General features: G+C 41.4%; 1 long non-coding RNA gene across 5 annotated transcripts; it reads left to right on the plus strand.

The window, feature by feature from the left end:
* Positions 1-31,023: 31,023 nt before the first annotated feature.
* On the plus strand, positions 31,024-49,156 carry LOC138990265 (uncharacterized). 5 transcript variants are annotated; one of them, XR_011466384.1, is made up of 4 exons: positions 31,024-31,137; positions 41,366-41,534; positions 42,305-42,504; positions 47,172-49,156. It is a non-coding gene; the product is annotated as an uncharacterized lncRNA (long non-coding RNA). The 5 variants fall into 5 exon arrangements; XR_011466385.1 differs by having other exon boundaries at positions 42,326-42,504; XR_011466383.1 differs by having other exon boundaries at positions 31,050-31,137; positions 41,473-41,534; positions 42,326-42,504.
* Positions 49,157-72,089: the final 22,933 nt, after the last annotated feature.

Consider the following 72,089-nt stretch of genomic DNA (forward strand, 5'->3'; position numbering starts at 1 on the left):
AAAGGAAGAGAGGTTGTAAAAGGAAAGAGGAAGAAATTCTTTTGCAGCTGATATTCGAGGAAGAAGAGTTGTTGTAATAAAATATAACATATGTGTAATAAACTGCTGTCTTGCCAAAGTGATCAGTTACCTAAGAGATAATTCTCTTTGAGTTTAGGTATGCAGGTTTGATGGCAGAAAGGCAAAAATGACTTTGAAAAAGGCAGGAAAGTAATTTTGAACTCTGCAATTGACATGGGATAAAGGAGAGGCAGAAATATAGAGGTTTTTCACTATATGAGTGAAAATTCTTTAAATTTACAGAAATCATGAGGCAAGCTCTAGACTCTCAAAACCATGACTTTAGGAGGGGTCTTAGAAAATAATATTTGGTTATTAGGAGCTTGAGAGGCTTTATTTCCTATCTGGGTTACATATGAAAATAAACAATGGGGCAGACTTCCCCAGTGGCCCAGTGGTGAAGAATCCACCTGCCAAAGCAGGGGACATAGGTTCCATCCCTGGTCCAAGAAGATCCTACATGCTGCGGGGCAACTAAACCCAAGTCCTGCAACTACTGACGCCGGCAATCCTTCGAGCCCATGCACTGAAACGAGAGAAGCCACTGCAATACAAAGCCTGCACACCGCAACTAGAGGGTAGCCTCCGCTCGCTGCAACTAGAGAAAGTCCAGGTGTAGCAACAAAGTCCCAGCACAGCCAAATTAAATCGTAATTAAAAAAAAAAAATTTTTAATGAAAATAAACAATGGGACATATAGGGGTCTAAATATAGAGATCAAAATTTCTGAACAGCAAGTACAGTTAATTATGGGAAACGCTCCTTGGTCTAGAAGAAAGCTCTAAAGTCATTTAGTCCTAGCCCATTCTTCTGATTGCAGCCTGAAAGAAAGTGAGAGTGAAGTCGGTCAGTCGTGTCCGACACTTTGCGACCCCATGGACTGTAGCCTATCAGGCTCCTCCATCCTGGACTGTAGCCTATCAGCCTCCTCCGTCCATGGGATTTTCCAGATAAGAGTGCTGGAGTGGATTGTCATTTCCTTCTCCAGGGGATCTTCCCGACCCAGGAATCAAACCCAGGTCTCCCGCATGGCAGGCAGACGCTTTACCATCTGAGCCACCAGGGACTACCTGGACACATTCAAACCATCACAAACAGCATTGTCACATCTTTCCTCCTGTAAGAGCCCACCCTTCTTTCTGCCTACCCTGGGAACATTTCCCAGTTTTCACAGTTCAGGGCAGTATTTACAGAATATACAGGGCAGTTATATACAGTATTTACAGAATATACAGGGCAGTTATATACAGAATATAACCCCCTAGTCCTTACAGATCTATCTACCATATAAAGCCAAGAGATCTTGTCAGATTTCATGAATTAATCCATTTCCTGAGAAATACTTTAAAAATCCAGCAATAAGATTAATAATAGAGAATGTTGTTGAAACTACAGCTAATATGTTTCCCAAAAGGAATCAGCAATTGTATCAAGACTTTCAAATACCTTTTCTCTTTACCTTAAATATTATTTCAAATTTAGGCAGGCTTCCCAGGTGGTTCAGTGGTAAAGAATCCAAAGAATCCGCCTGCCAATGCAGGAGACCCTGGAGACACAGGTTTAATTTCTGGGTTGAGAAGATCCCCTAGAGTAGGAAACAGCAATCCACTCCAGTATTCCTGCCTGGAAATCCCATGGATAGAAGGGCCTGGTGGACTATAGTCCATGGGGTCACAAAGAGTCAGACATGACTGAGCGACAGCACAGCACAGAGGGAAGAAATATTTTTTGAAAACATTCTGGCTGCAAAATAACTTGTCAGAGTTGTTTACAATTAATTGGGATAGAACCACTGTCAATTAAAATGGATTTGCCACACCTTACTCGCCCAAAACAGCTGAGAGGCTAAAGGAGAAATTCAGCATGTCATTAAAATTTAGTGACAACAAATGAGGAGACAAGGGCAGAATGGGTGACTAAAATGTATTTCAAGCAATATAATTTCATTTAGCCATCACTGTTAGTTCACTCTTTGTTCATCTTTAATTTATATTTTCCCTGGCGGGGTGACTAAAATGAAGGCAGGTTTAAATAAAGAGAGGAAATAAAGGGACTAGATAATCCATGAATTTGATAACCATCTGTTGAATAATGTAACATTTACTACAATAGAAATAGTAAATGTTTACATAAAATAGTAAATGTTTACAATAGAAATAGTAAAACCCACTTTGGGTTTTACCTCTAGGCCAAAAACCAAAACATATAACAGAAACAATGTTGTAACAAATTCACAAAAGACTTCAAAAATGGTCCATATCCAAAAAAAAAAGAAGTCTTTTTAAAAAAATGATTTTTTTTTTCATTCAGAAGCAGAGGCACCAGTGCAACAGCCAAAACGGTCCCCTTTTATTAGCCCTTAAACTTCTCTCTTTCATTCACCAAAAGATACTATAAACTTTGCTTGGATGTACAAATAGCATTCACAAAAGAATGCGTTATAATACAAATTATGGTCTATTTTCAATGAGTTGAAAAGAAACTTTTTTATTCTTACATTTTCATTACACATTACTTCTAAGTGTCATATTCTGATTAAATGCCAATATATTTTTTATGTCAGTATTTTTCTTCCTGTGAATGCAGGCCACACACTTTGGAATAAAGCTATTTATTACCTATAAAAACTTTTGCAGCAACTGTCCATGTAGATGACCTTGTTGACTTTGGTTATAATTCAGTGCATTGATAAAATCAAAACAATTTGGGAATGAGTTCAAGATGAAAATAAAAAAAAAAAACAAATAGCATATTTTTCAAATGACTCTAGACAGGTAAATGTTGATCCAATGCCACTTCTTTACCCATCTGGGTTTAGGCTGTAGTCTTTGGGCCTTGGGCCTTTTGTGGATGAATACAGTACAATATAATTCATTTAGAAAATTATCCTTAGATTAAAATAACATAATTTAATGAAAGTAAATTTACTTATGATCAGAAGTGTTTGGTCTCAGATGTCTTAAACTACTCAATTAGATTTAGTTGCTGCTATTGCTATTATCTTATTCTGAACTATATAGATTAGGTAATTAATCTATTTCCAATTGATTGTTCTCATCTCTCCTGGAAAAGCCAGGCTTGGAAGCTGGTAATTAATTCCATTTGCTTCTGCTGAACTGGTTTGTTTTTCTTTTTAGCTTCTTTTGGCCAGATTGGATTTTGGCTTTGTTTACTTCTATACTTAACTTACTTTATGATCTTTAGGTTTTCAGATATGTTAATGACTTCATGTTTTTAAAATACAGTCTAATTTGTGAGACATACTATGGAGGATCACAAAAAAGTCAAGAAGAGGAAGTTAAGTATCAAACTGCCTTTTCCACTTTATAGGAGAATGGGTTTACTTGGATGTAAATAAATGCCCCTGAAGACTGACCCACACAAAGATTAATTGCTTTGTCCAGAGGTATATCACTGTCAAGGAAAGACTCAAACTCAAGATTTTTAATCTTTCTCTGTTTCAGCAGAATATTTACAATCAATAAACATTTTCTGAACCCTAAAATACTAGACATTAGAATACATAGAAGATACATCTGTCTACAAAAAATTAATACTCAAAGAAAGATATAGAGAATTTCATTTGAGCTAACCTGAGGCTTATAATCTGGAAGTTCAGTCTCTCAGAAAGCTCTGAGGACTGTTGCAAAGAGGTAAGAGGGGAGTCCAGCGTTTTTGTGGTTCTGGCAAAGCAGGTATATGCAGTCAAGTACACAGCCTGGCAGAAGTCTACTGCCAGTCACAAGTAGCAGATATCTTAGTTTATGATTTTAGTGCTTTCCTACGGGAAGATGTCAGAATCCAGGTTCATAAAAATTTTTCTCCTGAAAATTTCTAACTCTCTGAGGGCCAGTTCTGCCAGTTTTCTCAGAGCACAAAGTGCATCATCCTGATCCTTGCCCTGAATTCCTTTCAGGGTGTATTGGAGGTCAGGGACAGCAGTGGCTGAAGACTTGATTCTTAGAGAACTGAATGATGGGCAGCATTCTTTATTTTACAATCCCTGCCCTTTCATTATTAATTTCAATGAAGGTTTGAGGGGGTATCTCATGATCAATTTGTCCCAAGGTGCTAGGAATGCACATCCCCAGATCAGGCAAGGATTTTGCTGTGGGCCACTCAATGTGCTCTTCCTGTTAACAGTAACCAAAACTCTCTGGACCGCTCATCTTACTTGCCTGCCATGGTCCAAGAAATGGTTCCCTCTCGCTGCTTTTCCTCATAGTTACAATTATTGATCTATCACACACTATCACAATCATTGATCTTACAGAATTGAATATTTGGTCAATATTTCAAATCACCTAATTATCATTCATTTTATCAGAGGTTCAGTCCCAAATCTGGTAATGCAAGAAACAATAGTCTTGTAAAATAGGCGGAATACAAGTAATCAAGCTGGTAACATTAATGGGGTCAGAAGAGGAGACACAGATGTGGAGGACAGACTTGTAGACACAGCAGGGAAAGGAGAGCATGAAGGTAATCTGAGAAAGTAGCCTTGACATATATACACTACCAGGTGTAAAATAAATAGCTAGAGGGAAGCTGCTGAATAACAGGGAGCCCAGCCTGGCACTCTGTGATGACTCTGAAGGACAGGATGGGGTGGGGGCGGGGTGGGGGGATGGTGAGAAGGAGGCTCATATATACATATATATATATATAAAATTGACACACATATATGACTGGTTCATAATGTTATATGGCTGAAATTGACACAACATTGTAAAGCAATTATCCTCCAAAAAAAAAAAAAATTAAATGTGAAAACTGAGAAAAAACAGGGTCAAAAGTAAATATCTAAGCTAAGGCAATTACTTAGGTAAATTACTTAAGGGAAATTATTGGCTTTGTATATAAAACTCACCAAAGATATGTGCATGTACTTGTGTGATGGGTCATCGTAACCCCTTGGAGGACTGAGAAAGGAATGCTATCTTCTAAAATCTAGCATCTTCTGGTGCCAGGAGAAGAAAGATGACCTTTACAGCTAAGCAGGTGTTTCTGCCACGGGGCGGTCTGGCTAACACACCAGGCAGCTGCACAGTGCACAGTAGCAGGGAGGGAGGGGGCCCAAATGGGCAGAAAAAATGTCTGTGTTTAAATTTTTTCTTGTCTTGCCTTAAAATATGAATTTTATTTCACTACGTCTCTTACCTTAAAAAGTACATCCTCAAGTTAAAGAGATAGGACATCAAGGAAAAAGGAGACGCACAGCACAAGATATAATGAAAAGGCCTAGGGTCTGTGTCAGAGGATGTCAGCACTGTCACTTCACCTCTCTACCTCTGGTTACATCTGTGAAATAAAAACATTTATATCGGCTCTGCGTCATTACATGGGTACAGTAAGGATCTTGGAAGAAAAGTTATGACCAGCCTAGATAGCATATTCAAAAGCAGACATTACTTTGCCAACAAAGGTCCGTCTAGTCAAGGCTATGGTTTTTCCTGTGGTCATGTATGGATGTGAGAGTTGGACTGTGAAGAAGGCTAAGCACCAAAGAATTGATGCTTTTGAACTGTGGTGTTGGAGAAGACTCTTGAGAGTCCCTTGGAGTGCAAGGAGATCCAACCAGTCCATTCTGAAGGAGATCAGCCCTGGGATTTCTTTGGAAGGAATGATGCTAAAGCTGAAACTCCAGTACTTTGGTCACCTCATGCGAAGAGTTGACTCACTGGAAAAGACTCTGATGCTGGGAGGGATTGGGGGCAGGAGGAGAAGGGGACGACAGAGGATGAGATGGCTGGATGGCATCACTGACTCGATGGACGTGAGTCTGAGTGAACTCCAGGAGTTGGTGATGGACAGGGAGGCCTCGCACGCTGCGATTCATGGGGTCGCAAAGAGTCGGACATGACTGAGCGACTGAACTGAACTGAGTAAGGATCAGGTCAAAAGAACATGGAATGTTCAGGCAAATCATATTGGAATTATGTAATTGAAAAACTGATAATGAAGAAACAACATTTTAATAATTATCCTATTTTAAATATGACAAATGTCAAAATCCCATATTAAACTTCTTGAGTCTACAAAAATGGGGATTTTGGAAATCATCCTAAGGATTAGATAGGAAGACCTAATTCTTGCTGCTTTTCCCTTTGTGATGTCAATGTGTCACATTTCCCAAGAAGACAGAATACTCCTTAATAGTTTTAACACCAATCTCTGAAGAAGTTCTTATGTTACTGAGGTTGTTCACACAATCTTGAAAAAGGCACCTCTTCCCCAAAATAAAACTGATCCCATCGTTAGATCCAGAAGTTGTACTTAATTAGTCTAAGGGAACTCTCATTTCCTTTGTTAGTAACTGGTTCGGTAAGAAGCTTATGACTCAGCTGAGAACAAAGAAAAGTCCCCTTGCTTAAAGAGAGCTGCTAGATGGAATAGCTTCCCTTGTTCTACTAGATTTTTTTAAGGAAACTACTAAGACCATGCTACTGTCTGTGCCTGAAGCTGACTCTTAAGAATTGCAGATCACAGGTAGAAAGAATATTAATCACTATAGCATCACAGAGCTATGGACTCAGCACCCCTTAAGTACTACCAGTGATCTTCCTGTTACATGAGAAAGTAAATTTCCTTAATAGTTAAGCTAATTTGAGTTAAATCTCTGTTACTTTTAGATGAAAGGAGTCTGGTCTAGCATATATATCACAATAACATTTATGTAGTTCTTATAACGGAGAAGGCGAAGGCACCCTACTCCAGTACTCTTGCCTGGAAAATCCCATGGACAGAGGAGTTTGGTGGGCTGCAGTCCATGGGGTCTCGAAGAGGCGGACATGACTGAGTGACTCCCCTTTCACTTTTCACTTTCATGCATTGGAGAAGGAAATGGCAACCCACTCCAGTGTTCTTGCCTGGAGAATCCCAGGGACAGGGGAGTCTGGTGGGCTGCTGTCTCTGGGGTCACACAGAGTCAGACACGACTGAAGCGACTTAGCAGCAGCAGTTCTTATAATGAACAAGACCCATAATAAATATTCCAAACATTATCTCACTTTATGGAATCATCCTCCAGACCTTCTAAATGTTGTCATTTACAGATGAGGAAACCAAGGACAAATTAAGTGACTTGTCCAAGATCCCATAGGCCAGGTTTAAACCTCAGGCAGTCTGCTTCTAGGCCCTTCCTTTTTTCACAAAGCATTCTTCTGGAGTATTTAATAATACCTGATTAAAACTATGGAAAAAGCCATTTTTCTTTTTTAAAATGCACTTGATAAACTAAACACACAATAGGTAGAATTATTACACTGTTTCCAATTTTCTATCCATTTCACAAGTATAACGAGCCAAAAGTTTGTTTAGTGACCCTATTTCTCTTAGACTGTCATGGATTTCCCCCAGAGATGAAAGAAATAATAGAATTAATTTTGTAGAGAAGCCAGTGGAATGTGTAATTTTTAATGAATATGCTGTGCATGCATGTGTTTAAGTCTCTTCAGTTGTGTCCGACTCTTTGTGACCCTGTGAACCACAGCCTACCAGGCTCCTCTGTCTGTGGGATTTCCCAGACAAGAATACTGGAGTGGGTTGCCATGCCCTCCTCCAGGGGATCTTCCTGACCCAGGGATTGAACCCATGTCTCTTATGTTTCCTGCAATGGCAGGTGGGTTCTTTACTACTAGCACCACCTGGGAAGCCTGATAAGCTGTAGTTAATATTAATTCACAATTTTCAAATGGAAGTACTAAATACTGCTATAATAGCACAGAACATCTGGACCCCCCAACCAGAAAGCAGGGGTCTTATACCTATTTTGTTGTAAAGAACATAGAAACAGTCAAACAGTGTGTGATTGTTTTCCTCTTAAACAGACTGCTGATCCAACTCAACCAGGTTTATGATTAAACCTGGTTTGATGATTTGGTTTTGCTCAGAACCAGATTCCCTAGGTTGGAATGGGAACTGTAGAGTTGTGAATACTCAGAGTCAAGTGTATACCTGATGATGAACCACGGGGAAAAATGAGGCTCAAAAGTCCAAGAGACAGAAGGCTAGCGCCAAAGCCAAGAGGAAAAGAGCAATCAGCACAAGGGACAAAAAGCCCTTGATCTTGAAGTCAGAATTCTAGCAGACCAGAGCCAGTCCAACAGGACATGAGTTTTCAGAAGAACCGTCTCCACTACTTCTAGGTATTCATGCTCCCTTGAAGAACTAAAGAACCTCTTGATGAAAGTGAAAGAGGAGAGTGGAAAAGTTGACTTAAAACTCAACATTCAGAAAACTAAGATCATGGCATCCAGTCCCATCACTTCATGATAAATAGATAGGGAAACAGTGGAAAAAGTGACAGACTTTATTTTTAGGGGCTCCAAAATCACTGCAGATGGTGACTGCAGCCATGAAATTAAAAGATGCTTGCTCCTTGGAAGAAAAGTTATGACCAACCTAGACAGCATATGAAAAAGCAGGGACATTACTTTGCCGACAAAGGTCCGTCTAGCCAAAGCTATGGTTTTTCCAGTAGTCATGTATGGATGTGAGAGATGGACTGTAAGGAAAGCTGAAGAATTGATGCTTTTGAACTGTGGTGTTGGAGAAGACTCTTGAGAGTACTTGGACTGCAAGGAGATCCAACAAATCAGTCCTGAATGACCATTAGAAGGACAGATGCTGAAGCTGAAACTTCAATACTTGGGCACCTGATGTGAAGAAACTGACTCATTGGAAAAGACCCTGATGCTGAGAAAGATTGAAGGCAGGAGGAGAAGGGGATGACAGAGGATGAGATGGTTGGATGGCATCACCAACTCAATGAACATGAGTTTGAGTAAACTCCGGGAGTTGGTGATGGACAGGGAGGCCTGGCATGCTGTAGTCCATGGGGTCTCAAAGAGTCAGACACAACTGAGTGACTAAACTGAACTGAACTGAAGGAGCCAGAAGGTATATGGTGACTGAGAAGATAACAATGGCTTCAAAGACTGAGTCTGGGCAGACCTCCAAGGATCTCAAAATAAAAGCCAAGATTTAAACACTTATATGTGAATGACCTTAGTGGCTCATAGCAAAATGTTTCTTGCCGTGGTGAAGATCTGAAGGCAGAATCTTCCTCTTGGTGCAGCAAATTATCTCGAGTAAGACACAGCACAAGAGGGCACAGCTGTTACGACAATTATAAAGGTCAATAATTCTCAAGTACACTTAAGGATGTTAAAGTTTTAATAATATTCAAATAGTGCAAAAGAGTAAAGACCAAATGTCCTTTACATAATCCTTCTATCAAAAGGCATCAAGATTAACTGAAATTCAAATCTGGACTGCAGGACAGCTATCTGGAAAATTATGTTGCAAAACTACAACATAGCAAAGAAGTCAATCTACAAAGAGGATATGAACTGTAGCCCACTGGACACGTGTTATGTATCACAGGCCATACCAGACCATGCACGCCAGTGACTGTCAATATTCAAACCGGACATAATTTCAGTGATAAATATTAAATATTTACAGCTGGTTCACCACTGGATCAGTGGGTTCATCCACCTCTCTGGAGTACACACAAAAATAAATGAATAGATTTGGGCTTCCACCAGCAGGAAAGGTTTTCCTGAAAATTGGAAATCAATAATACCACTACGGTTACATCAGTAGGTTAAGCGATTAATGGAGGCTGCTGTCATTTTTTTTTAACTACTATAATAACAAGAAAGACAAGGTAAAGAAAAAATAAGACTTTTTTTAAATGTTTGTTTTATGTACTTTAAATTTATAAAATGAATTCTTACAGAAGTCTGAGGCTATATGGACTTTTTCAAGGAACATATTATCGCAAACTAATGATGTCTCCTAATACTAAATCCTGGTGAAGGCAATGGCACCCCACTCCAGTACTCTTGCCTGGAAAATCCCATGGATGGAGGAGCCTGGTAGGCTGCAGTCCATGGGGTTGCTAAGAGTCAGACACTACTGAGCAACTTCACTTTCACTTTTCACTTTCATGCACTGGAGAAGGAAATGGCAACCCACTCCAGTGTTCTTGCCTGGAGAATCCCAGGGACAGGGGAGCCTGGTGGGCTGCCCTCTATGGGGTTGCACAGAGTCGGACACAACTGAAGCGACTTAGCAGCAACAGCAGCAATACTAAATCCAGTTCCTGTCAATCTGTCCTTAAAAATATTTTAGGTTCAGATTTTCAGTTCCTGTCTATGCTAAGAAAAAGCACAATGACTAAACTTCTTAAGGAAGAATGGAAGATGGAGCTGCAATAAACAGTGTCATAGAAACATGTTAAAGAAAGAAAAATATGTATGTTTTTCTTTTAATCTATATTGTATTCTATTAACTCTCATACCATATAACATCTGCTGAAACAAAAAGCTCCCAAGTCGTGACTTAATCATGGAAAATTCTGGTGTTAGTGTTGTCTCTCTGAAATGATGACATTGGGCTCTGAAATATGAAAATGAAAGTGTTAGTCGCTCAGCCATGTCCAGCTCTTTGCAACCCCATAGAATGTAGCCTACCAGGTTTCTCTGTCCATGGGATTTTCCAGGCAGGAGTACTGGAGTAGATTGCTGTTCCCTTCTGCAGGGGATCTTCCAGACCCAGAGATCGAACCCAGGTCTACTGAATTGCAGGCAGATTCTTTACCATCTGAGCTACCATGGCTACTGATATTGGGCTCAAAGAGTAAATAACTAGTCTTGGAAACTTATTTAAGGGAATGGTTTATACTAAGATTGTGACTAAAATACTAAGTTGGTGCCTTTATCCATCTCTTCAGTAGCCTAAATGAGGTCTTTCGGTAGTGTGACAATAACACCATTGTGAAGTGGCTATGAAAAAACCCAGTCTAAGGCATGACATAGAATCTTCAGACACACCAGAGGATTCATCCCTGAATAGCTTATTCCTATTAACCTGAATCAAAGAGTTGGCCCCAGTTAATTCAAAGGAGGTCCAGAAAAGCATCTACTTCTACTTCATTGACTATGCTAAAGCCTTTGACTATGTGGATCACAACAAATTGTGGTAAATTCCTAAAGAGATGGGAATACTAGACCACCTGACCTGCCTCCTGAGAAATATGTGTGCGGGACAAGAAACAATAGTTAGAACTGGACATGAAACAATAGACTGGTTCCAAATAGGGAAAGGAGTACGTTAAGGCTGTAAATTGTCACTCGGCTTATTTAATTTATATGCAGAGTACATCATGTGAAATGCTGGGCTAGATCAGAAGCTGGAATCAAGATTTCTGGGAGAAATAGCAACAACCTCAGATACGCAGATGAGACCACTCTAAAGGCAGAAAGTGAAGAGGAACGAAAGGGCTTTTGGATGAGGCTAAAAGAGGAGAATGAAAAAGCTGGCTTAAAACTCAACATTCAAAAAACTAAGGTCATGGCATCTGGTCCCATCACTTCATAGCAAATAGATGGGGGCAAATTGGAAAAAGTAACAGAACTTATTTTCTTGGATTCCAAAGTCACTGTGGACAGTGACTGTGGCTACAAAATTAAAAGACACTTGCTCCTTGAAAGAAAAGCTATGACAAGCCTAGACAGCATATTAAAAAGCAGAGACACCACTCTGTCAACAAAGATCTGTCTGGTCAAAGCCATGGTTTTTCCAGTAGGCATGTACGGATGTGAGAGTTGGACCATAAAGAAGGTTCAAATTCTGGTGCTGGAGGAGACTCTTAAGAGTTCCTTGGACAGCAAGGAGATCAAACCAGTCAACCCTAAAGGAAATCAACCCTGAATGTCTGGAAGGACTAATACTGATGCTGAAGCTCCAGTACTTTGGCCACCTGATGCGAAAAGCTGACTCATTTGAAAAAGGCCTGCTGCTGGGCAAGACTAGTGGCAGGAGAAGAGAGTGATGGAGGATGAAATGGTTGGATGGTATCACCAACTCAATGGACATGAGTTTGAGCAAACTCCAGGAGACAGTGAAGGACAGAGAAGCCTGGAGTGCTGCAGTTCATGTCAGACATGACTGAGTGAATGAACAATAACAACAATAACTCAAAGGATGAGACAGCAGTGATAAAGGATATTAATGGGGCACATCGATGGAACCAGAAAATATGTCTCTTCTTTGAGAACTGGCACTAATTAAAAGAATATAAGTTACACTTTATTTCTAGCCATAAGCGCTACAACATAGAAAACCATTTCAGGAACCTAAAAATACATTGTTTCTTCCATTGCTATTTTGAAAAATTGTCTTTCCTTATATGATAATATTCAGGAAGATTCAGAATATTTGAAACGAACAGAGACTTGTTAGCTTTTGTCTGTGCCATAAATCTGTTCTTTATTATGTTACATATTCTTTCTCTGTATTTCCTCATGTGCAATATAAAAGAGATTCTGAAAAGTTAGATTATTTTTCTACGGAGTCTATGTTTTTATGAAAATTCCAAAGCTAGAAAACATTGCTTACAAAATAATATGCAAGCAGACATGTCAATAGTAAGAGCTAGCTCAAAATGCCCCTGTCAGAGATCACTCAAGTTGTAAATAGATTACTCTGGCTTGGTTTTCTTTTCATTTCTTTGTTCTTCTAATCTATACAGATTCCGGAAACTCCCTGGAGGAAACGGCCCAGTCAGTGTGTATTTCCTGCAGCTTCTGTATCAAGCCGTACTAAAAAAGCAGATGTCAATAATGCCACCTCTTATTAAAGTGATAATCTCATTCAATAAGCATTCAGCATTTGTTTACTGAGCCCCTACTATAAGCTACTACTTCTAAGTTAGATGATGAACAGATAAGACAGTAATCCGGCAGCAAACCATCCAATGCCAGTGTTTTTGTCCAATTAAACATGGTTCAAATGTGAAAAGAAAGTTAAAGTGTTAGTCGTTCAGTCATATAACTGCAACTCCATGGACTGTAGCCCGCCAGGCTCCTTTGTACTTGGAATTCTCCAGGAAAGAATACTGGAGTGGGTTGCCATTCCCTTCTCCAGGTCATCTCCCTGACCCAGAGATCGAACCCAGGTCTCCTCCATTGCAGGCAGATCTTTTTTTCATCTGAGCCATCAGGAAAGCCCCTCCAAATGTGAAAACATGCATGTAAAATTTAAAGAATATTTCAGCTCTCAAAACTCCTCTTGGTGCAAGCATTGCACATTTTAGTGAGATTTGAGATGCCAGAGGACACGTTCAACTAAAAGATTTTCATTCAAGTGTTTTCTAAGAATCAGAAACCTGTTAAATGTGGCCTCATGTTCTAGGTCCTGTGATGAGTGAGCAACAACCCAGGGGTAGGAGTACTGAAAAAGCTGGGTCATTCTGCATAACAGAGGGCAAAGGAGTTTGAAGACCTCTGGGGAAATTTACAAGAAGGAAGAGGACACAGAGAAGCAGAGGCAAGAGTGAAGAAACAGCAGCAGAATCTTGGTAGGGGCGAGGCCAAGAAAGAAGTCCAGTTAATGTAAGTTATCTAGTACGATTTTTTTTTCACCCTAGTCATTAAGTTTCTTGGTGTGTTTGATAATCTTGATACAACTTCCTGGTCAACTCAAACTTCAATCTTGATTATTTTCTGATTGAATTGACTAATTATTCAATGTCATGCTGCTATGCTCTCATGCCATTTCAACAATCAGTTCAGTTCAGTCGCTCAGTTGTGTCCGACTCTTCGCAACCCCATGGACTGCAGCACACCAGGCTTCCCTGTCTATCACCAACTCCTGGAGTTGCTCAAACACATGTCCATCAAGTCGGTGATGCCATAATTTAGTGCATAGTATGATTAAATTAAAATTGGGGCTATGAATATGATGACATATCATGCCTGTGATTGTTATCTTACAAGGCAAAAGAGATTTTGCATATAGTTAATTAAGGCTGTTAGTTCTTGGTAAGGTGCTTATTTCCATGCATATATTAGAATGATATTGAACTGTTTCTAGTAGGTAACTGTGTGAACCATTTTTAACAAATAGATAACTGTATGGAATCTGATTCCTTTTTTTTTTTTTTTTTTTACTGGCAAAGCAAAAGACTTTTTGGAAAGAGGTGCCTGGGCAGAGAGCAGCAGGGTAAGGCAGGCCAGGAGAAGTACTCTGCCACGTGGCTTGCAGTCTCAGGTTTTATGGTAACAGAGTTAGTTTCTGGGTTGTCCCTGGCCATTCGTCTTGACTGACCCATACTGAGTCTCACTCAGGGTCCTTCTTAGTGGTGCATACATCTCTCAGCCAAGACAGATTCCAGCATGCTGAGTCCATTTTTGACGTTTGATGGAACCATCTCTCAAGTCCTACCATGCTCTATGTTACATAGTAAGGTTTGTATGTTACTCAATTGTGTCTGACTCTTCTCCACCCCATAGATTGTAGCCTGCCAGGCTCCTCTGTCCATGGGATTCTTCAGGCAAGAATACTGGAGTGGGTTGCCATTTCCTCCTCCAGGGAATCTTTCCAACCCAGGATGCAACCCAGGTCTCCTGCATTGCAGGCAGATTCTTTATTGTCAAAGCCACCTGGGGCTCTATGTTACATAATCTAGGACACCTATTCCTACTCAATCCTCCCACCATGTTCCTCCACTCCATGTCTTCAGTAAACACTATCCAAAAAATACACTAACAAAAATTCTTGATGTTTATTGGATTTCTTGACAAAGCTATTGACTGTACGGTGATCCAAACCTGGGTTGATGCAGCCTGAAACAGAATCAGGGTGTGGTTGAGGGGGGTGGCTAACATTGGGTTGGTTAGATACGTAAAACCTAAAAGCAGGGTAGACTCAGGGTTTCTAGGGCCTAAAGTGATAAAAATTGGAGGAATTATCTTTTAAGGAAAACAATTCCACAAAAATACAAAGTTGAAAACAGGGGCTAAGAAGGAGCCCAGATAAGTGAAGGGTACTGAAACTAAAGTTTCATTTGCTTCAAAGCAAATCCACCTCTGCCTATAAATCAGTGAAATCATGGGGACTTCTAAAAGAAATATAACTATTTTGCAAGACTATTCTTTACATAAGACAAGAACCTCAGAACTCTGGATAGAATGGAGAAAAGATGGGAAATGTATAAAAATAAATTTGTTTGTAATGTCAATGTTTATCATTTATCATCTAAATCATTTCCTATGTCCCTATCATTGACACATTCTTTTAGTTAAATGTATGTCAGATATAGAAGCCATCTCATTATGCTGCTATAATCAGACGGGAGCAGTTTATGTCATTACACTTAAATGCACGGTAATTCCCAGTCTCAAGGTAAGTATATATAGAATGTTGATTGCACTGCTTTCCAGTTCCTCTTATTAAGAGTTGCAGATAATCTGCATGAATTATAGAGTGCGTTATTATTATAATTATGGTGCAAAATAAATAGAAAGTAGATTGATTCATTTCTCTTTAAATTCTTCTAACAATGAGGGATGTCCATCTAAGAAAGAAGAAAGAGACATCACAGCAGTCTTTGACCACCCAGCTTTCCTAATCAATGCCTTTCCTTCAGCCCAGCGCCTTTCCTTTCAGAACGTTCAACTGAGAATCTACACATAAACATCAGAAGAACATAAAAAGCATGGCAAAGAATCAGATTTTTAATCTGAACATTGTCTTTGTACCTGCAATCGTGTTGACATCATGTTAGGTGATATGGCTTAAGGGTACGTGCTTAGTTGCTTCAGTCACATCCGACTCTTTACAACCCTATAGACTGTAGCCCACCAGGCTCCTCTGTCCATGGGATTCTTCAGGCAAGAATATTGTAGTGGATTGCCATGCCCTCCTCTAGGGGATCTTCTTGACCCAGGAATTGAACCCATATCTCCTGTGAGATCAAGATTGCCGGGAGAAATACCAATAACCTCAGATACGCAGATGACACCACCCTTATGGCAGAAAGTGAAGAGGAACTAAAAAGCTTCTTGATGAAAGTGAAAGTGGAGAGTGAAAAAGTTGGCTTAAAGCTCAACATTCAGAAAAGGAAGATCATGGCATCCAGTCCCGTCACTTCATGGGAAATAGATGGGGAAACAGTGGAAACAGTGTCAGACTTTATTTTTCTGTGCTCCAAAATCACTACAGATGGTGACTACAGCCATGAAATTAAAAGACGCTTACTCCTTGGAAGGAAAGTTATGACCAACCTAGATAGCATATTCAAAAGCAGAGACATTACTTTGCCAACAAAGGTCCATCTAGTCAAGGCTATGGTTTTTCCTGTGGTCATGTATGGATGTGAGAGTTGGACTGTGAAGAAAACTGAGAGCCAAAAAATTGATGCTTTTGAAGTGTGGTGTTGGAGAAGACTCTTGAGAGTCCCTTGGACTGCAAGGACCAACCAGTCCATTCTGAAGGAGATCAGCCCCGGGATTTCTTTGGAGGGAATGATGCTGAAGCTGAAACTCCAGTACTTTGGCCACCTCATGTGAAGAGTTGACTCATTGGAAAAGACTCTGATGCTGGGAGGGATTGGGGGCAGGAGGAAAAGGGGAGGACAGAGGATGAGATGGCTGGATGGCATCACTGACTCGATGGACGTGAGTCTGAATGAACTCTGGGAGTTGGTGATGGACAGGGAGGCCTGGCGTGCTGCGATTCATGGGATCGCAAAGAGTTGGACATGACTGAGTGACTGAACTGAACTGAGCATGCTGGGCTAGCCTCCCTTCCCACGTGTCCTGTCAACAACCTCTGCTTTCCGTTTGAAAAACCAAACCCCTTCCCATTCTTTTGGTCCCATGGACACTGGAAAAAGGGCATGTGATCCAGGCCAGACTAATTGGATTGTCTTTCCTGGGAGGCTCCATCTATCTACAACATCAGGAAAAACAGATGGAAGCCATTAGGGCTGAGTTTTTCCAAGGGCACTGTGAGATGGTCAGTGGATTCCTGACAAACCCCTGGACTTGTTCCAGCTCCTGTCCTTCCATAGGCCTGGGGATTCAACAGTTCCTTGGAATGTGTAAGAGCTCCAGAATCCTTCCTACAAAGTCCTTATATGCTTAAGTGAGAAAGAATCAGCATCAATTGCTTGCAATCTGTGTGCCCTGATGTGGGAAGTGTTAGTCACTCAACTGTGTCTGACTCTTAGCGACCCCATAGACTATAGTCCACCAGGCTCTTCTGTTCATGGAATTCTCCAGGCAATAATACTGAGTGGGTTGCCATTCTTCTCCAGGGCATCTTCTAAACCCAGGGATCAAACCTGGGTCTCTGGCGTCTGATCCACCAGAGAACATGGGAAGACAGGTGCTGACCCCGCTGTGGAAGGTAAGTTAGCATTAAATTAACAGGGCTTCACTATCTGAGTTCCCAGTTATGCTCAATTCTCCCTTTTATCTTGGATCTACTTTTGAGAGAAATCTAAAAGCAGACTTAAAAATTCTCTTCCTTTCCCCCCTCAAAAAATTTTTCATGAAAAGTTTAAAAATATTTAGTTCCTTTCATACTTCATCAAAGCTGCCATACTGTGTCTAAAAATACATGCAAAATGCAATATGAGAATAATAGTGTCTTATATGGAAATCCCCAAAAGAAAATTTTTTTTTCAAATGCTTATAAAAGCCAGATGAATTTTGGAGTTAAAAAAAAAATTGTCTCTTGTGGTTTGAGACCTTACTGAGATTTTTTTTTTTTTAAACCCTCTTTAAGATCTAATTTGCAAGTTTGTAGTCACTCCTAGGGGACTTTTAGTTTTAGAATAATTTCAAAAATGATTAGCTAATTTTTTAATTATTTAAAATACTTATGGCAGGTTTATACTTGTATGTATGTTTGTATAACATGAAAGAAATTACTTTTGACAAATTGAAATTAGAAAGCCAGTTACCTCTAATAGCAGCTTAATTGCTTTATCTATTTCAACAACAAAAATAAGCTGATACAGAGAATTTTCCAAGCACAGCATTTTCCTAATGATTTCACTACCAGCCTAGTGAATCATACGCCTCACAAATATAGACAAAGAGAGTGAGCCCTCAGTGGAATTACTCAGGAGAGATCCCCCCTTACCTCTCTTTCTGTATCAGATCATGCTGGAGATAGGCCTTTCCTCTCCCCAGATTAAGACAGGACTTAAATTCAACAACTGCCTAGCTATCTGCTCTAAATTCTTCAGTTTCTGTTTTTCAGAGTTGAGCCAAATGCATTTCTAGCCTTGTGTATGAAAATGTTTTTAAAACAACAAAGGAAATCTATGTCCAATGTAGTATTAAATATTCATAAATTGCTATTAATTACAAAATAACCTTTGACTTTTTCTGCCTGTACTTCTGAATCACTTAAATTAGGACACACTTTCTCTAGAAGCAATGCATCTGATCTTTCAGAGACTAATTACTAACCATAGTTCAAGTCAGGGTAAGAGAATGGAAAGCTAGGGTTTCAGCACCACCTATAAACACCTAGATAACATTTGCTGATACTGAGATTATGGAGATAGTGTGTGCTATAATGTCAAAGAGCAAAGAAACTGATAAAAGTCTTGGTGACACCCATATTTTGGGTCTTCTTTAGAAATCAAAATTGAAGTAGAATATTACTTGTTTTGTTTTGTTTTTTTCTTTTTAATAGCAATGTGAGTTACAGGGTAGGGAGTTGTTCAGTCACTAAGTTGTGTTCTACTCTTTGCGACCCCATGGACTGCAGCACACCAGGCTTCCCTGTCCCTCATCATCTCCTGGAGTTCACCCCAGTTCATTTCCATTGAGTCAGTGATGCCATCCAGCCATCTCATTCTCTGCCACCCCTTCTCCTCCTGCCTTCAATCTTTCTCAGCATCAGGGTCTTTTCCAATGAGTCAGTTTCTTCACATCCGATGGCCAAAGTATTGAAGTTCCAGCTTTAGCATCAGTCCTTCCAATGAGCATTCAGGATTGATTTCCCTTAGGATTGACTGGTTTGATCTCCTTGCCATTCAAGGGACTCTCAAGAGTCTTCTCCAACACCACAGTTTAAAAGCATCAGTTCTTCGGCGTTCAGCCTTCTTTATGGTCCAACTCTCACATTCATACATGACTACTGGAAAAACCACAGCTTTGACTATACAGACCTTTGTCCGCAGAGTGATGTCTTTGATTTTTAATACACTAAGTTTGTCATAGTCTTCTTTTCAAGAAGGAAGTAGGAATAGGGAGATAGCTTTAGAAAACATGGTTTTTGTTGCTCACATAACAGAGACGGTACACGTGGCCATGTTTCCACATGTCCCAGCTCTGAGAAAGAATCTCAAGTTGTTTCTCTTTGGTCACACCAACTAAAGGCAGGAGGGTTTTCCTGTCCCATGTCCCATATCCCCGTTTGTCAAGCACCTAAATTTCTGGTTTTGGATGTATTCTTTAGATGGGATTGGGAGTGACATTAGAACCACTAAGTTTTCTGGGTCACTACGAGGGGGAGATCCATTCTGAGGGTTTCAGATGGAGCTGAACAGGCATCAGTTTTTCCCATCACATCAGCTCTCAGCAAATACTCACTAGATAGATATACAGTTGCTGTAGCTCCTCTGCATCAGGTGTGATGCGGGCCACATGAACGGGAATGCACGGGTGCTGATGCACTGCCATGCCCTCAATAGCGTGCATGTGGCCGGAGCTGGCAGTCTCAAGGCTCCTCTGCTCTTTGTTGTGGGGTCCTTCCAAATCTTTCCCTTTCATCACATGGCCCATGCATGACATGTCACAGTCACACATAATCCTTCTCACATGTCACAGTCCATGCATAATCCTCTTGCACCACCACTGACCACACTACTCCCATCTCCTGAGGGCTCTGCATCCATTTCCTTCCCTCGCAATTGTGTACATGTGTGTCATCTTGCTTCATTTATCTCCTTGGCTAGCTTGACTAGCTTTGCATTCCTAGAAGTGACATTTGCTGGCATCTGAGTGTACTGCACACAACCTGCTCTTCCCAGAAAGCGGGATAAAGTTAACAACTGGAATCTGTTTCTTCAGAACAAGAGGCTACCCAACATGTTTATTGGATGCAAATCTATTGAAGTGCTCACATCTTTCTACTGGAGAATAACCATTTGTTTCTCTAGAGACTCTCCTTTCTTCCAACATCACTGACCACACCCACCCCACCACACCCAGATTGCCCAACCTCAGACACAGGTATGGCTTCCCTTGAGAGCAGACAGGCTTCAGGTAGTACTTGCTCAAGGAGAGTGAGCAGCTGCTTTTGTTTAAAGGCAGAGAAAAGTATTGGGGGGAAACACCAACACAGTCTCCTGCCATTCGTTTCTCCTCCCCAAAGTCATTGAGTCTCTGAGGTGTGGTCACCTACTCTGTGTAGATTTTATCTTCACTTTCTGGATCCTTTCTCATGCTCCCTCCCACTCCCTCCCTCGGGTTTCCCGAGTCTGCTTTAGTATCCCAATTCCTAGCTTGAAAATTTCTTCCTTTCCTGATAATGGGGTAAGTTCTCTTCTTTCAAATATGTCCCAGGCCTCCATACTTTTCATCTAAGATTGGACAGCATTTTCTCTTCAGGAAGAAGAGAAAACTACTCTTCAGTAGTTTCAGCTCCTGTATGTCTGTAATTGAGGTCTTTTCATGTCCATTCTTTACTGTGATACACTTTCAGTCATGGGCTTATGAAAGTTTCTGTTCCAAAATCAGAGGGGACTTCAGAAAACATATTTCTTTGCTGCACACCATTTTTCCCATTGGCTCACAACTCTGATTTCAAGCTGACTTGTTCCAATGCTCATCTAAGATTATGTTATTTGTTTGTGGAGCAGAAGTGCCTTATACAAGAGTTCTTCATCATTCCAGACAAGTGTCCATGTACAAGGGATATGAATTTCAACAATCACCGAAGGCGATTTGTATAGTGATAGACTTTTCCTTATACTGTCATAACTAAACACATCTCATACACTCCTTCTTTTTCCTGCTGAAACTAAAAACATAATTATTTCAAGTATGGATATAAAGAATGGTAAAAGAGTCAAGTGGGAGGGGACATGGGCAAACATTTCCATGACTGATTCATGTTGATGTTTGGTAGAAACCAATGCAATGCTCAAAAGCAATTATCCTCCAATTAAAAATGAATAAATTTTAAAAAGAAAATGTTACATCTAAGTTGTGGCTGAAGCTCCACAATAATGGATGCCAGTCATTCCCACACTTGATTTCCTACAGTGGAGGTAGTTAAAACAAAAATAAAAACAAAAACGGTTACACAATCATTGGCCCCTAACCCACCAGTGAGTGTAAAGGGAGGAGTGTGGAATCTTTCTTGTGACCTCTAACCAAATAAGAAAAGATTCAAAGGGACCAGTTCACAAAGTTTCCCAGGCACAGATGGAATGAGAAAAGTTCAAATAAATTGTGTTCTTCTCTCACAATTAGGGTAGGCCCCATAGGTTATCCAGGTGGTGCTAGTGGTAAAGAACCCACCTGCCAATGCAGGAGACGTAAGAGATGTAGGTTCAATCCCTGGGTCAGGAAGACCCCCTGGAGGAGGGCATGGCCACCCACTTCAATATTCTTGCCTGGAGAATCCCTGTGGACAGAGGAGCTTGGCAGGCTACAGTCCCTAGGGTTACATAGAGTTGGACATGACTGAAGTGACTTAGCACTCATGCACCATAGGTTATCTGCTGCTGCTGCTGCTAAGTCACTTCAGTCGTGTCCGACTCTGTGCGACCCCGGGGACTGCAGCCTACCAGGCTCCTCCATCCATGGGATTTTCCAGGCAAGAGTACTGGAGTGGGGTGCCACTGCCTTCTCCGATAGGTTATCTAACTTTCCTCAAAAAATATCCTCCAGTTATGTCAGTACTGCCTAAAACAGACTTGTCTTAGTAATTGAGGTGTGTTTTATCTAATAACCAAAAACTTAATCTTCATTCAGAGTTAAAACTTCTACCTTCCATAGCTCTAACCCAGGATAGGTGGGAAACCAGTAGTGGAAAAGGAAAGGTAGATTCTTCCTTCTTTATTCCATCAGCATCTCCAGAAACCTGTCCTACTTAATGGCCACAGTTTCTGATCCCTCAGGGCTTAGAGCATGGAAAGGAAGAAAAGACAAGGAAAGAAAAAATTTTGCCCAGTTGGCACCAATCTGAAATTTGTTTCCACAGAGATTGGCTGGTGTTTAAAATGGATTCTTTCTCTCATGGGTGTCTCTTCATAGATTCTTGGGCAGGATGCACTAGGCCAGTCCCAGGTCTGTTTGCTGTCAGATTCATTCTTATCCCGCCTGTCCTGTATTTCAGCAAGCTGGTTTCTTTGGGTTTGGCCAATTAGGGCACTAAATGGGGACCAGAAAGGGGCTGGAGGGAGAAGCCAGGATAATTCTCCTCATGTCACTTGACCTCCAATGTCCTCTTCAGAAATAAATGGCTGTGCTTCCTCAGAGAGTCCATCCTAGCAAAGAGCCCCACTCTGATTCCACCTTCTTTCTGCTGGTCCCAGCCCATGGACTGCAATAGCACCATTCCTAACTGTTCTCCACCCTAAGGATGTAGTGGTTTCCTGCTCTTTCCAATTTCTGGCTCACCTCTCCAGCCCCTGTCTGGTTCTCAGCTCCTCTGTCACCTGCATAGACAACTCCCCACATTAAGTTTCATTCACTGGAAATACAAGAAGGTATTTTTTATCTGTTTTCCTAGTTAGACCCTGATGATGCTCTTCAACACACACACACACAAACACACACACACACACACTGTCTCCCCCAGTACTGGGACCTCATCTTCAATTCCCAGACATGGACATGTACTCTGGGTAGGCACTTGCAGTTCCTGCCTCCTTCTGATCCTTGAAGATACTTTAGTATCTTTCAGTTGAGACCTCCTTGCCCTCCTTTCCTTTCTTTCCTTGGCCAATGGCCATCTTTGATGGGATTTAAGACAGACCAAGCAAATCTGATTTTTAAGAAAACAAACTGTAGGAACTGTCAGAGAAAGCCCAATTACTTCCTGTTTTAGCCTGGGTTCCCCTAAAAGCAGACTCTGAGACACAGGTGACTGTATAAGCAATTAATATGGGAATATGATCTCAAGGAACAGAGTAAGGGATGAGGGAATGAAACACAGATGCTCTATTAGTTTTCTGTTACTGCTGTGTCTTAAAACAATGAAATTTATTATCTCACAGTCCTGAAGTCAGATGTCTGAAGTGGGTCTTACAGGCTAAAAGCAAGGTGCTGACAGTGCTGGTTTATTTTGGAGCTTCTGAAAGCAGAATCCATTCCCTTGGGTTTTTTATTTTGTTTTATTTTTTTCAGATTCTACTTAGATGCTGCCAGTATTCCTTAGCTCCACAACCCCTTTTCCACAAAACTCCAGCCTCTTGTATCCATCATCATACCTTCTATTATCTCTAATTCTACTGCCTCCTTCTTTTTTATTTTTTATTTTTACTTTTGGCTGCACCATGCAGCATGCAGGATCTTAGCTCCCCGACCAGAGACTGAATCCATGCCCCTGCAGTGGAAGCACACTTAACACTGGACCACCAGGGAAGTCCCCTACTGCCTCCTTCTTACAAAGTCTCTTTTGATTACATTTGGTCCCTCCAGATAACTCGAGATAACCTACTCACCTCAAAATCCTCAATGCATTCATATCTGAAAATTCCCTTACGCCATAAGATAACATATTTACAGGTTCCAGGGAAAGAACATGATTATCTTTGGGGTATCATTTTTCAACCTACCGCAGATGCACTGGCCACTCCTATGTCAATTCATTCTGGTAGAACCTTCTAAGTAGTCATGAAATCCATCTCAAGCCACCCAGCTAGGAGAAGAAAGGAAGACAAAGTTCTCTGGCAGCTGCTGCTGCTGCTGCTACTGCTGTCGCTTCAGTCGTGTCCGACTCTGTGCAACCCCATAGATGGCAGCCCACCAGGCTCTGCCCTCTCTGGGATTTTCCAGGCAAGAACACTGGAGTGGGTTGCCATTTCCTTCTCCAATGCATGAAAGTGAAAAGTGAGAGCAAAATCAGTTAGTCATGTCCGACTCTTAGCGACCCCATGGACTGCAGCTTACCAGGTTCCTCTGTCCATTGGATTTTCCAGGCAAGAGTACTGGAGTGGGGTGCCATTGCCTTCTCTGGAGGCACCCATCCCTTATTGATCAAGGTTGTGCCCTGGGTGAAAACTTCCCGATAAGTCCAGAAGCTACTGCATTAGTGTGAAGTGGGGTCCTACAATATTCACCACAGCTTCAGAAAAACCACAGCACAGGAAGCAAGAGGTTCAAGGTAAGATATAGTCAATTTTCACTTCCCAAAATAGACTGAAGCCTGAATGGCTAAAGTAAGAGGTGAAACTAAAGAATGTGAAAAGATTAATAATAGGCATCCAATTCACTTCCTTGCTCTCATCTGAAGACACTGGCAATTTTAGCCAGTTTGCTTCCCTTTCTTGGGCATCAGGCCACTCTTTCTTCCTTAGAACCCTTCTCACAAGGCTTTAGGTAAAAAGGAAGCATCCCATGGCCACATCTCGTGGGGGAGAAAAGCAGTCAAGAGTACAAACTCTTCAAAAGCCTAAAATGAAAGAATCAAAATATATCTCTAGTGACTATCACAAGGAAGTGACACAGAAAGAAACTCCCAAAGATTGCACTAAAGCACAAGAAAGGAAATCAAAGAAGTGTGGTTCCCTCTAGCTAGAGACAATTATTAGAGTTCAAACTCTTCTCAGAGAGAATCAGGGAGAGAGCATTTGTGTCCTGAACTGGCATGTTTCTAAAATACTACCAAAGTGACAGAATCAGGAGGTAAACAAGATTTACGCCTTTGGGGTCATCCGTGTTCTCAATGACAATTCCCTTTAATGAACAAACATCCAGATTTCTTGCAAACCTTAGGGCTGACTTCACTCTTCTACCATCAGAAATGGGAGGAAAGTATTGGCTTGTGTATGGAGACTGGAGGTGCAGTGAATAACAACATGGTCACACTGATAATCAAGAGTGTGAACTAAGACCATACTGTCTTGCTTATCAGATGAGCAAAGATCCGGAGGAGAAAATAAATATCGTTTTGAAGAAAGGATGAAATAATGAATATTCTAAAAATGCAAAGTATAAATTGATAGTTTTTTGAAAGGCAATCTGGCCTTATCTATCAAAATATAATGGGTGCTAGTCATGTGACTCGTAATTCTACTCCAGAAAAAATATCTAACAGAAATACATAAACAGATGAGCAAAAACGTATATTAAGGCGTGCTTATTACAACATTGTTTTGAATAGCAAATCATTTGAGAAGCTATCTTAGAAAAAAAAAGAATGAGTTAGTTCTTTATGTACTGATGTGAAGGGGTTCATAATCTATAAAGAGAAATAAGCAATTTGCAAAACACAAGGTGTTACAATCCAGTTTTATATATATATATATATATATATAAAATATTTGCACTTGTGAAAACTTAGGTAGGACTTCACTATAATGTCACATCCTTAATATGTTAAAGGACAAACACTGTTTATATTGTCCCTATCATAGCCAACATCAAGTTCACGGAAAAGAAGCCGTGAGAGCTACTTCCTGTCTTTCAGAAAAACTCTTTTGCTTCTCAGAAGAATGGTAAAATGGGTGATCAAGATGAGAATAATGAATATGAGCTCTGTGTTAATGAGAGTGCTAATATCAATAAGAAAAGAAAATCTACTCTCTTGAACAAAAACTGTATATAATCAAATGTTAGATGTGCCCAAGGGTGTTTACATTTTGTTGCTATTCTTTTCAGAGTTACTCAAATTCTTAAAGATAAAAAAAAATTTTGTTTTAAAATTCCAAACTCTACAGTTTCAACTCCTTTTTCTTTTGAAATAATTTATTAAGTGAATTTTTAAAAAGCCAGACAGACTTCCTAAAGAAGAAAATAACAGCAGAACAAGTTTATATATGTTCATAAAAATCTAAAAAGTCTGAAGACTTCAGGCTAACATGGCAGATGGAATGTGAACATAACTCCCTTGCAAAACCCACTAAAATAAGAGAAGATATCAAATCAAGATTTAAACCCACCCCTGCAGTATCAAGTTTTATATAAGTTACATCTGAGGGTGTATTTATTTTCATTTTACTTTTAGGAAGATTTATTATATCTATTCAATATTTCTTCATATTGATATGTCTTTTTATCATCAACTTTATGGCTGTGATAGTAAATAATATGTTAATTGCTTTTATATACTATTAAATAACTTAGGCACAAAAGGCATGAAAATTAATGTTGAGCATTTATGTACTTTTGAAGTTTAATAAAAATTAATAATGCATTCGGAAAGAAGATTCACAAGGACTAAGAGAACGTAAGAGATAGTAGTGAAAAAGCAGTGTTGGGACATCCCTGGTGGCCCGGGGTTAAGACTTGTGTGCTCCCAGAGCGGGGCACAGGTCAGGGAAGTAGATCCCACAGGCTGCAACTGTGAGTGCGAATGCTGCAACTAAAGATCTTACATACTGCAACTAAGACCCGGCACAGCCAAATACACACATACATTGAAATATTTTAATAAACACATTAATGAGCAGTGTCAAGACATTTTGGAAGATGGAAAAGTATTCAAGTTACCAAAAGCTGAACAAGTGCTCCCAATGAGCACTGGAAAGGGAGGAAGAAGGGAATGAAGCAAGTGACTTCATTTCACAAAAACCCAGAGACTCAGGCACTGGCAGGGGAATAGTTGTCTCAAAAGCTGGGCAGAGAACCACACACAGAAGGAGTGTCTGAAAGCCTGCTACACTCCAGGTCCCCTTCCTCATCTGTCACCTCCAGACAACAGCTGCTGATCAGAGCTCAGAAACACATGGCTGTCTTGTTTCTGCATCCACAAGATACTGAAACGCCTAGATGAGAAGCAGGGGTAAGATAGTTTCTGGAGGGAGAATGGCAGAAACTTGGGACTACCGCCTGCATCTTTGTAATCCTGGGGAAACTGCCACCATTCCAGTAGGAAGGAGGAAAAATCCAGGAAGGAGGAAAAGGCAGAGGAAAAGCTTGAGACCTTGTAAAGGAGAAAAACAAACCCTTCTCCAGGAGAATCAGAATTGAATTCCAAAACTGAGAAAGTAAAACTGTTTAATGGACATGATATGAGAGGATAGGCTGCCCCTTTGTAACTGGTTTTCCCTCAAAGCAGCACGCCACAGTTTTCAGAGCACTTTTTTTAAAATGACCATTGTCTGCCCTGGAAGAAAGGAAAAAAAAAGTTTAAGATGGCTGAAGATATCAAATTTAAATTCCAGACTTGTATCCACTAGAGTCAGCAGAAAACCCTGCCAATATAGACAGTTTATTTGGGAAATACTCAAAGCAGCAAAACTTAGAGAAAATATGCAGAGATTTCTTGTCCTTGGAATGAGACAGAAAGAAATCCAGGGACATATTGTGGTGACCCACGACTTCAATCAGCATGCACAAGCCCATGACATAGTGGTTAGGAAAGCACTCAGAACTATCCAGTGTGACAGGAGAAATATTGTTTCACATATGTGATTTCTATCCAAATCCACTCAGATCCAGAGAAGGGGATAAAGAAGTGTTCATTAACTCGGATTACAAAGGTCTAAGACCACTCCCAAGAAGGCCCACAACCTGAAAAGTTCAATGAATTTAACTCAACTTATTGGTGACAGTGAACTTTGGGTCACCATCCAGTCCCAACTGTATTAGCTATTTCTTGCTATGACACCTTTACATAAACACACCACAAATCTTAAGTGACTCACCATCTTAAACATTTATTTTGCTCACAAGTCTATGGGCCATTTGGATGACCCTTCTGCAATGGGACAGGCTCAGCTGATGATGGCTAGACTTGCTCATGGATCTGAGTCAGCTGGGGTCTGGCTGTCTATGGCTTCAGTATACAGCTAGGATATCTCCTATCCCATTCATGTAGTTCCTCTGTTCAGCAGGTTAGCCCAGCCTTGTTCTCATAAAGGAGGCTGGGGTCCAAGGGAGGGAGCAATAGCACCCGAGGCTTCTTGGGATCCAGGCTTGGAATAAGCAGATCTTGATATCGGCTGCATTTTATTGGCCAAAGCAAGTCACAACATCAGCCGGATTCAAGAATGGGGAGGTAGAGCACTTCTTTATAGGAGATGCTAAGATTTCACATTGCAAGGAGCATGGATACAGGGAGGGGTCATCAATGAAGGCCATTAGGACAGCTAATCTACCACACTAGCAACTGATGTAAGAGAATTAGTTTTGTGAGTAAATCAAAGGAACTTGGTTAAAGACAATGTGATATCCTGGCACAGCAACAACAAAATCATATTGGTGAGAAAACTACTGAAATCTGAATGAAGTCTGTATTTTAGGAAAGAGTAATATTAATCTCCTAGTTCTGAAAAATTCATCATGATTATAAGATGTCAGCAAGAGGAGAAGCCAGGCAAAGGACATATGGGAATTATACCGTCTTTGCAATTTTTCTGTAAAACTAAAATTAATTTAAAATAAGGAAGCTTGTTTGGGGGCTTCCCGGGTCTCAGCGGTAAAGAATCTGCCAACGCCTGGCAATGCAGGAGACACGAGTTTGATCCCTGAACTGGGAAGATCCCATGGGCCATGAATCTAAATTCATGCAGCACAACTATTGACCCTGTGCTTTAGAGCCTGTGCTCTGCAACATGAGAAGTCAACGCGATGAGAAGCCCACACACCGCAAGAGAGTAGTCCTCGCTTACCACAGCTAGAGAAAACTAGCCCTCGCCCCAGCCCATGGAGCAACAAAGACCCAGCACAGCCAAAAATAAATAAAGAAAATTATTAAATAATAATAAACGAAGTTCAGTTATAAAAAGGAAGGGAGGGACGTTATAAAAAGAACCTGGAACCTAAACCATGTCGGTGTGCAGCACCCTTACCTGGATGCATCTCTGAGAGTCACGGTGAATGCTCTTAACCCATATTCAGAAACCTCAGTGCTCTGGGAAAATTTGGCAGTTGGGGTAGGGGGGCAGGCAATGAAAAGCCAGAGCAGGTGGTTTGGCCAGGGCCACATCTCTGCAGACCTCCCAGGAGACAGCTACACTGAGCCTCAGGCTTCGGCAGGGGAGGTTTCAAGCTCAGTGGGGCCAGTGGTTGTGCCAGGATCCTTTCTCAGTATGATGGATGGGGTGGTGACCCCACTGGCACTGGTGGTTACAGCACACGGCACACGGCCATGGGGCTGCAGCGCTTAGAGAGTCTCTTTCCTTCCCTTTTCAAACAAATGAACTCCAGACTGTACCGTGGCCTCCTGACTTTGTGGGAGGGACAAATTGTGATCTTCTTTGCCATGCTGTAGCTCTGAGTCTAACACAGAGTCTCAGTGAGACACATAAACACACAATTACGGCACAATGGTTGTACTTGGTTGTTCAGAGCAACCCATCCATGTGGGCATTGAAATTGGGCAAGGGAGAGGCACATGAGTGGAAGACTGTGATTTCACCATTTTAAAGCAACTTCCATGAGGATAAACCCCATCTCATTATCCCAGCCTGTTCCAAGAACAGGGACCAAGAGGGAAACAGATAAATACATTGCTAAGAAACAGGAACTCTAAGTGGGCTAATCAGGCCTTCTCCATCATATTTGAGACATGGTCTCTGGGAAAAGAAGAGTCTTCTTTCTCTGGTGCTAGAAAGTGAAAGGGTCAATTGCTCAGTCATCTCTGACTGCTAGAAGCAGTTATAAAAATATACACTGAAGCTAAAGACTACCAAAGAGAAGAGCCAAGATATGGAGAGAAAAAAAAAAACTCATCGTAAGGTAGTTTAGGTCCCAGGATGCAGCCAACCCTGAGGTCAGAGACACCTCTTGGGTTTCCATACTTCTAACCATAGTCTAGTTTGAGTTGGGTTTCTCTAACTTGCACCCACAAGAATTCTGCCTAAAATAGCAATCAGTAGTGGGAAGTGGGGTGTTGAAACTGACAGGCATTACAACATGAGTCTGGTTGAAAACAAGCAGGATGCTGGGCAGTGAGAGTGGCCTTTTGTTCCTGGGAAGGTGACAGTACTGGGTAAGTGGTAACAAAGCAGCCTGGCAGATTTTTCCTATCTGTGTTCTGGGACTCAATCTAGTTCACTTACGTGTGTCTGGGGAACCAACCATGACAAAGTTAAAGTGGGTTGACTGTGTTTTAATCTTGCTTCAGTGAGGTCCTAGACGTTTCAGGCCAAGCTCACCCTCTGATAGGAGACGGGAAGGTCCACAGAGTCTCACCATTTCTTCTTCCAGCAATCTTTATGTGGACACAAGAACTTATTTTTCTATTTTGAAAGGAAATTATATGGGAAGGCAGGAAGAGCTAGAACACCGAGGAAACCAAATTTCCCCAGACCTCACCAAGTACTTCAGGCTATATGCTCCCACCTGAAATAGACTATGATGTCATCATTTTAAAGCAACTTCCGGGAGGATAAACCCCATCTCATTATCCCAGCCTATTCCAAGAACAGGGACCAAGAGGGAAACAGGTAAAGACATTGCTAAGAAATAGGAACTCCAAGTGGGCTAATCAGGAACTCTGAAAGCAGGTTGGATTCAAGGATCAGGCTGTGGTATGACTGTGTCTTAGTTGCTAGCCTATTGGATTTCCAGACATTGAATAGGCTGACCTCCCTCTGAGATTTTTTTTTTTTTTCTAATTTTATTTTATTTTTAATCTTTACATAATTGTATTAGTTTTGCCAAATATCAAAATGAATCCGCCACAGGTATACATGTGTTCCCCATCCCGAACCCTCCTCCCTCCTCCCTCCCCATACCAACCCTCTGGGCCGTCCAGTGCACCAGCCCCAAGCATCCAGCATCGTGCATCGAACCTGGACTGGCAACTCGTTTCCTACATGATATTTTACATGTTTCAGATTTTAAGGAAGTGTTATTTCCAGAGACTCAGCAAGCCCTGCAAACAGGCTTGTGATTGATTGCTCAACCCCTGAGGCTGTCCCCAGGCCCCGTCAAAACCTCTACCAGAAGTTCTCCAGCAGCTCCTCCTGAACTTTATGGGTAAGTTCAAGGCAAAGGTTCCAGGAAGTTATATTTTAGCCTGCCTCTGGCCCAAGCCCCAGTGCAGCATGATCAGTAGTGAGCCGAACACTGCATTTTCATCTCCATCTGGCTTGTGTGTCGAACACACAATTGATTCTGAATCTGGAAAGGAAGAACGGTAAGTAAGCTTCTGCCTCAAACCCCAACACCGAGGAGCTGGTACTTTATCCCATACACTTTGGGAAACAGTAGGGACTTATCACCAGTTTTAAGCAGGCTTAAGGCAGATAAAACTTGTGGTGTGTTTTGTAAAGGTAACTATGGCAGCATGGTGGATTGGCAGGAAAAGGGTAATATTGGGGAAATGAACCAAAAAAATTAGCAAGCGATAGCAATAGGAAAACTTTTAAGGGCTTGAAGAGTTACAATGAGTAGGGGAAACACTGAGGGAGGCAGGAAGATGAAAAGCTAGCTGATGCAGGAAATGCAACAGAAGGAATGCATCCCGACCAGTAAAGGGAGCACCAAGGTGAAACTCTGTGGCCTGTAAATGGATACAAGTCACTCACTTTGTTTTTGCTGGAGGGAAGGAAGAAACCGACAGCTGGAATTCTGTCTGCAACAGAAGGGAAGATTTTTAAACCCCTGTTTATTTTACACTTGAAAAGGATTCATCCTGAAAACTGCCCGGCGGTAAAGATGCTCTTAAGGGATTTTGGCAAGATGTACACAAAAGAAAGCCTCAGTTAGCTACTGAACTGTTGCCCCCTGGGACCTTCAACCATAGCAGGCACTCAGGAGTCTCCAGGTCCAAGGCACAAAGTTTGTGGTTAGATAATAAGGCTGAATGACATTCATTTTAGATCCCCTTTACCCTGGATGAGAGCATTGTGCTAAGCGATCCTCAAGGCCTCAGCAGACTATAGAAAACATGCAGACCAGAAAAAACTCACAACACACTTCCGTGATTTAGAAAGGCTCGAAGAGATGATTACTTGCCCAAGGGAGTTTAGCATCAGTCCTGTTTTGTCAACATCCCTTCTGTTAAACACTGCATTTCTCACTGCTGTGCCTTTCCTGCTTTGTCACAGCTTTATTTTAGTCCCTAAGTAATTCTACTAGGGGCACTGAATAAATACTCATCGGTCTCTGAGGCAAATGTAGATTCTGTTTGGCAGTTAGAGTTTGTTCATCTTGCAGGGTTTATGTGAGGTCTATCAAGTGGGCTGAGTGCTAGCTTAGATCCCGCCATATAGGAAGAAAATATGGCATCTATCCCCAACTACACAGAAAATTGTGGCTTTAGCTACAAAACTATTTAGCAAAAAGACACTTTGCTATTACAAATATCTGGTAACCCTTCCCTGTTTTCACTCCCATCTGTACTTCCTTCCCCTTTGATGCTTCTCCAGAATTACATTTATCACAAGAATTCAGAAACTTAGTAGGTTACACTAAAAAAGAAAAAACTTAATGGTAATCAAAACACCACTCAAACATTCTTTGGCTGGCCCCGAGGTTATTATTCAACAGCATACTGCTTCTAACTCTTCACAAAGACTAAAAACTGTTTCTCATCATCAGTAAGAAGACTTAAGTTCTTTCCCAGAAACAGCTTAAAGTTCTTCCCCAACTTGGCCAGCTGCACTTGAATTCAGGGTTTCCGCCCTAGAAAGAATGTAGTTGTGTCCAAGTGGCATGAGTCACAGAATTCTAAGCAGGGGAGTTTTTATCTCTTTAAGAGGGGCAACGGTGAGTTGTTTTTTCTGGTGAAATAATGCTTAAAGTGGACCAGGACTCAAGCCGGCCCATCTCAGCTTTTATCCATGCCTGGGAGATGTAAAAGGAAAAACTGATGAGAAAGAGAATATTTGAACTCTGGCTGTGGGCCAATCAACTTTGCAGATTTACCAAGTAATCTTAGCCAAGAGCAAAGGTTCTTGAGTGGCGGTATAGACGGTATGGCGGGCAACAGTCCATGGGGTCACAAAGAGTCGGACATGACTGTGTCTGAGTACAGCACATGGAAGATTAAGCCCCTCTGGGATGCCCATTAAGGGCTTGCTGGCTGTCGGTAGGGAGCCCTATAGTCTGCTGAGTCCTTAAGGATCACTTAGCACAGTGCTCTCATCAAGTCCTGCCACCCTATTTGCTGCTGAGAGCTCCAAAGACAGACTGCATCCCAGCTTCACCTTCTTTGGACTTTTATCTGGAGAGCTCCGTCATTGTTTCTGAGATTTGCAACAGTTCATCATGACTGGAACATCATTTACATAAAGATGAGTTTTTATTCATAGAAAGAAAAAGTTTTCGGATGGACTTATGATTATGTGACTCATGCAGGCTTTTTTTTTTTAATTGCTGAGGATGGATCCATTTAATTTTACCGAAAGTCTTCCATACAATATTTCGGATTTGAGAAAGATACAATAGATAATATCAGTTCTATTTGATAGAATCACATAACACGCATGCAGCAAACACCTACTAGAATGTGAGCTGCTCTGCTAGAAGCTTTGGGAAATAAAAAGCTGAGTAATGCATAGGCCCCACTCTCTGATAGCTCATAATCAAGAGGCAAGACAAAGCAAAGGCACATGTAACCACAATACAAAGTGGGCTGTGAAAAGCTTTTGGTTACTTTCCATAGACTAATGGAAACGCACTGAAGGACTGCATGCAGGACTGTAACTGCATTTTACAAAGATCACCTGGCCAGCAGAATGGAGAACAGATTTAAAGGGAAGAACTGAAGCAAAAAGCATTAGGAGTTATGGCAACAATTGAGGTACAATACAAAGGAGACTCAACCTAGCACATGGAATACAGAGGAAATGCATGAAAAGATTTTAAGCAGAAGAAATTAATAGGATGGAGTGGCAAAGGATCAACTGGTGAGGGATGCTGAGGGAATGTAAAAACGAACAGCTAGGCTTCTGCCTTCAGCTGCTGGGTGGAAAGCAGTGTGTGCACTGTAGGAGAACACGGCAGAGTGAGAAGGACAATCAGGCCAGGCTGAGACGAAAGAGCCAGGGGAGCCCTAGGGAACCACGCCACCCACGACAGAGTAGGTGCCTGCCGTAGCTTCACAGCAGACCCGGTCGGGAAGGCAGGCTCTGGGCCACGGATGCCAAGCACAGAGTTGGACTTTAATTCAACAAGCTGGGGAGAGGCTTGAAAGCAGGAGAAAAACAAGATTGAAGCAGTTCTCCTCTAAAACTAACCTAGTCAACAAAGAGACAAAGATTCCAAAAGGTGAAGCGGTATGAAGACACCTAGTTAGTGTCAGAGACAAATTAAAAGGCAAGTCTTTGGACTCCTGGTCCAGTCTGTGCAAAGACAAGGAACCCTGCCTGCTTCTCAGAATTCTATGTCCTCCTCTAGAATAGCATTGAAGCATGTATATTACCATATGTGAAATAGATGACCAGCCCAAGCTCAGTGCATGAAACAGGGCACTCAAAGCCAGTGCACTGGGACAACCAGAGGAATGAAATGGGGAGGGAGGTGGGAGAGGGGTTCGGGGCAGGGGGGACACATGTACACCCGTGGCTGATTCATGTCAATGTATGGTAAAAACCACCACAATATTGTAATTAGCCTCCAATTATAATTAATAAATATGTTTTTAAATATATAAGAAATACCAAGTAAGAAAAAAAAGAAGTCCTTCTCCCTTAATCTATCCCAGCCATGATATTTAGCTTGGACTAGAACATTTGGCACATTAAGAAAATGAATGGCTACTTCCACTATTTTTTGGTAACAACCAAAGAGCCCAGTCAAGTGTTCTAATAAAAAAAAAAAAGCTTAAAAATACTGGTGATTATAAATGCAGATAGTGGCAATGCTCTTTAAGACTCTTTCAAAGTCTAGTGGGAATAAAAAGGGTAGAAAGACACTTTAAAAAACACTTTAAAAATAATAAAATGGCTTCCAAACACACATTAGTATAGTTGCTGTCGTTCAACCATCAAGTTGTGTCCAGCTCTCTGCAGCCTCATAGACAGCAGCATGCCAGGCTTCCCTGTCCTTCACCATCTCCTGGAGTTTGCTCCAACTTATGTCCATTGAGTCAGGGATGCCATCCAACCCTCTCATCCTCTGCTGCCCCCTTCTCCTTTTACCTTCAATCTTTCCCAGCATCAGGGTCTTTTCCAATGAGTCAGCTCTTCACATCAAGTGGCCATAGTTCCCAATTGCAGCAAAACTGTTCGGGAAGAACAAGTTCCTATTACCCAGGAAATAAAGATTGAGGAGGAGGGCAGAATGAGAGGTGAGTGGACTGTCATTAACTTCATTTGTCTTAAATAAGCACTTTGATGAACAAAAACCATCACGAAATCTCAATACACCAACTTCTAGTCAGCAGATGTGTTTCAGGCACACGTGAGCTTGCGTGCACGCATGCACTCACAGTTCATCTAGAACTTGAGGGGAAACATTGGAAATCCAACAGCCAAGGTCAGGCTGAAGCAGTGGACATTCCAGTGGACTTCCCAGAGCTATTATTTTCATGACATAAAATGCTGTGCATTTGTTCTCCCTTTTTATTAAGGCCTTTGGGTGTATTTATTTTTTATGGTTGTTATTATTTGCCAAAGTGAATTTAAGAGAGAAATTCCATGAGAACAAAAGGATGAGTTTTTTAAACAAATACTTTGTAATATAACTTTACCTCAACAGCTCTCTTTACCATGTTTATTCATGAGCAGGCAGTGAATTTTAAATCTGCTCCTTCTGTAATCCATCTCCTGAGAAGAATGAAAGTTGAGCTTGATGAGAGAGAAGGCTCACAGGAGAAAATTTCTTACTCGGTGCTAGGCAATCATCCTAGTTGAGAACAGATTATGGGAAAGAGGAGCCATAAAAAATATCATGATCAAAGTAGCCTATGGGAAAGGAAAAAGAAAGAAGCAGAGTGATAAAAGAAAATAAAAGCAAGATGATTAGAACCCGCAAAAATTGATTCTTTTACATGTACTGATCCTTTTCTCCATTGCTTCACCTAATATTATCAGTTTCATAGTACTGTCTGGATTATATCAAAAGTGTTGGCCCACTGCAACATCAAATTTGGGAGCCATGTGGTCAATCCCATCAGCAGCAAAGCAATTAATTATATACAACTACTTCAAGGGTGGCTCAGGCAGTAGAGACTCTGCTTGCAATGCAAGAGACCTGGGTTCAATCCCTGGGTTGGGAAGATCCCCTGGAGAAGGGAATAGCAACCCACTGTAGTTTTCCTGCCTGGAGAATTTCATGGACAGAGGAGCCTGATGGGCTACAGTCCATGGGATCACAAAGAGTCAGACACAACTGAGCAACTGACGCTTTCACTTTCACACTCCCAAATAAACAAATGCTGATTCAGAGAAGGGATGTAGACAGAAGTAATGGATGACAATAGAAAGAAGTGGGGAGGAATGGGGGCAGGGGGGAAATCACTCAGAAGCACAAGATGTGATTCCTTATGAAAGAAAATGCATGTTTAAATTTTATATTTAAAAAAGAAATGAACAGTAAATCTCAAAAATGTTATTACTACATCTATTCAAAACTAAAATTAAGCAGATATGATGCACACTGAAACTAAATATTAATATATTCAAAAAAGAGAAAATGGGGAATATAAACTAAATCCACAGATGATCTCAATAATGTACTGACTCAAAAGACTGTAAATCTAGATGAACACTTAAAGGCAATTTATTCAAGAATGGAAAAAAAGAAAGTGAAAATGTCAGCCACTTCGTTGTGTCCGACTCTTTGAGATCCATGGACTGTAGCCCACCAGGCTCCTCTGTCCACGGGACTGACTCTCCAGGCAAGAATATTGGAGTGGGTAGCCATTCCCTTCTCAGGGGATCTTCCTGACTTGGGTCTCCTGCATGGCAGGCAGATTCTTTACAGTCTCAAACCTAAAGGAAAGGTTATTTATTTACATGACAGAATTATCTGAGAGCTTATGAATACCACTGATCATGTTTTATAAGTGAGACCAATGTATTTAACAGAAAAATAAAAGATTTGTGCACTTAGTGTGTCAAATGAATTGCTAAAAAAAATTTTTAAAGGACTTGGTCTAGGATCACCAAAAATATTACAAGAAATTATCTACCATAACTCCTTCTTTCTTGGTTTTTCTATAAATAGTAATTTTACATTGGAAAACTTGGGGAGTACTTACCATTGAATCATAGATCTGGAAATAATCTCAAGAAGTTGTCTAAAAACCTACATTCTTCCGGACAGTAATGATTTCAAACTAGGCTAACTTATTCCTATTTAAACTTTTCTAACAAGGCTCAGAAAAGGAGATGCTACAATCAGCCCTGAAAATGCCCATTGGTCAATTCCCAAGAACCTCAGAAGACTGTTTTTAACTCTATCATGGAACAACAAAAATAATCAAGTTTCAGAAAAGACATTTTTCCTAAATATGATTGTCTTTGGGGTAGTATGTTGCTTTCTTCTTATGACTAAAAAGTATAAACTAAATTAATTTAGTCTATTTTGCTAAAATAAAAAAAAAAATTATTTAGGTTTAGAGCCTAGGCAGTCCAAGGAAGAGCCTGGGAAAGACCCAGACAAGCAACAATCTAGCTCTAAGGAGACCCCATGTCCACGATGGGCAAACTATATGACATGACTGGCCCACTGGGTGAATCACAACAGCGTATCTATGTCTGGAAATGACAATGCAGAAGTAATCAACTTTTGCGCACTAGTTGTGGTTGGAATCTTCAGTCCTAGCCTTGGAAAAGGCCCTCCACATCCCCCCTTCCTTGTAACAAAAATGAAAAGCTAAGAGAAATTTTCCTCCCTTCTTAATCAATGTCCCTAATTTCAGCTTGGAGCCTGTACAAAAGCAAAGTGTTGGTACCTTGTGGAAGTCACAGCCTAAACAACAACAGTGCCCCTTCCTGGATCCTGCCCATCTCCTTTCACACTATGCCTCTTTTTAAAGGTCATCCACAATTAACCAGTAACTACCTTGCAACTCCTGTGCCACCTGTTGCTGAATATAGCATAAAAGCCCTTTTTCTCAGCTTGCCACCCTAGAGAAACCCACAAAAATATCTAAAAATACAGAGGAAAAGCTCCCACTTCTGCAAAACATGGGCAGTATCACAACCACAAATCACACATCCGAGAGCCAACCTGCAGGCACTGTGCAATCTGGACTGAGTCAGTTAGCTGCGTACGTGCGCAGTTTCTCAGATGTTAGGTGAGATAAAGGCATCCCCTACAGTAAGTGAAGGTCACAGCCAGTAATCTTTGAACTGAAACCATGTGTTCTTGACATGAAAACAGATGATGAGAGAGGCAGGGAATGGTCCCGGACAGTCATAGAGCAATATCACAAAACTGGAGAAAGGATAAGGAGCTCAGAGTGAAAGCATGTCACCTTACCTTTTCTATGGGATGATCCAGCCTCTTACCCAAGGGAAGTAGGCAGAAGTGAAGCAGAGTAGAGGGAGGAGAGGAAAGAGTGATGGGCAGAGAACAGTGAGCCTGTGATCCAAATGACTGCTGTTCACTATACTATTCTCTATATAGGGAAAAAACACAGGAAAATTGTGTCCCTAGGCAAAAAGGGAGTGTCAACTTTGGGAAGGGAGAAAGTCTCCAAGACAAGAAACCCTAAGGCGGTCAGCAGGTATCCATGACTTACTGCACCACTGCTACCCATTCAGTGTTACCCCCAACACCCATTCTCTACATACACACAAACACGCACATACGAACTAGGGCCAGGAGTAAGGTGAGGCAAGTAAGGAGCCCAGGGAGACCCTGAAAGTCTGTTGCTCTTGAATTTTGCACCCCAGGCACTTTGCTTGTCTCACCTTAACCCCAGTTCTGACACACAAATGCATCAGTGTGTCAGGAAACCACTGGCTCTATTCAGTTATGAGGAGTGAGTAGGGGAAAGAAAGATAATGAAGATAAGAGACAAACAGCTCTCCTTGGCCTCATAGAAAAGACAAAGTCATCATAACAGTACAAAGAAGAGCTTGTTAAATTATAGAAGAATATCATATCCAAGAAAGCAGAGCTCAGAAAATAAATGGAAGTGGAAAACAACATTTCAGTGGTAGATGCTACACAAGAAGAAATTAAGAAAATGGAATAAGAACAACTGAAAATATCCTCAGGGACATAATAAGTAGTCTTGAGAAAATTAAACAAAATGAGATAGAAAAGAGGAATAATATACTTAAAATGTCTAGAAAAAGTGATACATAGGGAAGCTAGATTTAAAAATGAACATACACATAATTGTTGTGAAGACAGAACAGAAAAATGGAATAGAAGAAAATGTACAAAGATATCCTAGAAAAATAAATAAATTTCCTTGAACTAGATCCTTCCAGGTACAAATTATTAGAGTAAAACATGCAGTTGTAAAAACATTATCAGTATGATCAATGGCAGTATACATCCTGGAAAAGTACCTGGCTGCCATTAAAAATTAACAAACATTGTTTAAATCTAGGCATAAAAAGCAAGTAACTAATCAGATAGATCCCAAATTTTTCCACAAAATTTCTCAATTTCAGATAATATTTATAGTCTTGAGAGTCAGTTTGGGTAAGAACTTGGAAACTCTATAACCCATAAGACCTGAAAGGAAAGAAAAATGAAAAACTGGGAATTCCTTGGCAGTCCAATGGTTAGGACTTGCCACATTCACTGCCTTGGGCCCAGGTTTGATGCCTGGTCAGGGAACTAAGACCCCGCAAGTTGCTCCCCCCAAAAAAATTTTAATTTAATTTAAAGATTTTTTAAATATTGAAAGGTAAGATCCAGTCAACATAAAAATGAACAAAAATAAATTACTTTGGAAAGAACAGACAGGTGGTAAACATCAAATCAGTGTGTACATCAGATCAGATCAGATCAGATCAGTCGCTCAGTCGTGTCCAACTCTTTGTGACCCCATGAATCGCAGCACGCCAGGCCTCCCTGTCCCTCACCAACTCCCGGAGTTCACTCAGACTCACGTCCATCGAGTCAGTGATGCTATCCAGCCATCTCATCCTCTGTCGTCCCCTTCTCCTCTTGCCCTCAATCCCTCCCAGCATCATAGAACTATGCATAAACGTAAATCTCAAAAATCTTGAAAATAGAAAAATTATAATATGAATAATTTTCAAAACTGGCATCCAGGTGAAAGCTGGAGGGGGGAAGTGTGCTAATTTTCTAATATTCAGAGCAATAGATACTATCCAAAATTTAATTCTGTAGTTTTTTAAAAAAAACGACTACATTCTCTGTATCCTCTTAGCAAGATACCTTGAGAACCAATTTGCCTTACAGTGAAAATTTATCTGAACTTCAGCAATACTTCATTTAATTCTGTTTCTTCTTTTTTTTGGCTAAATTATTAACAAGATAAAATTTAATGCATATCACTTTCAAGTAGCATATGGAGAATAACTCCATTTTTTATAAGTATTTATATCTCTATGTATCTATCTTTCTAATATATACAGAAAGGTGTCTGAAATAACCATAAGTTATTTCTGGTAGGTAATTGAAGATATTTATAATCATTGCAGTTTTATACTTTTCAGCATTGTGTGATATTTTATGGTGAGCAAGTATGATTTTTTTTTTAAAGATAATGTCAATATTTTTTATGTGACTTGTGGCTCTGTGGGTACAGAATCCATTGGCAATGCAGGAGACCTGGCTTCAATCCCTGGGTGGGGAAGATCCCCTGGAGGAGGTCATGACAATTCACTCCAGTATTCTTGCCTGGAGAATCCCCATGGATAGAAGAGCCTGGCAGGCTACCATCCATGGGGTTACAAAGAGTTGGACACGACTGAGCGACTAAGCACACAAAGAGAAAGAAACAGGAGGCGAGTGAGAAAAGAAGGGAGGGAGGTGTGGAAAGCAAGAAAATTTTCACCACATACACTCAAGCCAAGTGCCTTCTTTGAGGAAAACATGACTAAGCCACATTAAACAATTAGTGGGAAGAACACTTCACTTGGGATGGAGTCCAAGGCAGAACAGCAATAGTGATGGGCAGGAAGAGGGTGTAGTAACCAGAGTTCTGCTGTTACCCTCTCTCTATCAAGGAGCCCAGGATTGCTTGTCTGCTTATCTCTCTCTCCCAACAAATACAACCAATTGCACTTCTTCATTTTGCTCTGATAATAGGGGCCAATGGGAAACAATGCACCCTTGTGTTGTTCACCCCTCCCCTTGAAATATGCCCTTAGTTAGCCTGTTGCTGGGCATAATGCCTTAATATAAAGCGCAAATTCCAAAGGTGAGAAATTTGTCAAATCAGTGCTAGGTAGTGGCAGGGACTTCGTCAGGAGAATTTCAGTTGAATTAAGCTTCTCAGGCTAGCACTTATCAACTGTTTGTCTATACCATCCTACCAGAAACAAAACTCTTTAACTCACAGTGGGAATTTTTGATGGTGAGATTCTGACATGAGGACATTTGTGACTTTTCCTCCATTCGGAAATATTACTCCACACCTGAGCAGTTCAGGAGAGGATGAGTTGCAGAAATGGGATAAGCTCATGACTGGAAAGGATCCAGGATAAGGTATGTAGAGATGGAGTGAAGTATCTACTGCACACATTGTATAGTGATTTCTTTTTAAGATGGAAATTTAACATTCGTTTTGAAGGTCACTCTTGGCCTATTCAAGAGATAACTGTTTGACTCTTCATGCTTAAATGGCTTTCTACATCTCTGCCTGCGCTGGCTGTGGATCTTGGCAGGCTGGAAATTGCTCTGGGGTTGTGGGGGGGACACTCAATGACTGGGGGAGAGGAGTAGATGGATAAATACTCTGCAATAAGAGGATTCGGAGATGTGTTCCACAATCCTTCAGAAGCTCCCCAGAAACACTGAGATCCAATTCCACATAGTCCAGTTCACTCATGACCACACTTTTCACTGGTTTTCCTTCCTTCTTTGTCTCACAACCCCACCATCTCACAGTGCTTTCTGGCACCTCATGCCGAAGAAACTACTGGTGTTCAATCCCTTATCACAGGTACAGTTTTTTGGCAGAAATCATCTATGTTAATCATCTCAGGTTGCCATAACAAAATAGCATGGACTGAGTGACTTAAACAACAGATATGTATTTTCTCACAGTACTGGAAGCTAGAAGTCCAAGATCATGGTGTTGCCAAGGTTGGTTCTAGTGATGCGTCTCCTCCTGGTTTGTAGATGGCCATCTTCTTGCCATGTCCTCACATGGCCTCTCCTCTGTGTACTGGCAGAGAGAGAGAGAGATAAGGATACCAGACCTATTAGATTAATCCCTACCCTTATGATTCATTTAATCCTTATGACCTTCTCAGAGGCTCTGTCTCCAAATACAGTCATGTTGGGAGTTGAAGCTTCAACATTTGAATTGGTAGAAGGAGAAGACACAATTCAGTACATTAAGACATCCTGACATGGGACTTTCCAGGAGGGAGACATCAATTCCAAGATGCTTCCGCAGGGACTCTCCATCACAAGCGTGAGAGCTGCTTAACCTGAGTCAAGAGAAGGATGGGTAAGTTGTCCCCTTGTCCAACTATAGGCTTAACCAGGTTTCAACAGGTGTTACCATCAGAAGCTGCAGGTGAAGTTTCAGAATGGCAGGACATCATGACCTGGAGGTTTCCAGCTCTTCTTGCCATCTTAGTTGAGATGAGTAGCAACCGAGTAGTGGCAGTAGGGAGTGTAGGATGTCAATATACTCTCACAGAAGGGAGGAGCTGACAATTTCTCAAAAGAAATCTCACAGCCTTGCAAGTCAAGTTTATAGAAACCTTACACTTGACTCCAAACCCCAGATACCCAATAAATGAAAGACATAGTTTAAAAAATTACTTATGGCCCTTATATATGTTTTCCTAAGTGACAGAACCACAGTTTCCTCCTTTGCAAAACAGCAATAATAATGCTGAATTGCAGGGTTGTGATGAATAAATGAGATCGAACATGTAAGGTGTTTAGCCTAGTGTGTGGCACTCCATAAGTATGACTTCCCTTTCCCTTTCCACAAATACGAGCATCCTTCCTTCATCCCAGGAAACTGGGACATATACTGGTCTCTGGCTTCACTCCAGGACATTAGTCACACTTATTTTACTATTGTCATTAGGAGTTTTTAAAAACCACCTCTCGGTTCTTGTGTTTCCAATCAAATGATGTTAAATGAAAACAAAATCTCTTTTTCTTGGATTCCTTAAGCCTTCTGGTTTCTACCAATGTAAAATTCTGGATGCAAATCTATCTTTAACTGATTTTTTTAAAAAATCAAGCTTACTTTAAGTATGTTATCACTATGGTTTATCCACCAGGTTCCTAGATTGAAACAAGGAATATCACAAGTGCCTACTTCTAGAGCTTGGAGGTTGGCAGTAGACCAGATAATACATCTTTCAACAAAGGAGAGTTCTATTTCATAGGAAAGAAGAGATAAAGTTATTTCCATTGCTTCTTCTCTTACTTATTCAATATGCTTTGTCTCTATAAGTCAAGTTCCTTTTCAAGTTCTAGTTCTTTGATCTGTAAGCATCCAAAGAACATCTCTTTTTCTTCCTCTCCCATTTCTGTGTTTCAAATTCTCATCCTACATTGATTCCACTCCTTTCCTCTCAGTACATCTATGTATTTCTCATACCACTTCTCTCACTCTCCCAAGCTTACACTTGCCGTTTCTTTTCTTCCTATTAGCTACAACAAAACCATCACAGGAAAGGATGTCTATGATGCCTTGTGACAGAACAATGAAAGCCTCCAAGACAGTCAGGTCCTCAGACAACACACAGGTCCCAACTGATGTTCACACCATGCTCAGGGCTTACCGAAAGGGTCTATAGCTTTTAGGGGCTTCCCTGGTGGCTCAGGGGTAAAGAATCTGCCTGCAGTGAGGGAGAGATGGGTTTGATCCCTGGGTCAGAAGATCCCCTGGAGAACGAAATGGCCACACACTCCAGTATTCTTGCCTGGAGAATTCCATGGACAGAGGAGCCTGGTGGGGTCCATGGGGTCGGAAAGAGTCAGACACAGCTGAACAACTAACACGAACTAACTATAGCTTTTATAAGTGTTCTTTGACAACCTCCGCAAAGGATTCCCAGGTGGCGCTAGTGGTAAAGAACCTGCCTGCGAATGCAGGAAACATAAGAGATGTGGGTTCAATCCCTGGGTAGGGAAGATCCCGTGGAGAAAGAAATGGAAACCCACTCTGGTATTCTTGCCTGGAGAATCCTACAGAGGACCTGGTGGGCTAGTCCATAGGATCACAAAGAGTCGGACATGACTAAAGCAACTTACCATGCACAAATGCTTTGACCTTCACCTTCTCAACTTCTCTAAAGTTAACAAGAGGAAAGCTCTTGTGATCCCAGTGGAAAAACAGGGCAAGTCTGGTGTCAATAAACAAATTCCCTTATGAGTTGACCAAACCAAATATTCAGCCCCAACTTGCTGGGTGCTTCTCCCTGCTACCCGGTGTTCCAGTGCAGATTTGCAGACTTCCCTGTTGGCCACCCGGGACCTCAACCTCACAACTCACAGTACACAGGAGACAGGGGAACCCACAACAAGAAATGGGTTCACAGCCTTAAGCCATCGGAAACGCTCAGTGCAGACTACCATCAGCGATCTCAGTAACATCCTGCCTTTACGTCAACTAGCAACTTGGAACTCTCCCCATATCTCATGCACAGACCACAGACACCATCCCCCATGCTCTCACCCAGGAAAAGAACTCTGTTTGTCATTTTCCAGAAGTCTAGTTGCTCAACCTTTGCTGGACTATTTCTAGAAGGCAACAAACCCAACAAGCCTGAAGGAACAATGTGGACAGAGTTTGCTCCCTCTTTCACATCTCATTTTAATCTCTTCTTCTGCAAAATAAACAGTCCAAGGCCCTTCTCTCATTCCCTGTTTATGGATACTTCAGTCCCTTAGTTGCCCTGTTCTTATTACATTTGGGTATCAAAGCTAGTTTCACCAAGGGTGTTTACCATCATCACCAAGGGTGTTTACAATTCTAGTTAATATTATTGATAATGTTATTGACACAGTACTACAGATAATGTATTATTTATCACTTGTCTCTATAATGGGAGGCAAATGCCTGGGCCTTTAGGAGTGATTATTTACTTTCCTCATTACATACTGGAGCACATAGTAACCACCACTTAGCTGCTACTTTCTGATTTTTCTCAAATAGTTGGGGAAGGGGTTTTTAAAAAATCACATCCATTTTTCTTTCAAAATCAAAACATAGCTTCTAAAAGTCAAATTATTTCCCACGTATTTTTAAAAATTTAATATGATACCATTCCTGGAAAGAACCATCAATGAGAACTAAAGAGCAGTGAGATTTAATTCAGTGAGGACTGGAGGGAAATGCATGTTAGAATGTGTGGAAAATCTATGTGACACTGAAGAGTCGAGCTAAATATAGAAGCCAAATTTTTAAAAAATTCTGAGTTTGTGTCCATAAGCTAAAATGCTGCTAAATACGTCAATATTAAAGAAAGCAGCAAACCAAGGCCCACTGTCCTGCTTCTTATATGAAGTGGGCAAATATTAAGAAGACACTGGGAGGTCATTATACTTTAGAATCACTGCATAGCAGGCTGAGAATAGTGTAGCAGGGAGGGAGAAATGGAAGGCAAGAGGAGAAAGAAGGAAAAGAAGGATTAAATCTGTAACAGAATAAGCCAAGCCTACTTGCCTCTACAAATACCATTTCTGCCAAGAGAATAGAGGATGAGAATAGTGTTTCATCTTCAATAATCCATCTAACAACCTCTCATGTAGCTACTATAATGATTTATGCAGTAATTTGTAGAAACCATCCTTATCTGTATTATCTAACATGGATTTGAAAAAAGAACATCACGTATATACCCTGAAATAAGAAAACTTTAAGAGACAAGCACACATCCAAAGCTACTATTGAAGAGAGAGGAGTAAAAAGAAAGAATTGTTCTTTCCTGACATCAAAATGTGGCAGGTTTAAAACCAGGAGGAAGTTATCTATGGGTTTGTGCTGTTTTGTTTTTTTAGATGATAGAATCTGCTGAGAGACTTTTAGAAATGGAAAGAAAAGCTACAGCAGATGCAGCTGAGACAACATGAAGAGCTGTCTTTCCTGAATCCCAAACAGCAGCAGATAAAAAGCAGAGAGTAAACGAAAAGGTCATCTCACACTCGTGGCCTTCTGAGTTTGGGGTTTTCCTTTTTCCTTTGGCCACTACCTTGCCAGTCATTTCCATGTTGTTTTTCTTGTTTAATCAAGAAAAACAGGCAAGACAAAAGGGATTATTTTCCAGAAGCTCTGCTTGTTTAGCGTCATAGGAATTTGAGGTTGTTATCTAGTATATTTGGGATGATTCTTCAGGGGTAACAGCGAAGTCTACAGTGTTTATGAATTTATTTCCTAGTGTGATATTTCCACCACCTTTTACTCTTTCGGATGGGTTTCAACTGCATCTGTTTGCTTTTCCTGTTGCTTGTGAAAGTACACCTCGTGATCACTATCCACAGCTGCTTTGTATGAGCCTCAGAGAATTCTATGAGCAGGGAAATTTTAAAACATACAAGACCAGAGTTTTTCATAAAGTCTTATTAATCACATTTTGAAAGGGATAAACGTCTTGCCAAATTTGTCTGAATTTCTGGTCAAGTAAAAGGCAGGTCTTCAAACCATCAGACAAAATGTATTCAGTTTATATCTAGTGTGTCCAGAACTACACCCAGCTACCACATGGGATGTGGCACTTTTAAAATACAAGACATGGTCCTTGCTCTCCTACATGGTTTAAAGTTTAACTGAAACAATTTAGAGAGCAATGAAAAGGTAAAGCAGGAGGAAGAGAGGTCTCAGGAGGAACAGAAATGCCAGCAAGACCTTGAACTATTTAGGATTCGTGGAGAGGTACAGAGAGGGGACTCCAGTCCAGGAATAGCAAGATTAAAGATATACAGGAGGGTTGCTTTGAGAATTTTCAGGAACACTGAGTAAGCCTGTGAGGAAGCAAGCAGAGAAAGCCAATTAACATGTTCAAAAAGTTTCAATTATTTCATTTCAGTTATTTCCAGGAAGGGGACATTTTTATGCTCATTAGAGAATTAAATGCTTTGATTAAATGGGTTTTTATCCCCATTTAAGTTCTATTTCCTTTAATGCACCATATTTTTTTTTTTTTGTAGTAAACTAAATACAGGACCTGAAATAGTGCTTCTTCACAACCAAAGTATGACCTCTTCCCTGAAGAAACCACGTGTTAGCAGCACATGTTCCTCCTACCACCAGCCCACCCTACTGCCAGCCTGGTGATAGTTGGGGGTGGAGGGAATAACAGCATGAGTGCCTTAGGACTGGGCTTGAATTTTCTGTTTTGGGGGTTTGGTGGGACTTGTTTGTTGGTATTTATACAGTGTTATACAGATAACATTCTATTAATTACTTAAGTTCAATTCCCCTGGAAATGGAAATGATATCAGAAACCCATACCTGGAGAGAAAGAATAATTATTTTGTTTGGCTTTGGTAACATCCATGAAAGAATCTCCTTCTTTCTCAAGGCAGTATATCTCAGAGGAGGCAGCCTATGTTTCTGTGTTCAATTAATATCCAGTAGATTACTGTGAAACTCTTGGTTCTGCTGTTTAATTTTAAAATTCCCCTTCAATTTCCCTCCTTCAATTGAACTGATGTTCAGGTAAAGCTATGAAACAATCCAAAGACAAATAAAAGGAAAGACAAACAGCAGTAAGTACCATTTGGTGGTATCTTTCCCATGTCAGATCTCTGCCAAGTGCTTTACCTGCATTATCTTATTTCATCTTTCCCACCATCCTATGAGATTGGCATTATAATCCCCATTCTATGAACAGGGAAACTGACAGGGTGGGTTGTTTGCAAAAGTCCCATTCTAGTGAGTGATAGAGCTAGGATTCAAGGCCTAGCTCCAAGAGGAGCCTGGTGTGCTGCAGTCTATGGATTCATGGCCTTTACCACCATGCAAATTTTAATATGGAATGTGGAAAAAGTGAAAGGGAAGAAGGGCTACAGAAGAGAACTGAAAGATGATACTGGGTGTCAAAATGACTGATCATTCTGAAGCAAGAAGGTAATTGAGGAAGTACTAGGATTAAAAACTTTAAGACTAATGAGAGATACAGAACTGATGAGCAATACCTGGATAGTTAATGTTTAGCCTCATCTATAAACACTCTGAACTGCTAAAATGCAAATTGAAACCACAGTGAGATACCACCTCACACCTGTCAAAATGGCTATTATCAAAAATACCACAAAAAACAAGTGTTGCCAAGGATGTAGAGAAAAGGAAAGCCTGTTAGTGGGAATGTAAATTGGTACAGTTACTAAGGAAAATGGTTTCCTTAGTATGGAGTTTACTCAAAAAATTAAAAATAGAACTACCATACAACTTAGCAATTTCACTCCTGAGTATTCATCCAAAGAAAGAGAAAATAGTAACTTGAAAAGATATAAACACTCCTATGTTTATTGCAACATTATTTACAATAGCAAGACATGGAAATAATCCAGGTATCAACTGAGGGATAAATGAATAAGGAAAATATGGCATATCCATATGGTGGAATATTATTCGGCCATAAAAAGGAGTGAAATCTTGCCATTTGCAACAACATGGATTGATACTAACAGTATTATGCTAAGTGAAATATGCCAAACAGAGAAAGACAAATACTGTATCAACTCACTAATATGTGGAATCTAACAAACCTGAACTCATAGAAACAGAGAGCACACTGGTGCCTGCCAGAAGCAATCTATGGTGGGAGAAATGGGTGAAGAAAGTCAAAACGTACAAACTTAAAGTTACAAAACAATTAAGTCATGGGTATATATAATGGGCGTATGGTGATTGTAGTTAATAATTGTATATTTTAAAGTTGCTAAGAGAATAGATCTTAAAAGCTCTCATAAAAAGGAAAAAAAATGTAATTATATGAGATGAGGATGCAACAGAGAATGAGACGGTTAGATAGCATCACCAACTCAATGGACTTGAATCTAAGCAAACTCGGGGAATAGTAGAGGATGGAGGAGCCTGGTGTGCTGCAGTCTATAGAATTGCAAAGAGTTGGACACAACTTAGCAACTGAACAACAGCAACGTGAGGTGACATGTTAACCAGACTTATTGTGAAGATCGTTATACATGTGGCAATGTATACAAATATTGAATCTTTATAAAACTAATATATGAATTACATCTCAATAAAAAAGATAAACTGAGCTCCTAAATGCTCTATTTTAACCATAAATTATCTATGTGGGATCTGCTCCATATGAATATAGTCAAAATGAAAGAAGTGACCTTCTCAGAAAAGCCAAAAATGGCATCTATTTTTACACTTGGGTGGTAACTACCTCTTATGAGGAAGTAAGATCAACAGAAGAACCAAAGAATTTAGGAATAAGTTCTGTCAGCAATATCATGTTTATCTTCAAAGCACACTATCTGGAACATTTTGTCATTTTTTAGACCACCAGTGTTGAGAAGAGATTATTCAGAAGGATAATAATTTAAATGTAACAGGATGCTGTTTTGTAAGCTAGACCACCAGTTGGGTTGGACCAGCATGTGGATTTAGGCAACACTTCTGAGAGTACTTATGATCTTCCCTAAGACCCTAAAAAATGTATCTTTCACTGTCACAATCCTCAGAGACATGCAAAACATGGAAAGGGCTCAAACTATGACAACGATGATATTCAGGTACATTAAAAATATGACTTCTGGAAATGTCCAGAGGAAACTAGATGGCAGGAAAGGAGAGCCAAAGGAAACATTGTAAACAAGGAGAGAATGTGGGAGCAAATGAGAAGCCAAACAATACTTAAGTATCCAAAGCTAAAGTGCTGACTGGCCCAGAGCAAGCTGATACACTGACACTCACACTTTTCAGGAGTTGGGGATAAACACGTACACACTGCTGTATTTAAAATGGGTAACAGATAAGGACCTACTGAATGGCACAGGGCCTTCTGCTCAATGTTATATGGTAGCCTGGATCCCCTGGGAGGGGATTTTGGTGGAGAATTGAACACAAAAATCACTGCAGATGGTGACTGCAGCCATGAAATTAAAAGACGCTTACTTCTTGGGAGGAAAGTTATGACCAACCTAGATAGCATATTCAAAAGCAGAGGCATTACTTTGCCAACAAAGGTTTGTCTAGTCAAGGCTACGGTTTTTCCTGTGGTCATGTATGGATGTGAGAGTTGGACTGTGAAGAAGGCTGAGTGCTGACGAACTGATGCTTTTGAACTGTGGTGTTGGAGAAGACTCTTGAGAGTCCCTTGGACTGCAAGGAGATCCAACCAGTCCATTCTAAAGGAGATCAGCCCTGGGATTTCTTTGGAAGGAATGATGCTAAAGCTGAAACTCCAGTACTTTGGCCACCTCATGCGAAGTGTTGACTCATTGGAAAAGACTCTGATGCTGGGAGGCATTGGGGGCAGGAGGAGAAGGGGATGACAGAGGATGAGATGGCTGGATGGCATCACTGACTGGATGGACGTGAGTCTGAGTGAACTCCGGGAGTTGGTGAGGGACAGGGAGGCCTGGCGTGCTGCGATTCATGGGGTCGCAAAGAGTCGGACATGACTGAGTGACTGATCTGATCTGATATGTGTGGCTGGGCCTTCTCAGGTGGTGCTAGCGGTAAAGAACCTGCCTGCTAATGCAGGACAGGTAAGAGAACTGGGTTTGATCCCTGGGTCGGGAAGATCCCCTGAAGGAGAGTGTGGCAACCCACTCCAATAATCTTGCCTGGAGAATCCCATAAACAGAGGAGCCTGACAGGCTACAGTCTGTAAGTTCACAGAGAGTCAGACACAAATGAAGAGACTTGGCACACACACACGCATATGTATGGCTGAGTCTCTTTGCTGTCCACTTGAAACTACACAACATTGTTAAGCAGCTATCCTACAAAACAAAACTAAAAAAAGAAAACTCAGTCTCTTGATTGGGTTTCAAGCAAAAGGAATTCACTAAAGAACATCTGGGCATCTTTGTCTCTTTTAAACCAAGACTCAGAATTTAAACACAGTCCATAAAGCCTACATATCTGCTCTCATTATTCATGTTGTTCAAGCCTCAGGGAAATTTCACATCTCTCATCCTGTCTTTGAAAGGATGACAACTGTATCCAAATGCCATGAAGGTTTGAGGGCTATGACCCTGCCAACTTCAGAGACTGACAATGCTTCAGAGTACAGGGAGGGTGTTAGCAGCTAAAAGTGCTTAAGAAAAGAAAACCATAATAAAGAATGTGTCACACTCACCCCCCAATATTATGAATATAATAACTTCATGCATAATGAGGTATCATTTCCCATTACTACTGAGCATTCAGTCTTCCTTCTTTTTATGTTTCAAATTGGGGGTCCAGAGGCACTCACAAATCAGCACACTGGTTATAGAAGTTGCATGTGCAAAATGAGTAACATTCTTCAATATTAAATAGTTCACATGACTCTTAAGTTATACATATATAAGTTCACATTTTAAAACAATGCATAAAGATCTAAACAAAACATGCATGAAGCAAAATATCTTTACAGTGGCAACTAGATGGACTTTGAACACTAGAAGTAGTAATAGTTTTATTTGTATAGATATATTTAAATTATTTATATCCAGAAAATTAAATATCCAGCTTTATTTTCAAAATTGATTAAAATTTATGATATTTACTAATTCCCACTTGAATTTTACATCTTAATTTTCAATAGAGTTTTTTTAATATTTCAGAAAAAAAATAAAAGAATCTTTTGGAAAATACAAAAATATTTTATTTTTCCATCTTTACATCTATTTTAATTTATGTTTTTAAAAAGTGTCTTCAAATTTAGTACACTATACTTTAGATCATCAAGGTTGAAAACAAGACAAAATTATGATAGAAAATGAAAAATGAGTTCAAAAAATGTAAAAAGGCTGAAATTTTTAAAATGGAAATTTCATTGAAATAAAGGGACATTTGTCATTAGGAGAATAAGATGTATTTTATATAACACATTCAGTTCAGTTCAGTTGCTCAGTCGTGTCCGACTCTTTGTGACCCCATGATTGAAGCACGCCAGGCCTCCCTGTCCATCATCAACTCCCGGAGTTCACCCAAACTCATGTCCATTGAGTCGGTGATGCCATCCAGCCATCTCATCCTCTGTCGTCCCCTTCTCCTCCTGTCCCCAATCCCTCCTAGCGTCAGAGTCTTTTCCAATGAGTCAACTCTTCGCATGAGGTGGCCAAAGTATTGGAGTTTCAGTTTTATCATCAGTCCTTCCAAAGAACACCCAGGACTGATCTCCTTTAGAATGGACTGGTCGGATCTCCTTGCAGTGGTTTGCTTGATTTATACTCAAGTATTTAGACTTTTACATGTGCATCTCCATTTTTTTACTCTTACTCTGGGCCTCAAAAATGTTGAGGGCAGGACTGCCTACACACCTTAGAAAAGAGAGAAATATGTTAAAAAAAACAACTTTCTTTAAATGTGCAAACCTGTCACAGTAAGACCCTAAGCCACTCTGCTGTATGAATTGCCATTTTGCCACTGGAGAGCTCGTAACATAACTGAAACTCATGTTAGCTCTTAAAGTCTGTTATGAGGCAGTCATTACTTCCAACCCACATGCTCAAGAAGGAGAGACCTGGACTCTAGAAGGAAGGCCATTTTCCCATTGACCAAAGGGTGAAATGAACAGCTTAGGTCAGGAGGCAGAATTCCAGACCACAGCAACTCAGGATAAACACTCCAGGCCACTAGAGGTCAAGAGCAAGCTGCACATGCCAAGCAGAGAGGCAGCAGCCAACCCACAGGACTAGAAAGGCCAAGCCAGACAGCCTCTGCCCTCTCCTGTACTTCTGGAGGTTTCCCTGAATAACACAGTAGCCACAACGAATCAGGGCCTGCCTCTCAGAAGAAGTGGTCACTGATGGATGCAGTGAGAGGACTACTGCTGTGGGAGTCATCTCAGCCTGGGGACTTAAACAAGCTGGTGGAATCTAAGAACTATTCAACTTCTATTGATACAAGGGAAAATACTTGTATGAATATTATTAAGTAACAATATCCCAAGTTCAGTGCTTAAGTAATGTAAAACTTAGAAAAAGGACATTACTAAGTAAGACTAATCTGTTTAAAAAATTTCCCTAAATACAATAAAATACTATTTTGAGATATATATTTAAAAATCTAGAATTTTCAACTTTTTTTGTCTCAACCTTAAACTACATAATATAATACATGAGGTACTTTAAGAAACCAAAAATTCTCAAGAGATAACTTGGCAAACTTTAGATTGGTTAGTTTTTTGACAGCATAATTGATATGTTACACTCTTCTAGGCCATAAATGTCATAGGCACCACTTAACCAAAAGAAATAAACATACTTGAAAGAGAGACTCTCTGTTCTAAATAAAACATAGCAAATAAAATGCATCGGGAAAGGATTTTTCTCAAAGAGCTCTAAACACTATTATAATCAGCTTTTTCTGGGAAGATGATTCCATTCTTTTGCAATAAGCAACATTTCCTTGGAAAACAAACGGAAGTTACTCTCTTTGCTTGGGATATTTGCATCCAAGGGACAATTTTACTGGGGAATTTATCAGTCCAGTCACTGGTGAAAATGTGAGAACACTCCAGAAGAACCTGTTCTGTAAGCCTCCCATCAGGAGGAACCTCTAATGCCCTCAGCCATGTTCAAGCCTTTCTGGTGACTGAAATGCTGTGCAGGAGTCAGTCTTCCCAGATAGGGCTACTCTAGGCAGATGAGAGGAACTGAGGCATAATGTAATGGAACTGTCCATATAGTTAATATTTCTGTCTGCTACTAAGGGAGACTTTCTTTAGACCATTTAAATACGCATGATATTCACCACATATGTTAACTGCCTAGAAATATTTTTTTGGAAAACTCTTCCAACTGACCTCTTTTAAACAAATTATGCTGCTTTGTCTGTAGTTGGAAAAGCAGCCCACACCCAAATATCAGCTTCCCACTTGGAATACATAGGCTGAGGAATTTTCCCATTCATCTCCTCATTTTGTTGGCTCTCTTATGTTAGCTGTGTTTCACTCTAAGCTATTAGGGCAAGAACTTAATGATCCAGCAATCCCAGTCCTCGATGTAAATCAGGAAAAGATGAAAATTGCAATTCAAAAAGGTGTATGTCCCTCATTGTTCATAGCAGCACTATGTACAGTAGCCAAGACATGAAAACAATCCAAGCGACCATCAACAGACAATTGGCTTAAGAAGTGGTATATACACAGTAGAATAGTATTCAGCCATAAAAAGAATGAAATATTGCTACTTGCAGCAACATAGATAGACCTAGAAAAAATTATACTAAGTGAAGTAAGTCTAATAGAAAAAGACAAATACTATATGATATCACTTATATGTGGAATCAAAAAAATAATACAAATGAATCTATATATGAAACAGACCCACAGACAGAGAAAATAAGCTATGGTTACCAAAGGGGAAAGGGATCAAGGAACAGTTAAATCAGGACTATGAAATTAGCAGATACAAACTAGTACACATTAAATAGATAAGCAAGAAGGATTTACTATATAACACAGGGAAATACAGTCAATGTCTTACATTAACCTATAATAGAAAATAACATGAAAAATATAAATATATAGCTGAATCAAATTACTATAAACCTAAAGCTAACACAATATTGTAAATCAACTATACTTCAATTAAAAATTTAGATAAAATAAAATAAAGTCACCAAAAGCCAGTATTTAATGAGCATTCACTACATGTCTGACACTGGGTTGTAAGCTATCCATGAATTATCTCACTTAGTCTTTTTCATAACACTGTGAGTTTAGAACTATTGTTATTATGCTCATTTTTCAGATGAAGGTGCTGAGGTTTCAGTTCAGTTCAGTCGCTCAGTCTTGTCCAACTCTTTGCAATCCCATGAACTGCAGCATGCCAAGCCCCCCTGTCCATCACCAACTCCCAGAGTTCACCCAAACTCATGTCCATCGAGTCAGTAATGTCATCCAGCCATCTCATCCTCTTACGTCCCCTTCTCCTCCTACCCCCAATCCCCCTCAGGATTAGAGTCTTTTCCAATGAGTCAACTCTTCGCATGAGGTGGCCAAAGTATTGGAGTTTCAGCCTCAGCATCAGTCCTTCCAAAGAACAGCCAGGACTGATCTCCTTTAGAATGGACTGGTTGGATCTCCTTGCACTCCAAGGGACTCTCAAGAGTCTTCTCCAACACCACAGTTCAAAACCCAATTCTTCGGCACTCAGATTTCTTTATAGTCCAACTCTCACATCCATACATGACCACTGGAAAAACCATAGCTTTGACTAGATGGACCTTTGCTGACAAAGTAATGTCTCTGCTTTTGAATATGCTATCTAGGTTGGTCATAACTTTCCTTCCAAGGAGTAAGCATCTTTTATTTCATGGCTACAGTCACCATCTGCAGTGATTTTGGAGCCCCAAAAAATAAAGTCTGACACTGTTTCCACTGTTTCCCCATCTATTTCCCATGAAGTGATGGGACCAGATGCCATGATCTTCGTTTTCTGAATGTTCAGCTTTAAGCCAACTTTTTCACTCTCCTCTTTCACTTTCATCAAGAGGCTTTTTAGTTCCTCTTTACTTTCTGCTATAAGGGTGGTGTCATCTACATATCTGAGGTTATTGATATTTCTCCTGGCAATCTTGATTCCAACTTGTGCTTCTTCCAGCCCAGCGTTTCTTGTGATATATTCTGCATATAAGTTAAATAAGCAGGGTGACAATATGCAGCCTTGATGAATTTGTTTTCCTATTTGGAACCAGTCTGTTGTTCCATGTCCAGTTCTAACTGTTGCTTCCTGACCTGCATATAGGTTTCTCAAGAGGCAGGTCAGGTGGTCTGATATTCCCATCTCTTTCAGAATTTTCCACAGTTTATTGTGATCCACACAGTCAAAGGCTTTGGCATAGTCAATAAAGCAGAAATAGATGTTTTTCTGGAACTCTCTTGCTTTTTTGATGATCCAGCAGATATTGGCAATTTGATCTCTGGTTCCTCTGCCTTTTCTAAAACCAGCTTGAACATCTGGAAGTTCACGATTCACATATAGCTGAAGCCTGGCTTGGAGAATTTTGAGCATTACTTTACTAGCGTGTGAGATGAGTGCAGTTGTGTGGTAGTTTGAGCATTCTTTGGCATTGCCTTTTTTGGGATTGGAATGAAAACTGACCTTTTCCAGTCCTGTGGCCACTGTCGAGTTTTCCAAATTTGCTGGCATATTGAGTGCAGCACTTTCACAGCATCATCTTTCAGGATTTGAAATAGCTCAACTGCAATTCCATCACCTCCACTAGCTTTGTTTGTAGTGAAGCTTTCTAAGGCCCCCTTGACCTCACATTCCAGGATATCTGGCTCTAGGTGAGTGATCATAGCATCATGATTATCTTGGTCGTGAAGATCTTTTTGTACAGTTCTTCTGTGTATTCTTGCCACCTCTTCTTAATATCTTCTGCTTTTGTTAGGTCCATGCTATTTCTGTCCTTTATCAAGCCCATCTTTGCATGAAATGTTCCCTTGGTATCTCTAATTTTCTTGAAGAGATCTCTAGTCTTTCCCACTCTGTTGTTTTCCTCTATTTCTTTGCATTGATCGGAGGAAGGCTTTCTTATCTCTCCCTGCTATTCTTTGGAACTCTGCATTCAGATGCTTATATCTTTCCTTTTCTCCTTTGCTTTTCACTTCTTTTCTTTTTCACAGCTATTTGTAAGGCATCCCCAGACAGCCATTTTGCTTTTTTGCATTTTTTCTCCATGGGGATGGTCTTGATCCTTGTCTCCTGTACAATGTCACGAACCTCTGTCCATAGTTCATCAGTCAGTCAATCTACCAGATCTAGGCCCTTAAATCTATTTCTCAATTCTACTGTATAATCATAAGGAATTTGATTTAGGTCATACCTGAATGGTCTAGTGGTTTTCCCTACTTTCTTCAATTTAAGTCTGAATTTGGCAATAAGGAGTTCATGATCTGAGCCACAGTCAGCTCCCACTCTTGTTTTTGCTGACTGTATAGAGAGAGATTAAATAAACTGCTCCAGAAATCTGATACCAGAATCCAAACTCTGAAGTATTTAATTGCCCTAATTCTAAGAGGCATATTTTTTTCACATTTAAACATCTCTGAAGTCTCTGGGGTTACCTGACAACATTAAAAAAAATACAATTAAAAAAATTTTAAAGATACAGTTAAAACTGGCAGTGGTTTTCTTCCTTAATGGTACATAAAATACCACTGTTTATAACCTATGACGTCTTCATTTCTCTGGCCAGTCTTGGTCACTTGTAATTTCTGTCTTAGTCATATTCTTTCCCCCATAGGACCTGACCCCATCCAGTACAGGGTAGATATTCAATAATTCCTTTCTTATCTTCCTCCTCATTACTGTTTTTCTCTCCATTTTATTGAGATATAATTGGTATATAAATTGTATTAGTTTAAAGCATACACTATAATGATTTGATGTATGTTTATAATGCAAAGTGATTACCACAATAAGTTTAGTCAACATCCATCACCTCACAATCAGTTCAGTCAGTTCAGTTGCTCAGTCGTGTCCAACTCTTTGCGACCCCATGAATCGCAGCACGCCAGGCCTCCCTGTCCATCACAAACTCCCAGAGTTCACTCAAACTCATGTCCATCGAGTCAGTGATGCCATACAGCCATCTCATCCTCTGTTGTCCCCTTCTCCTCCTGCCCCCAATCCCTCCCAGCATCAGAGTCTTTTCCAATGAGTCAACACTTCGCATGAGATGGCCAAAGTACTGGAGTTTCAGCTTTAGCATCATTCCTTCCAAAGAAATCCCAGGGCTGATCCCCTTCAGAATGGACTGGTTAGATCTCCTTGCACTCCAAGGGACTCTCAAGAGTCTTCTCCAACACCACAGTTCAAAAGCATCAATTCTTCGGCGCTCAGCCTTCTTCACAGTCCAACTCTCACATCCATACATGACAACAGGAAAAACCATAGCCTTGACTAGATGGACCTTTGTTGGCAAAGTAATGTCTCTGCTTTTGAATATGCTATCTAGGTTGGTCATAACTTTCCTTCCAAGGAGTAAGCATCTTTTAATTTCATGGCTGCAGTCACCATCTGCAGTGATTTTGGAGCCTAAAAATATAAAGTCTGACACTGTTTCTACTGTTTCCCCATCTATAGGATTCTTTAATGTACCCGCCCTTTCAGGGTGATTCCAGGTATCTCTTTCCATTGACCAAGTTGTCCTGTGATTTCAGGGTAAAAGTTGGAACATCCCTAGTAGCTCAGTATACTAGCTTGCTAACTGGCACATGAAGAACTAGTGTGTAGTCATATTTATAATTCTGACCCCAGAAAATTTCACATACCTCATATAGCTCAGAAAAAAATGACAAAATAACTGGGTGATGTGTTGTCTGTAGATCACATGAGCTCATCACATCTGCATCTTCTCTTCTCATGAAGCAACAGAGACCACGTGCTGTATAATCCTTTCCATCACCAGTTACTCAGCATCCACACATTATCTTCCGCATGGGCAAAGATCCCACACCCATCAATGTTTGCAGCTCCCTAACACAATCCTTTCAAATAGATTTGAGCAGCATCTTTTCTGGCCCCACGAAAACTTCACAGGTGCCCCACCACTCCTGCCTTTGAATGACCCTTATGATAGCTTTCATATAATTCATGTTAATATAATTCATTTGTTCTTATAAAGAAAGCTAGACTAAAAATCCAAGGCTTTCTTTGTGGCTCAGCTGGTAAAGAATCCTCGGGCAATGCAGGGGTCCTGAGTTTGATCCCTGGGTTGGGAAGATCCCCTGGAGAAGGGAAAGGCTATCCACTTTAGTATTCTGGCCTGGAAAATTCCATGGACTCTATAGTCCATGGGGTCACAAAGAGTCGGACAGGACTGAGCAACTTTCACTTTCGGACTAAAACTCCAAGCCTAAATATAATGAGAATAACCTGCAGTACCCCTCATTTGCATATCATAAAAATATCTGAAGGACAAACAAAATCATACTAACTAATTTTTAAAATAGAAGTGTTTATCTAGAGTAAGGTAGTAATTGCATGCAGCTGGGTTGAAGCCAAGACCAAATTTCCGGTGGTGCCAAAGGTAAATCTGCCATGTATATACGGGCAGCTCCTTTTCCAGCTCTGGGTTTATGAGGCTTTAAAAGCAGGTGACACACACGTACCCCAGCACCTCCAAACTATCTGCCTAAATTTACATTTATGGAGGTTGCTGTCAGGTGAAACTTCTGCCCAAACCTAAAGACAAGCAAGCATGTCAACTAAATGGAAACCTGTAAAAAGGTAAAAAGGAAACAGCCCCTGAGGGGAAAATGAACAGGATTCAACCTCATTTTCAGAAACTTCACACACCTACTCAGACTCGCAGGCCTGTGGAGCATGCTCTAGTGCATATGGTGGGTAGAATGTCAGGGAGTGAAGCCAGCGTTCATTTGACCTCTGTGCCTGTCACCCTCCTGACATTATTTGAGGCTCTCTCCTTCCCCCAAGTTCTTGAGATACATCAGATCAGATCAGTCGCTCAGTCATGTCCGACTCTTTGCAACCCCATGAATCGTAGCACGCCAGGCCTCCCTGTCCATCACAAACTCCCAGAGTTCACCCAGACTCACGTCCATCGAGTCAGCGATGCCATCCAGCCATCTCATCCTCTTCTCCAGCCAGTCGTCCCCTTCTCCTCCTGCCCCCAATCCCTCCCAGCATCACAGTCTTTTCCAATGAGTCAACTCTTCACATGAGGTGGCCAAAGTATTGGAGTTTCAGCTTTAGCATCACTCCTTCCAAAGAAATCCCAGGGCTGATCTCCTTCAGAATGGACTGGTTGGATCTCCTTGCACTCCAAGGGACTCTCAAGAGTCTTCTCCAACACCACAGTTCAAAAGCATCAATTCTTCGGCGCTCAGCCTTCTTCACAGTCCAACTCTCACATCCATACATGACCACAGGAAAAACCATAGCCTTGACTAGATGGACCTTTGTTGGCAAAGTAATGTCTCTGCTTTTGAATATGCTATCTAGGTTGGTCATAACTTTCCTTCCTAGGAGTAAGCATCTTTTAATTTCATGGCTGCAGTCACCATCTGCAGTGATTTTGGAGCCCCCAAAAATAAAGTCTGACACTGTTTCCCCATCTATTTCCCATGAAGTGGTGGGACCGGATGCCATGATCTTCATTTTCTGAACGTTGAGCTTTAAGCCAACTTTTTCACTCTCCACTTTCACTTTCATCAAGAGGCTTTTGAGTTCCTCTTCACTTTCTGCCATAAGGGTGGTGTCGTCTGCATATCTGAGGTTATTGATATTTCTCCCGGCAATCTTGATTCCAGTTTGTGTTTCTTCCAGTCCAGCGTTTCTCAGGATGTACTCTGCATATAAGTTAAATAAACAGGGTGACAATATACAGCCTTGATGTACTCCTTTTCCTATTTGGAACCAGTCTGTTGTTCCATGTCCATACATAGTCTTCACCTTTCTCCTCATTGGCCCTTCTTTGCATTAATTTAATTGGTTAACTTAATACATCTCATCTTTTCCATCTTCAACAACACCCCCATCCCTTCCTGTCCCCACAAAGTACACTATACCTTCAGAGTTTGAAATGTTCCATTTCCCCTTCCATGTCTTCCCTACCAAACAGGCTCTCTTCCTTTGTCAAGAGAGCCACTAATCCTTTAAATCCAGGAAACAGAGATGCTGAGACATTGCCATATTCTCAGAGTAGGCTAAGTAACTCCAGTCTTAATAAACAACCCATTAGTCACTCAAAAGACTTCAAAGCCAAAGACACATGAGCCCTACTACATCTGCCAGCACTGAAGTCTGAATCACACAGAAGCGTGAGTGAATTAGGGACTTGAAGTCAGCTTGGAAGAGCAGCCACACTTGGAATCTCCATGGTTTCCCATAGCTCCAGTTAAAGATTCCTCCAGCAGACCAAAGGATACATGTTGAAGCCTCAGTCTGGGATCCAATGGGCTTCTGAATTGGTCAGGGCTCTCTAAAGAAACAGAACAAATAGGATATACGAAGTGAAAGTCAAAGTGTCAGTCGCTCAGTCGTCTCTGACTCTGTGACCCCATGGACTGTAGCCCACCAGTTCTCCTCTATCCATGGAACTCTCCAGGCAAGAATACTGGACTTGGTTGCCCTTCCCTTCTCCAGGGGATCGAACCCGGGTCTCCTGCCTTGCAGGCAGATTATTTCCCATCTGAGCCATTAGGGAAGCCACTAATACGATGTGTGTGTGTGTGTCTGTGTGTGTGTGTGTGTGTGTGTGTACACATAGACTTATTTTAAGTGATTGACTCAAATAATGGTAGGGGCAAGTCCAAATTGTGCAGAGCAGACTAGCAGGCTGGAAAGTCCAGCAGAGTCAATGTTGCACCCTTGAGTCCAAAGGCAGACTGGAAAGCTGAATTCCTTCCTCTTCCAGGGACTTCAGTCTTTTCCATGAAGGCCTTCAACTGATTGGATAAGACTTCCCTACATTATGGAGGGTAATCTGCTTTACTCAAAGTCCGCTGATTTAAGTGTTAATCACATTTGAAAAATACCTTCACAGCAACACAGCAACGTCTAGACTTGCATTTGGCCAGACAACCATGGCCTACCACCATGGGTTCCAAGAAACCTAATCTCCCCCCAGGATCCTCTAAGCATGATCCCCTCTTTTCCAGACCACTTAGCCTGGGAGCTGATCCATTCTCCATCGTATAAAGTCACCCCTTTGACATAGTCATATCCCAAACGTGAAAGATCCCAGAGGCCCAGAGATTTCTCAGCCATCCCAGATTTCAGAGGCAGGTCTCTCCCCTCCAGAGCTCAACATTGTGTCCAAACATGGAAAGTGGGGTTCTTCTCTCCACATCCACAAAGATCAAAATGGAGCCTCCTCACTCTACCAAGAGAATTGAACTGGATGGTTGATAGAGTCCCTGAATCCACCTGTCACATATTTCTAGACTGTGTCTCTTAAGCATCCAAACCAAACACTCTTAAGTATTTATCCTTAAATCACTCAGAGATCTCTAGATTGGTATCATTTTACTTAAAAAAATGGGCATTTTTCATATATCAAAATTTATATATGTTAGGAAATGTGTTCATTTAATCTGTAAACTTACTCATAATTTCAGAAGTAGACTCATTCCTTACTGTTTTTGGCAATAGAAATTATAGCTCTGAGAAAACACAAATAAAAGAAGATACACCCCAGATTCAGAGACCATGTGAACTGAGTTCTTGAAGCCACAGAGTAAGTTAGGAGGCAGAGATCACTGAAAATAAAGCATGGCACCAGTTGGCATCACTTTTATATGCAGAGGCTTTGTAAAGAATTATGGAAGCAAAGGGAGAGGAATGTCATTTAGCAGAGGGAAAAAGAAAATATGAGCAATAGCATCTCCACCAGAGAGTAGATTTTCCAAACACTTCTTCATTCTCTAGCCAGACAACTGCAAGCAACTGTAGCATCCTAAAATGAGTTACTTAAGAGCCTAGTAGCACTGTGGAAATGAAATTAGTTCCTCTATTCTTAGTACAATCAATCATTCAAATGGAGATGGGTGGCTGCAGCCAACCCCATAGAGCCTTGGGTTCAAGGAGGAAGTGGCCACCGTTTCTGCTTCATGCTGGTCTGTTCCTTCGCCTCAGAAGGAAGTTGGATGCTGTGAACAGCTGATCTTATCTGCCCTGTTAGCATCATTAGTATTTGACATTTACCCAGAATAGATAGTACGTAAGGGTCTGGCAGAGACTAAAACTACACGGTGGGCCCTCAGCCTGATTTCAACCCCAAAATGTCAAAAAGGTCAACCACCAAAAATTCATAACAAGAGGGAGGGGACTTGCCTCGTCAGACCGAGAATTGGCCAGATTACAAAACAGGAAAAAGAAGCAGCCGGGAAAGAACTTGAAAGAGGAAAGCAGATTTTTGGAAATGTGTCATTTCTTTCCTTCACTCATTGACCTCTTTTGTAGGACTTTTGCAATGAAGGGATAACTATTTACAGAAATAGTTTACAGCCATTTAGAGGAAAGGTAAGAAAATTATTACAGATTTCCTTTTGAATAGAGGAGGTTTTGATTTTGGGTGAATATAAAAAAGTTCTTCTTCTTACAAGTTGTAGTTAGTCACAGGAAAACTGAACATTTACAATAGCCGTGGTGCCACAAGTCAAATTTGACATACAAAGAAAATGTCCTTATAACAAATAGGAAGTGCTCATTTCTGTTTTACAGTAGGTCTTTTGGGCGTGAGTCAAATTTTTGGCATACTAGTCATGTGACTTTAAACTCAACTTTTGTGTCTCTGTTTCAACATTTGTAAAGTAGAGATAACAATGAAAGTAGTCTGAAAGTGTTATTGTGAAGATCCAGTGAAATAACACATATGAAACCCTGGAATGTAGTAGGTACTCAATAGATATTAACTACAATGTGAGCGCTCTTCACAAGCCTCTAGTGTGTCACAAATGCTGGTCCCCTTATATGACTTGAATGGTTACAGAATCAGCTTTTGTTGTTGTTGTTCAGTCACCAAGTCATGTCTGACTCTTTGTGACCCCATGGACTGCAGCATGCCAGGCTTCCCTGTCCCTCACCATCTCCCAGAATTTGCCCAAGTTCATGTCCACTGAATCAGTGATGCCATCCAACTTCTGCCTTCAGTCATTCCCATTGTCTGCTTTTAATTGCTTCCAAATAACATGTTTGCCTTCTGTAAACAGACCCATGTGGTAAGAAGTGTCCTGTCATGGTGTTTCCTGTCTGACTAGAGGCCAAAGTAACAGAGAGGTGGCCTCCTGAACTGGGGAGGAAGGTGAGGGAAGAGGTACTGATTTCAAACTCTACTTCTGCAATGCTAACTGGGCTGCAAAGTCCTTCTGTTGCTGGTGCAGCAACATTTTTCATCTTCTATGCATGTGCATGCTAATGTTACTTCAGTCATGTCTGACTCTGTGTGACCCTATGGGCTGTAGCCCACCAGGCTCCTCTGTCCATGGGATTCTCCAGGCAAGAATACAGGAGTGGGTTACCATGCCTTCCTCCAGGGGATCTTCCTATCAGTGGAGTTTGTAATTTCCTCAGTTCTGTCTCACCACAGCAAAAATTTGAAGTGACAGATAGACCAGTGTTACAGCTCAATTTCATTTGGCAAGCAAAGGAAAATACATCCTCGAGGTGTGAGGGCAGGCCAACCCAAAAGAAATGAAGAGAAGAGAAGCCTGTGGCTCAATTTTGGCTCCTCTTTTTGTATTTTTTTTCTCCTCTTCCTGAGCCTGCCCTATGTAAATTGGGCTAGCCAGCAGGGCTGTTTTCTTCACGTGAGTTCTCACCGCAGTCCTTGGACATTCCTTTCTTAATTTTGTGAGCTTTTTCTTTCTTTGTCTTTTAGCCACCACTATTTTAGACTCCTTTTTCCGATTCTAGTTACCTAATACTCCCCCCTCAAAAGATGGGAGGCCAAATTCTTTGGGAATAGGGGCATCAAGGTCTCTCTTGCTACTTCCTGCTGAACTGGGACAGCAAGGGACATTGGGCCTCTCCCTCTTGCCAGTCTCAAGCTTCAGAGTCCTTATAGTGGTGTCCATCTAAGGGTGAGTGATATCTTCCATGGTCAGGTATAGGTTTATATATCCTTGTTGAACTGGCACTGCATGTTGTAGCTTATGAACCTGGGCAGAGACAAAATGGCTTAGACAATTGACAATACGTGGAGCAATCATAAGCAGCATCAATATGGTGATAACAGGGATTAGTAAGGGCATTAACCAACTCCAAATTCCTGCTTGCCAGGAGAAAAATCCCCCAAGAGAGATTGTAGCCACCCCAAGAACTCTCCAGGTCATTCTTTGAGATCCTGTAGGATTCTGAATGTTTTTCTTGAGGACTGTGAGACTTTTTTTAACTTGGCTGGAGGTATTTAGCCAGAAACAACATGTCTCATTTGACATGGCTCAAGTCCCTCCTTGTTTAGGGATCAGGAGATCTGTCTCCTGTCTATTTTGTGTTGTCCCTGCCAAGCTGTGTTGGCTCTTTAGAGCTATACTCAGAAATCTTATCTCCAGAAACTTAATTTTGGGGGTGTTCATTAGAATGGCACTCATTTGTAGTCCTGAATAGGTATCTGAGATCTCCCAGGTGCTCACAGGTGTATTGAGTGTCCTCTTCTGTTTTCTTCCATGGCTTGACTCATGAGTAGTGAATCCAGGAGTCATGTCCTGGTACCTTAACTGCTGTGGGGGGTAGAAAGTATCACAGGGTAGGGCCCTTCCACGTAGGCTGGAGTTGAGCCTTTGGGGACCCATCTCTCCAGACTTTAATCAGGGCTTGAGTCCCTGGGTAGCTCTTTAGAATCTTTTGGGTCCTGGTTGACGCCCAACAAGTATATATCTTTTTGGAATTGCCCAATGGCCATGGTATAAGACCAGAGGATCTGAGCCTCTGAATCTAGGAAAAATCATTAACATAAACAAAAAGTCTCCCATATAGCATCTCATAAGGACTAAGACCAACCTGTTCCTTAGAGACAAGATGGGTGTATTGGTAGGAGGAGAGCTATTGGTAAAGCCTCATTCCATCCCAAGGAGGTCTCCTGGGTTTTCCTTTTTATCACTGATTTTAAGAATTGGTTGGCAGACTGAGGCCTCCAGGCACAATGGAGATAATAAGCAATGCCCAATGCCTTCGAGACCCCCCTGGGTGACCTTAAAAGTAAATGATGTCCCATTGTCAATTTGAAATGACCTGGGCAAGCCAAATCTCAGAATGATTTCATGGAGCAGTTTTTTTTTTTTTTTTTTTTACCACCTCGTCAGCCTTCTCAGTCTGGGTGGGAAAGCCTTCAATCCATCCTGTGAATGTATCTATCATGACTAATAGGTATTTATAGCCTTGAGAAACTGGCAACTGGGTAAAGTCCATCTGCCAGCTTCCTCCTGGGTAGGTCCCATGCTGATGGAGGGGCTGGGCAAGCTGGGGTCTTCGATCTCCTTGGGGGTTGTTTAATTGGCATGTGGGAAAAGAGGAGACTACTTGCTTTACAGTCATATTGGAGGCCTGTTCCTCTGAAGGACCTTTTTAGTAATCTTTGGAGGGCGTTTTTCCCTAAATGAGTGGTGGCATGTAAGGAGTTAACAAACTTCCATTGGAGGTTCCCAGGCAGAAAAAGGAGTCCCCACTTCTGGAACCACCCATAACATCTTCTTGAAAGCCCTCACTCTTAGCTTTAAGAGTCTCACCTTCAATATATGAAGGAGTTTCTGGCAAATTAGTCTGCAAAACTAGGGTGGCAACCCCTATTAGGTCATTGTTCTGTAATGCTGCTCTCTTAGATGCCTGATCTGCTGCTTGGATCCCTCCTGCCACTTCTGTGGTCCCTTTTTGGTGTCCTTTACAATGGGAGACTAAAAACTCAACAGGCAGATGGACTGCCTCAAAGAGCCTAAGGATTTGATTGCTATATTTGACTGGGGACCCTTGGGTGGTCAAGTGGCCTTTTTCTTTCCAAATAGCAGCATGTGCATGTAGCACCAGAAAGGCATACTTGGAGTCAGTGTAAATGGCTACTCTTTTTCCTTTTCCCAGCTCTAAAGCTCTAGTCAGGGCTATGAGCTCAGCTAATTGGGCTGAAGTACCTGGTGGCAGAGGCTTAGCCTCTATGGTCTCAAAATTGGAGACCACTGCATACCCGGCTCTTCTTTTTCCATCCAAGACAAAGCTGCTTCCATCAGTGTGCCAGATTTCCTCAGGATTGGTCAGAGGATCTTCTGACAATCCCTCTCAGTGTTTTGTCCAGTGGTCCAAGGTTTCTAGGCAAGAGTGAAAGGGGAGAGAGCCCTCAGGGGTAGGCAGGAGGTTAGCTGAGTTAAGAACCTCACAAGGGGATATAGTCAGGCCTGGATTTTCCATCAGCAGTATTTGATATCTGAGGATCCTTTGATCAGACATCTATAAATGGCCTTTCCCATTCAGGGGTTGTTTCACTTGGTGGTTGGTAAAAATAGTTAATTTGCCCCCAAGGGAGTTTTAAAGCATCTTCTATCAGAACTGTGATAGCTTCAAGATTTTGAAGGCAGGGGAAGATCTCTTCCCAATAAGGGAGTAGGACACTCAGGGGCCACCAGAAACTGGTGGAAAAATATTTGTCCACTCCAGCAACAAAGAAGAGCTCAGGTGAATCTTTTTGTAATTGTTTTTCCTGTAGCACCCAAAATGGTACAGGTTTGAGAGGAGAAGGCTCTGGAGTAGGAAGTCAGGACAGAGTAGGCAGCCCCTGTGTCAACCAAGAAATTCTCGGGCCTACCTGCCACATCCAGTTGCACCCTTGACTCCATCCCAGTGATGGTTATCTATGACAGGTGGGCTGGCTGGAGCAGGCCACTTCAGTCCTGTTGAACCATTGTGAGGGAAGGCTTGGCTCTTGACCTTGAGGCTCTTGGGACCTGAGGGCAGAGTGCCTCCTAGTGTCCCAACTGATGGCATTTATAGCAAGCCATTTTAGGATACTTGTCACAGTTTGGACACTCTTTGGCCCAATGTCCCACCCGTCTACAGATTAGGCATTTGCCTTGCGCCTTGTCCTTCAAAGACTTGGAGTTTGCCATAGGGCTTCCCTGGAGTGTGGCCAGCATCTGGGCATACCTTGTCTCTTTCCTTTTCTCCCTTTCCTGAGCCTTGGCTTCCCTCTCCTGTTCTCTGTTACAAAAGTTACTGGTGGCTGTCTGGACCATCTTGTATAAAGAGGCAGCAGAGTCCTGCTGCTTTAGCTGTTGTAACTTTATCTTGATGTCTAATGCACATTGGGACAGGAATTTGTCCTTTAAAATCACCTGTCCCTTGTAAGAGTCTAAGTCCTTTAGTAATCCTTTGGAGGGTCTCTTTTAGCCTTTCCAGAAAGGCAATGGGGTTTTCAATGGGCTCCTGAGTTATTGCTGAGACCCGGCACAGTCCCACAACTAATAGGCTTTCTTCTATTTTTATGGGTGGACTTCCTTAGGAAGTGAGTCTCTCTGAAGCTTATCCTACCCAGTACTGTTGTAACCTGACAGCTGGGCATCCCCAGGTCAGGCACAGACCCCCGGGCATGCTGAGTCATGACAGCCTCCTGGAGTTTAAATCCCTGGGCAGGTCAAGGCATGTCAGCCTCCTGAGAACTGGGTCCCTGGGCAGGTCGTGGCCTGTCGACCTCCTGGGACCCCTGGCCTGGAGTTGGGCATCACCAAGGTCTCCAGTGTGACCAGTGCTGGGTAGGATTAAGGGATTGTAATCTTAACTTATTGCCAGTTTGTCTGCCATGGATGGGAATAGATACCATGATGTAAAGCAATCCAAGCGGAACCTGGTGAAACAGCCCTAAACCTTATCCTCTTTTTGTTCTGAGAGGATGTAAGTCACTGATTTTCTCCCCTAAGCCTCCATAAGAACAGTTTACAATGTCTCCAGTAGTAAACATTTCATTGTCAGAGACCCACTCTAGGTAATAACAGAAGCAATGACAAAGGAATGGGTTATCTGGTCCTGTTAGGGGCCTTAAGAGTATTTTAATAATAAGTGGGGTGGAATGATGTTGCCTATAAGGAGGCAGGGTCCTGGCTGTAGGAGTTAATAAGTGGCTTAAGAACAAATTGATAAGAAGCAACAAACCAGATGTTCCATAAAAGTGGAGTGGAGATTTGATCCAGGGGTATGTTTGTAACTTTAGGAGAAGAATGGTAAGGGTTTGGGCCCAAACAGCCTGCAGGGATAATTCCCAAAGTGGCAAATGTTATCCCTGGAAGCCCATTTTCCCTTGGAGGGATGCCACCAACAGATGGACTTCTAACAGGCATTGTGTGCCTGTTACCTGCCCTAGTAAGTTCACTTAGAGTTGATGTTTTTGTACATGTTGTTGGAAACATGGAAGATGAAGGCCTAAATATCTAGAGAGATTGGATATTATACAGTTATTTCCCTCTCAAGGGCCAGCTATTTTCTGGTTGTCCCTCCAGAAGATTGTAGAGACAAAATCGTGGGCCCAGATGGGGCTCAGGAAAAGAGCATGGAACAGGAGGGAAGGGGAGAGGGGACAACTTTTGAAAGAATGACATAGCCCAAGGGCATAACATAAACTAAAATCAAATGGGTCCAAAATGACAAGTCAACTTTAACTAAACCTTGGTCCTCAATCTGTAAGCTAAATGATGCACCCAAAGGTGCCAGGACAGTTCCAAGGCACTGTCAAAAGGTGGAGGAGTGGGTGGTTCTCCAATTGTTGGATGACCCTCCCACTCATTAGCACATGAAATCACCCAGCTTGCTAAAACTAACCACACCACATTCCATGGCACCTTCACTCCCTTCTGTGATGGCCCACACTCTTGGAGTGTGGTTCTCTCTGAATCTAAACCTCCTACCTATCCCTGTGTCTTTCACTGATTTTTTTTTTTTCCCCAATGAGACATCAAGAACCTGAGCTTCATTAGGACCTGAAACCAGGCACTGTGGGTTTTGACCAGGCTCAAGTCCCAGTCAGATGCAACTGAGTGACTAAGCATAGCACAGAGTCCCTGCCATGTGGGTTTGAGTCCCAATCTTAGATAATCAGTTTCAAACACAACTTTAAGAAATGAAAAGATGATGACCTGCCCAATACTCTGTAAGCCGTGGCATAGATGGAGAGAGGAGCTGAAAGATAGGAGGAAACAGTGGTGGGGAAAACATGGTGAGGAATCCCCTTCATAACCTGCTGGAAAATCTGCTAAATACCTGACCTGTGCTCATAGTTTTCATTGGCCTGATCCTTAGATCAAAGAAGATTAAGGACAGAAGAACCCCCACCCACCTGGGCGACAGGTACTAAGTAGCCCCTGCCAGAGTCCCTCAACTGCACCCACTGCTGCTCACAGAGAGTTTGAGAAAAAAAGAAATGAAAGATTGTAAAGGAATTAAGATTTTGTTAGCCATATGTCCTTCCAGCCATAGGGGTGAGGACTTCCTACCCCAACCGGAGGTCTTCTGGAATCTGAGACTGAACCACATGAGCTTTCTGCTGAGTTTGTTTTTGCTGTCCTGATTTCCAGCATGCTGGGCTTCTTGTCATTTCCACTGTGCAGGGCTTTCTTCGCATTCAGCTTCCACCACAGGAGCCTTTGCTGAGTTGGGCTTCTGCTGTGCTTGGCCTCTGCCTTGAGCTGAGGTTATTTCAGCCAGGTTAAACCCCAAAAATGGCACCATATATTTCAGGGGTAATTTCCTCAGTTCTGTCTCACCACAGCAAAAATTTGAAGTGACGGACAGACCAGTGTTACAGCTCAGTTTTATTTGGCAAGCAAATTAAAATACATTCTTGAGGCATGAGGGTGGGCCGACCCAAAAGAAGCGAAGAGAAAAGAATCCCACGGCTCAATTTTGACTCCTCTTTTTATATGTTTTTTTCTCTTCCGCCTGAGCCCACCCTATGTAAATTGGGCTAGCCAGGAGGGCTGTTTGCTTCATCTGAGGCTCTTAACCTTTGTTCTTCACCTTTGCTCCTTGGATGTTTCTTTGTTCTATTTTTGTGGGCTTTTTCCTTTCTTTGTCTTTAAGCCAGCACTATTTTGGACTCCTTTTTCCTATTCTAGCTACCTAACATTCCCAAACCCACAGCCCTTACATGTCCTGCATTGGCAGGCAGGATCTTCACCACTATCATCACCCGGGAAGCCCTCTTCTATGCATCAGTCAGTCAGTCAGTTCAGTCGCTCAGTCGTGTCCGATTCTTTGTGACCCCATGAACCGCAGCACACCAGGCCTCCCTGTCCATCACCAACTCCTGGAGTCCACCCAAACCCATGCCCGTTGAGTTGGTGATGCTATCCAACCATCTCATATTAACCTCTAAAATTAAGTCCACTGACAGAAAGGGTAACTCCTGGCAGCATTCGACTGGGGAGCTGCCATGGATCTGCAAGAATAATGTATTCCCCAGCCCTCACCCTTTTTCCCTTTCCCCTCCTCTACTCGGAGAAGGTGATGGCACCCCACTCCAGTACTCTTGCCTGGAGAATCCCATGGACGGAGGAGCCTGGTGGGCTGCAGTCCATGGGGTCGCGAAGAGTCGGACACGACTGAGCAACTTCCCTTTCACTTTTTACTTTCATGCATTGGAGAAGGAAATGGCAACCCACTCCAGTGTTCTTGCCTGGAGAATCCCAGGGACGGGGGAGCCTGGTGAGCTTCCGTCTATAGGGTCACACAGAGTTGGACACGACTGAAGTGACTTAGCAGCCTCCTCTACTCACACCCTCCAGTGGAGCTCTGGAGCTCTGCACAGAGCTGCCATTTCTGTCCATGGGAGGCAACCTACTGTGATGCCACAATGTAAGCCATGGTCAGACCACATGGATTCAAGTGCCATGTACCTTTGAGAAAGTTACCTTGGCTCTTTGTCCTTCAAGTTTCTTGTCTCTCAAATGCAAATAATGGAAATGCTTACACCAAACATTTGTTGTGAGTATTCAATGTAATAATATATGTAAAAAATAGGTGGTCAATAAACATTCTCTATTCGAATAACCATCTTCATCCCCATCTTCTTCATCATCATCCCCATCATTACCCTATTATTATTATATACTTCTCTCAGAATATTCCTCACTCTTCTCAGAATATCAACCCTCAAGTTTGACAGTCCATCATCCTCTCTGTGAAAGGATTAAATCATCTATGGCAACCAGTATACTAAGTAAGGAGAATAAGAGGACAAATGCATAGGGGCCACAAATACACTGCCACAGCCTGAACTAGACCAGCATGAGAGAGGCACGCTGCCACAGCCTGAGTTAGAAGAGTTCATCAGCATGAGAGAGGCCAAGCACTGAGTGCAAAGTTGAGTGGGGAATGAAACAGGATATCCTTGAGATCACTAAAGGTTTCATGTCCAATACAAGGGAGCATTCTTTAGGAATGACTCATCTGTGCTTCAGGCCCACTGCCTGGTTTCACGGATGAGGA

This window comes from Bos mutus, chromosome 12 (genome assembly GCF_027580195.1).
Source record: "Bos mutus isolate GX-2022 chromosome 12, NWIPB_WYAK_1.1, whole genome shotgun sequence".
Lineage (NCBI taxonomy): Eukaryota > Metazoa > Chordata > Mammalia > Artiodactyla > Bovidae > Bos > Bos mutus.